The sequence below is a fragment of the Vanacampus margaritifer genome, chromosome 4 (assembly GCF_051991255.1).
Source record: "Vanacampus margaritifer isolate UIUO_Vmar chromosome 4, RoL_Vmar_1.0, whole genome shotgun sequence".
NCBI classification, from domain to species: domain Eukaryota; kingdom Metazoa; phylum Chordata; class Actinopteri; order Syngnathiformes; family Syngnathidae; genus Vanacampus; species Vanacampus margaritifer.
In genome coordinates this window covers 19,778,209-19,850,297 of record NC_135435.1, presented here as the reverse complement: position 1 = coordinate 19,850,297, position 72,089 = coordinate 19,778,209, and the positions used below count along the sequence as shown (strand labels likewise).

The window sequence follows — 72,089 nt, the reverse complement described above, 5'->3', positions numbered from 1 at the left end:
AGCAATAACAAAAGTGTTGCGTTTTTATTTTTGTTGAGTATATATATATATATATATATATATATATATATATATATATATATATATATATATATATATATATGTATATATATATATATATATATATATATATATATATATGTATATATATATATGATGCGAGCAATCAGTGACAATTTTTCGGGTAACAACGCTTGATAGAGGAAGGATATATACCACATTTATGCTAGCGCTACCCTACACATTCCAGGTAACAATAGCCTATTATATTAATATAGTGATGTCTTAATGAACGTTCGCAACCAGCTACGAGATGTAGCATGTCTTATAATTGTGAAGTACAGTTAACACTATAAACTTGTTAGTTGTTACTGAGGCAGATATCATGGCTAATGAGCATGGCTAACATAGCTGATTTCCGCTGTGACAATACTTCACAAAATGGAGGTTAGGGGGGCTAATCATTTCATGAGAATTACTGTACATTTGGAGGCTATTTGTAAAAAAAATAAAATAAAATAAAAATAAAAATAAAAATTTTAAGTTTACCAAATACTATATAATTAGTTTGAAAATAAAACTGACTGCATTATAAGGAAAACACTTTGGTCAGAGCACCAATAGGAAAAATATTATGCACATAAACATCTTTGACACAAGTATAAAATGAAATAAACCATTAACTTAATGTAAAATACTAAATACTGTACATGACACACATAAAATGCTACATTTGATGACAAGTGACAAGCACATGCCAGTTAGCTAGTTAGTAACTAGCGAGGTAACACAGCAGTCTATATCTTCATTTTGTTCTCCTTCTGGTCAAAATAGCGGAGAAAATTAAATGTTCAAAACCAGCCACATAAAATCCAAATCAAATTAATTTGTCTACAAAAATTTGCAAAGCAGTGTTGCAGTTTTAACAATGGCCTCGAAAACTAGCAAGGCCAACCAAAGGCTGTACGTATATTTTTCATGTTGATATGATGCAGACTGATGCCATATCACCGGCAGATAAAGAGAGATGTTTCCAGTCATATAAATACAAGTCATAACTCATGTTCTTTACAGTGACCTGAACTCTATTTTTTTTTTAGTTTTCCAGGAAGTTCTGAGCTTTCCTTTCTGTCAATTCAACTACGTTTCGTCTTGTGGCTGCAATTTTTGGACTCAACAAAAGGAATCCTCACTGCATTTGCACTATAGTTTTCTGCTGGCCTGTCATAAATTTCTGTCTGTGGTATTAGCTGAGGTTAGGCTCTCTTCAATTCTCCTCTCTGCAGTCAGTCTATCAGCTTGTTATCCCTTCTAAACCTCTCTACTCATCCTCACACCTACGGGAGAGTGACTGTTGGCAAACTCTTGGTCTCATCCTAAATTCCTTCGCAAGTTTCAGTTGAATTATTTTCAAATTCCTGTCTGAATATGTTTAACTTGTTTTACAGTCCATTCTATTCTTTTTTCTGGCTGACCCCATTTCAGCTTATCAGTGTGTTTGTTCAGTCTGTGTGAAGAAGTGTGGGATAAAGCCATGGTAGATGCATTAGATATATACCGCTAGCTTCAATGTAGTCTAATTTCACATAATGAACCGCAGCCCAAGCCTCACCTTCATCATCTTTAGATCTCTTCGTATGGAAGTGGAAAGAAATCAATTTTCACTCTTATTATGGGTGGCCTACTCCTACTTAAGTCTCTGATTCGAGTGTGTGCATACGTCTGAGTGGAAGTTGTGAGCTGGGGTAGAGGGTTACTCCTCACTACTCGGATCTTTCTTTCCCCCAGTCAGCTCCTAATGTATGACTCCCTTCTTCTTGCCTTTGTGTTCATTTGTCATTCGTATTGCCCCCCCCCTGTGATTATCCCAGTGCATATCAGAGGCTCTTAATGAAGATTCACAACATTTTCCCCTCCCAGCTAATACCTTATCAAAGGAGAAATCTCGTTCCGGAAAATCAATTTTCTTTCATAATATTAAGTCCTCCCCTAATGCACTTGCATGTGTGATTCCTTTTATTTAGTGCCGCAACGCAACAATGAGGGACTTAACCCTGAAACCTACGCACTCTATCTACACTCAGTTTGATCTAATATCTCAATGAGAGGATAAAAGGAACAAGTTGCAACTTTGTTAAAATGCAGTTTGAAGAAGTCTGAATTCTTTAAAGGATAAGGAGTGCATTATATTGATGCATGATGCATGTAATATATTATCCATAAATGGCATAGTGGTCATAGTACATTACAAGGAGGTGTGTGTGCATTTTGGTTATTCTTTTCAATTAGGTCGTTATTGCAAAGACAAGACAGGACACAGTCTGATGAAGTCAAAAAGAGAAAGAATGACGTCTGACAGAGGTCATAAAGCAGACACATTAACGAACAACTTGCAGCGTTCCCAGAGTACATTTTCCTGGAGAGCACAGACCGGACTTCCCATTTCATTCTTAATAAGAACAGAAGATACAAAATCAATATTCCAAGGTCAAAGTAATGCTGCTAATCTCATAGGGAAAATTTGTATGTCAATGTGTGACAGCACATGGTTGATGGGAAAAGGCCCTGCAGCCTACTGACCTGTTTTTTTTTCTCCTTCACTGCGGCAAGAAGGCAATTTGGGGGGAATTGGCTTTGATACTCGGGCGGTATGATCAAGAAGGTGATTAAGCGGGTCAAAAGAACATATCGGTTCACTATACACCTATAAGGAAATGATATGTACCAGACAATTTATTGGAATACACTTTTTAAAAACATTAATAAAGTACAGTAATTGATCGCAAAATTATCATGTCATTTAGATATGTGCCTTTAAGAGGTGGGGGGCCTGGTGAGGTGGGCATGTGACAACTTTGAGTCTGCATATTATTTTCAGGGTGTGAGCTGCGCTCCAAAAGCAGCTACTTAGATAGAGTGTGCTTTGTTTTATTGTTCTGCCAGCATTACAAATCCAGTAAAAAGTGCATCCACAACTGCGTCTCTCCTTACCCACTTGCAAAAATCCATTTTAAAAAATTATTGTGAAACAGCGGGGACGTAAACGATGAGCGGGGGCACGCTGTAACTTGAAAAAGCAGAAGGCCATGAACATGAGCCATGAGCCCTAGTTTTAAACCCTAATTTAAAACCATAGCACTACTTCAAAACCCTTATTGGATACCCTAGCCCTAGTTTAAAACCCTAATTTTAAACCCTAGCCCTAGTTTAAAACCCTAATTTTGAACCCTTGCACTACTTCAAAACCCTTATTGGATACCCTAGTCCTAGTTTGTAACCCTAATATGATACCCTTGCCCTATTTTAAAACCTTAATTTGAGACCTTAGCCCTAGTTTAAAACCCTAATTTTTAACCCTAGCACCACTTCAAAACCGTTATTTGAAACCCTAGCCCTAGTTTGAAACCCTAATATGAAACCCTAGCCCTAGTTTAAAACCCTAATTTGAAACCCTAGCCCTAGTTTAAAACCCTAATTTTAAACCCTAGCCCTAGTTTAAAACCCTAATTTTGAACCCTTGCACTACTTCAAAACCCTTATTGGATACCCTAGTCCTAGTTTGTAACCCTAATATGATACCCTAGCCCTATTTTAAAACCTTAATTTGAGACCTTAGCCCTAGTTTAAAACCCTAATTTTTAACCCTAGCACCACTTCAAAACCGTTATTTGAAACCCTAGCCCTAGTTTGAAACCCTAATATGAAACCCTAGCCCTAGTTTAAAACCCTAATTTGAAACCCTAGCCCTAGTTTAAAACCCTAATATGAAACCCTAGCCCTAGTTTGAAACCCTAATTTGAAACCCTAGCCCCAGTTTGAAACCCTAATATGAAACCCTAGCCCTAGTTTGAAACCCTAATTTGAAACCCTAGCCCCAGTTTGAAACCCTAATATGAAACCCTAGCCCTAGTTTGAAACCGTATTATGAAACCCTAGCCCTAGTTTGAAACCCTAATTTAAAACCCTAGTCCTAGTTTGAAACCCTAGCCCTAGTTTAAAACCCTAATTTGAAACCCTAGCCCTAGTTTGAAACCCTAATATGAAACCCTAGCCCTAGTTTTAAACCCTAATATGAAACCCTAGCCCTAGTTTAAAACCCTAATTTTAAACCCCAGCCCTCGTTTTAAACCCTCATTTTAAACCCTAGCCCTAGTTTAAAACCCTCATTTTAAACCCTAGCCCTAGTTTAAAACCCTAATTTTGAACCCTAGCACAACTTCGATGCCCTATTTGAAACCCTAGCCCTAGTTTTAAACCCTAATATGAAACCCTAGCCCTAGTTTGAAACCCTAATTTTAAACTCCACAAAACTTTGAACTTTGTCACTATATTAGAGACACGTGACTCTTTTGCATAAATTGAATTACGGACCTGAAGTCAAGGACTGTGATGGTTCAAGAATAGTCATTTTTCTTTTCTTGCTCATGGTGCTTCTACAGTCTGCCTCTATAGTTGCACTAAAGTTTGGAGACTATTTTGTTATTTCACTTGATATACAGACGCTCCCCTACTTACGAACATTCGAGTTACGAACAACGGTACATACGAACATGTCTGCGCGCATGCGCGCATGTCAAAAAATGTTCGGAAAGAGATGCTGTAAGTTAGATTTTGTATTGCGCACCTTTTTCCGAGTACTGTAGTGCTTCTTTCCGCCTCTAATACCGACGCTTGGCGCTGTGAGAGCTCACCCAGCATTGGAGGCTCAGCAACGTGTCGAGGAGGAGGAAGAGGAAGAAACGCCTGTCGCTCATAGATAAAGCCATCGCACTCTTCGAGCAGCAAGACCCAAACATTGAACGTTGCACAAAGGTTGCAAATCAATTGAATGATGCCATACAGTGCTACCGCATCATTTATGATGAAAAAAGAAGAAAACTGTGAAATCGTCGTTAGATCGCTTCTTTCGGCCAGTTTCTAGTAAATCCTCCAAGGAAGATACTCATCAACCCTCATCTTCTTCTCCTCGACCCTCAACTTCTTCCTACATTGAAGTTACGGAGGAGGAAGTATCTTTTGAAGCCCATTCCAGCGACGACGAAGAACCTCTCATGATATAAAATCCTCCTTTTCCTCTTCCTCCTCCTCCATCAAATCCTTAAGAATCGAGTACATCTTCCAAAAGTAAGTTAAACTTCATTTTATTTATCTTATTACGTACATGTACATACTGTGTGTGTCTCTCACTCTCTCTCTCTAACATACGTAGTACAGTACTGTACGTATTCTCTTTAAACAAATTATAATACAAAATATAGCACTGAAGCAACTTACGAACAAATTCACCTTACGAACGATCGCTCGGAACGTAACTCGTTCGTAAGTTGGGGAGCGTCTGTACTGTATTTTCAGAGGTTTAAATTACACTGCACACTCAAGCCATGATTAACATTACAGTTGTAGGGCGCTTTTGACGGCGATTGTGTGTCAATTTCTTCTAGGACAACAGTGGCAGTCCCACACCCCCCCATCTGGACCCTTCTCCTACTTGTACAGTGAAACTCCAACAACAACAACAGAAAGTTATTTCCACAGCTTGCTCTAGACTTTGCAAGAATAACATCTGCAGTGAAGATCCAGGTCCTATATGGCAGAGCTGCTGGGTGATAGATAAAGTAGGGCAGGGGTAATGATGAGGCATCATCGATGTAAATGATACTCAAAGAGGCCTGCTGCGAGGTGTGGTGGGGCTTGGAGCAGGTGAGAGAGAGACCAGCACGCATGAGAGATGGGAGCAGGTGAGAGGGAGGCTGGGAGGAGAGCTGGATGGATGGAGGGAGGGAGGGAGAGTGGGAATAGGGATGATGAAGAGGGAGAGGAGAGAGAAACAGAGGTGTTGGGGGTGGTGATGTATGTGGGCCTGTCAGAAAGTGGTCGGGGAAGATGCAGTGTGCTCCTCACACAGGGGAAGCAACACCCCCACCCACTCAACCACACACATGCATTTGGCTTGCATCCCACAGCCACCCACCCACAGCTTCTCCCTGGGCCAGCCTGGATGGAGAGGCTGACTAATAACCCTGAGGTTGGTGGGTTGATCCCCGCCGCAGACGCGGGTGTTTTCTGGCTGTGAGACGGCAGCTGGAGGGTGGTGGTATTACTTCGAAAGTTCTCACCAGCAATGCCCTTGAATAAGACACCATGTCCCATGATGCACTACAGGGGGGCCCTAACACCTCTGACAGCATGTTAATGTATAGCGAAGCCTGCGTACGGCACGGATTAGCAGATGGGTTGCACAAACACCGGTCTTGATAAACTTAAATGAATCGAGTTCATAGTTATGATCGTATCAATACTGCAAAGGCAAAAAATCAACTTTGTGGGCTAACTCTATTTAAAAAACGCCCAATGATACACATAGAAAAAACAACAAATATCTATAGGAAAAAATACTAATATTTGTCTGCCGTTCTATACTGCATTTTATTATTGGCTAGTACATTGTTAAAGTCCCTTGTTTGAAGATAATTGCTGACATTTTGCAAAGACTGACTAGCTTCGGGCAGTAGTCTTCCAACATTTCAACATAATTTCTTAATTTTATTAATTAATTAATTTATTTATTTTAAAAAAAAGTGTAGGGAGTTCCCAGTGCCAGAATCATTTTATTTATTTTTTTATGAAGTAGAAAATTAAATAAATCAATAAAGGAAAAGTTCCCAACAAATGCATGCAAATGTAGCTAATTTGGGATTTTCAACAGGGTCCGTAAAAAGGTTTCAAAACATTTGTTATATGTAATATGTTCGAAATGTCTTTGCAACAAGTAAAAACTATATGAACATCTTACAAATACTAATGAAAATCCTAAATTCGCTATGTTCGCAAGCATTCACCACTCAGTGAGATACCAGCTTTATCGGCGTTCAGATTCGTAAAAAGGCACATGCCAATATTTGGCATTTTGACAAATATCGGCATTGATACACTATTAGAGTGCATTAGAGTGCCTCATTGTCCTGGTCTGGAAAACCCCATTGACGACCCTGTGAGATATATTCCAGCCAACGGAGGCTTTAAGTTGATATATTTTTTGTAGTTTCAACATGCAGTTTTGTGTAGGCATAATAAAGATGCTAGACGAAGTAGCATACATTTTTTTCAAGGTTGTAGCAGTGGTATTTGATTGACAGTTAACTTTGACTGCCAGACATTTTCAGAAAAGGGATGCCGTGGGTGCCAGCCGATTTAAGCATTTTTGACTGATCTTTCAAGGTCCACAGAAAAGTATGTGTTTGGACTATGGAAACACACATACTACCAAATGAAAGATTGGACTCTCATCTTTCATCAGAAAAAAAAGTTTGTTTCTACCTTATTCCATTTTTCAGTAATCAACAATAGAAAAAGGTTAGTTTCATCTCTGTTTTGAAAAAAAACGTCTTTTAACGTCTTTGGCACTCCTCCATAGGATTTTACTAAACGTTATTTAACGTTTTTGGCAGTCAAAGAGTTAAGCAGGGGCGTAGTTCTAGTAAATTCAGCGGACACAAGCACAGCATTTGAAAGTTGAGAAAACCACATGATTTTGAAGCATAACTACATCGATGATTTTTTAAAAAAAATTTTTTATCACTCAGATTTGGCAGCTATATTTTAACACAATAGATGCATTAAGTAATCTTCCCTGAAGCCTATTTATGTCTTGGAAGATTTATATTATCCATTCATAAGACTCGCAAGTTAAATTTACGTAAATATTCCTTGTCTTTGTATTGAACTTCATGAGCCTGTTATTCCTCTTGAACACTTTTATTTTTTTTAATTGACATCACACTGTTTATTTAAATAAATAACTTCAACATATGTGTTCCCGCGTGTGTGTCTGTTAGCATTTCGAGTTGCCTAGCAGAGTAATCCATTCTCTCCACGCGTGGAGAGATACTGTTGTCCTGCCGCGTTTCACGCACACACACACACAAACACACACTCAAACGCACAAGCAGTTGTCATGCTGTGTTACATAGAGCCACGATCACATTACCCAGCACTGGACCCTACCTACACACGCACACAAACAATATAGGAACCAATGACTCACCTGATGGGCAGGCCTCCACACACACTCAATACACACACACACAAACACACAAACACACACTGTGGTCCTGCTGACAAGCTCTTCCACGCCAGATTAATCTGGTTTACAGTCTTATCTTAACGCGGATCATACCTCAACATGAACACACTCACAGTCTCACACACACACACAATCCCACCTAATAACAAACCCCTTTTGGATGGTGATGTGTATAGATGAAAACACACACACACACACAGGTTTAGGAACACAACTGTGAGTTAACCTGCAGGTGGGCCAAGAAGGGAGCAAACAATAAAATAAAGGGTGCGACAAGAAAAGAAATGGCTGCAAACGTAGAAAGAAACTGTCCCATTGAGGGCTGCTGTGAGCAGGAGGTGGTGGGCAGCAGCAGAAAGTTTGCGTTGGAAACAAAACATCACATTAGTCACAGTGAGGAAAACCACACTCACCCCCCTACTCGGAGAGAAATATGACCAAAAGAATATTGACATTTTAATCCCCCCAAATCTCAGTGTCCTTTCTGCCTCACAAAGGTCAGCTCCATTTTGGAGCAGTCCTCGGTATCTTCTAGAATATTGCTTTCGCCGATCTGCACAATAAAATGGAAGGTGACTGGTAGACTGCAAGCTCTATAATGCAATGCGTAATCCTTAGCTATACACGGTCCAAGACATCTCGACTCACAATTTACATTTACAAGTCCAATCAGGTATTTTTTTTGCAACTGGTCCAGGGTTTACCCCGCATCTCACTCAGTCAGCTGAGTTAGGCTTCCACTATGGAGGAAATAAGATGACCCCCTGTTGCTGATAAAAGCACATACATCAAATGACAAAATGTTCAGAGGCCAGCAAGTGAGCCGTGTGGGCTTCCAGCATTTAGAGGGCCTCTTTAGGGCAGGCCCCTCCCCCTTTACCCTCTACTCCACTCGGCTTCTAGAAAGGAGACGTATTGATTTGGCGTCTCCTTTCCATACTCAAGATGAAACAATTAGTGAATGTGGAGGAGAGAAAAGGGGGAAAGAGAGGAGAGAGGTGAGACGTGGACTGTAAAAAGGAGAAAGATTTCAGCCTCGGGAACTGAGGAGCAAAGTAGGATTAAAATGATTTCATTCACTTCCCTCAGCGACTTCCCCTTTAAACTTGCAGATTACGCTCACTCGGTCCCAATTGAACATGCGTTGGTTGTGTGCATAGATTCAAACACAAGGAGGGCAAACGTGAGTACATTTACCACAAAATAAAGAGGGTGTTTAATATTTATCTAGCAAAAACACAATACAATAAACTCATCAGGCAGGATGTTAAGAACACCGGCACAATCTAATGAGTTCCAAAATAAAAAATGTTTCTTAAAAATTAAGTCAAAGTTAGTACATTTTCAGATAATGGAGCAAAACTGCATTGAAATAGCGGGTGGCGTTACTAATATTTTTGTGATCTTCAAATTACATTGGCACCTCGGAGTTTGAACATAATTCATTCCTGCGAAGTGTTCAAAGTCCGAATTGTCCAACCTCCGAATCATTTTTTCCCATAGGAAATAATGTAAATGCAATTAATCCGTTCCCAAGCTCCAAAAACAGAAAATTCCCATTTTAATTCGATTTATGTAAAAAACATGTACACTATGTACAGTATTTAAAACAATAAAAAAATACCTTACATTTTTTTTGTTGTGTGATGGCATCAGTGGATGATAAATGTTATGTTAATGCTTGATTTAGTTCAGTGCTGAGTTTGTGTATTTACATTGGGCATATTATTAGACTACTAAGTGGTCCTTACGTGCGTTGTTTAATGTCAGGCACGTTGTTGACTAGCTAAGGGGGGTCCTCATGCCAGTATTTACAGAAGTAGTCACGGTAGCTACAACGGCGCGATAATCTCCTTCCTAATTCCACTGTGGTTCGTAGCACTGTATGATTTTCTTTGCCGCCACTGGCACTGTTGTCTTTCTTCGGACCCATTGCGAAGAAAATTGTCGTGGAAAAATAAAAATGTATGGAGCACCTCCGGGAGTATTCACGATCTGACTGGAAATGAGCAGTTCATCGTCTCAACTACCGCAACGTGAGCATTCTGCATTGCTCGGCTTCACTCGGCTTTGCTTGGGTGTTGGAACTCCGGAAATGAATTCAAACTCAGAGGCATTTTTTACTCTGATTTTATTGGTTGAAGTCCGATTTGTACAAGTTCCGAGACGTTCAAACTCCGAGGTTCCACTGTATTAGAAACAGTTTCTGGCATGATGCAGTATAGTTGCACATCACTTTAAACTCCATCCACAGTAATAAACACAGTAAAATGAAAATCTATCAGAAAGCGGCAGTCAAACCTGAGCCTCATTATGTTTACAAAAGAATTTGTACATAAAAATATTCTACTGTATTGAATCAGTCGATTTCTTTAGCTGTACCTAAGGTTGAATTTTGTGTTTAAATTGCATTTCAAGTGGACTTCATGTTGATTAAAGATAATAATGGTGTACAGTGAAACCATGGGGAATCTTCTGTTCACGCCACACACAAACAGAATGGGTGTCATTTCCAATTTCTCACCCATTTCTCCCATCAAAAGCAAAGAACGTGAACAGAGCTGAGTTGGGGAATAAATAGGAACAAAACAAAACCAGGCACATCATCAGCTGTGATGTGTCTCTATCACATCGAATTAGCCTTCATGTTTCCTTCTCATGCCTGCTTTTGCCTCCTTCCATCTCCTTTTTCTATTGCCACCTCCTGTGCTCTCCTTTTGCAACGGGCAGCTGTCGCCTGCGTGTGTGAGTGTGTGCTTGAGTGGGCTGTCCGTACTGAATGCTGTGAGTGGCCTCTACTGGCTGATTGAAGGGAATTAAAATGATTCAGAGATAAAAAATGAACACGGGGCAGCAACAAGAAAACTAAAATGTTGCATGGAAGAAGAATGTATCATTTAGCTGGAGTCGTGTACACACAATACCAATGAGCTTCCACAGCTTCACAGGGATGTCATTGTTCAAAAGTATCTGTGAGAAGTGCAAAAAAAAAATTGTGAGGCATTAAAATACCATGGAACATAGTGCAGTCAGTAATCATCAAGTGCAGAAAGTGACATTACAAAGAACTTGACATGCAATATTGATGAATAATGATGAGAGGAAGAGGGGGGAAATGGTCAAGGAGGCTGCCAAGTCGCCGACAGCAACATTGAAGGAGCCACTGGAATTTTTGGCAAGCACTGGTTGCTTAGTTCATGTGACAACAGTCGGTTGTCTTCTTAAGGGAGAAAGTGGATAGCCTTATCTTGTAAAGAAAAATATCTAAGCCCCGGCTACATTTTGCCAAAACATACTTGAAAGCTTCCAGAAGCATATCGACGCCTTCTTAAAATAATAAGTAATATTTTTTTTCTGATTTTTTCAGCTTGGAAACACGAAAAATTCAACCATTTGCGTTATGAGGAGATATATAGAATATATTTTGCAAAAAAAAATTACCTAAGCAATTATTTTAAGAGGGTGACGATGTGGTAAAATGTATTACGGTTAAATGAAACAAAGGTTGATTTTTTCATTTATTTTTTTCTCATAATACACTGTTCAAAAAAATTTAAGGAACAAAACGTTCCCTTAATTGTTTTTATTTATTTTTTTAGTAGTGCATATATAAATACAATGCTCAAAACAATTAAGGAAACATTTTCTCCCCTTTTTTCTTTTGCAGTATAGTTAAGGTGAATAGAAGTATGAATAATTCCAAATACCAATCAGTTTGCACAAAACTTTCAGGTCTCTATAGCAAGCAATAAAATGACAGAAAAAAAACTTACATCTGAACTTAATTTGCCATTAATCAGAAGGACTTCAAATGCTGTGTGCTGCTTCCCATTCAATATGAGTTTGGATAGAAACAGGTATGATGTATATTATGTACCCACTTTATATCTATTTCCCCCTTCATTGTCACATTCATGGTGGAAAACATTTTGAAATTATTTATAAAAAAGAAAAAAAACTATATATATATATATATATATATATATATATATATATATATATATATATATATATATATATATATATATATATATATATATATATATCCATTGCACATAAGATTTGTAGTGGAGCACAGTGGTTAAAGAAAGCAAACCAGCACAAGTAATTCATCTTTTTGTTTCTTTAATGTCTTTATTGAACAAATGTGAAACAGTTATTCAAGCAGATTTGTTAATCAGGTCTCTTAAGAATATGTGGTAAAAAGCTAGGATTTCTTGGCCATAACTTGAACAAAAAGTGTCATGTTGCATGTTTCTATGTACTGTATATCCACACAAAAAAATATGGTGGTGGCAATTATCAATGGTTGGGTTCACATGAAGGTGGATAGGCTTATGAAAGCCAAATACTAGTTATTTCAAAACTTTCAAATGAAAGCTGAAGTGAATTCCACCTTTCATTGTGACAATGAACAAATCAACAAAGAATGTCTTCACCCAGAGAGAGCCCAGACCTAAAACCTAGTGAGAATGTTTGGGGTGACATGACATGTGTTTCACCAATGTTAAAGTTAATTGTAATTTTCCCAGCAACTACATTTTAAATTTTATATTAGGTTTTTATTATTATTGTTTTTGTGTTTTTTTACACCACACGAACCTGATATTTTAACAATGTTTTATCTGCTGAAACTCTTGAGTGTATGCACGTGTGTGTGAAGGAGGCTACTTTGGGCGCAGCAGAGAGAACAGCAGGCCATAGATTTATTGCTTACAGGGGAGTAGAAGGCTGCGGGCCTCAGGGGTCTCTTCTCACATCAATAAAACAATGACACACATCGACCCAACAACAGCCCACTTGCTTCATCACGAGGACAAAGTAGCATCAATAGTTACATAGAGAGTGGCCGAATATGAGTGAAGTATAGAACAGAGTGCGCATGGAGCGTAGGTTGCGTTCTACGTGATTTTTGTCATTAAACACACATGCCCATTACTACAAGTGTGCTCATATGATCTCATATGACCGGAGGAATGTTGAGGAATCATTAGCGATCTTGCTCTCACGAAGTATTTTTTTAAGTTTTAACCAGTAGAGTGCTGACAAATATGATGCAGCCATATTATGTTTTACCTCAGATATTATAAAGACCCAGTAAAATTAATTCAGAGATTAGTTTCTAATAACAATATTTTTGTTTGAAGATAATGGCTTAAAACATGCAAAGACTGAGAACTATGAAGTACAGTACATAGCTTAATTGTAGAGATTTTGTGTTTTTCACCATTTCAGTTGGAGTTGAGGGGAGGACGTGGCTAAAATGGGCCCAAGTGTGTCATCCCTCAACTATATAAGAACATGAGCGCATTTGTTTGTATCAGCAGATATCAATTAAAAATAAACACCTTAAAAAGAAATCTTTGCTTTGGATCGTCGGCTGGCGTGGCTGCTTTAGAGTGCCTCATTGTCATCCATGAACGTGCATGCCACGCAGTGAAAGACGGAACAATGATTTTTTTTTTTTTTTTTTTAACGCCACTTGACAGCCAACATGTGGACTGGGACGTAATGCTGTTATGGTGGCTTTAGAGCGCCTCGTTATCACGCCACCAACAATAAGATTTGATATTTGATTCCAAAAAGGAGATCAGATATATATTTTGACAAGCCTGTGTAAAATCTTTTTAAAAAAGACCTGAAAATCTGAAGAAAGTAGTGAAGTAAGAGTAAAAATGAAGTGCCACGAAAGGGAAGAAGAGGGAGAAACAATATGCTGTAACATTGAGTGGACCAAGTTGCCACTGAGTGATGAAAAGTCTATATGTTACCGTGGCATCATAAATTATGTCCCGCAACGTATGGTGGAGGGGGCACGAGGTTTGCTGTGTATGTGTGTGTCATCCAGAAATAGGACATCCACACAGCTAGTTAGACAGATAGCCAACGAAAACAAATGGCTTTTCTCACACCTGCACCCCTATTTTAGAATGTGCTGCCCACAAGCACACACACTTTTAGATGACTGTATTGATACAACAAACAAAACAATTGATCAATTATGCAACGTATGGCTGGAGTAGATTGTCCATTGCACATCCAGCAACAGGATTGTGTTTATATGTACTGTACGAGTAGGCTACGTCAAATGGCTTTTGGGTATGTTTGTTTTCTATGAACAGGACTGTGTAAAGTTTTTGGTCACAATTTTTAATTATCCATATTTTTGATATAGTAGAACAGTAAATATTACAGGGCAGCTGCAGTTAGCATCTTTTAACAAGGAATAAATAAGCCATTTAATTTTGGTGATGATCTGGACAAAGGTTGACAAACAGGAATTCATTTTTACCATTTAAATCATTGTCATCAATGGGATAAGGTGTCTTAAAACTAGTGTGCAATACTGTATGTTTTATCAGCTAGTCAAAATGCCTACAGTGACAACTACATTTAGTGCAGGGGTGAGGCTTGTGCTAAGGAAGATTCTGCTTTTTTCATGTATCATCTATTACTGTAAAACTCTGATACAAATAAAATGGGAGACATTACTACATAGGGACCCGCAGAAATTCTGATTTGTAGCTGTAACAGATGCACGAGTATTGTCACACATTGCCTAAGCATTCCCGCAATCACATAATTAGACGAGGGATAAAATTATTTTCCATTTATGGCAAATAGTACAAAAACCTGTGCCTCCACCTGTTGTCATTCATACTGAAGTCACGACTTTGCGTTTTAACTTTTTTACTCATGGCTGCCACCTTTGGCCCAAAGCGTAACTGCAACATCTGTGTCAGGCTCGTCCATGGTGCGCGTGCGAGTATGTGCACGAACTTAAAGGGACAGCCACAGTTGACAAATGAAGACACGACTTCGAATGAGGTAAGAATCCCCCCCGCCCCCCAAAGAAACTGTGGAGTGCGTGGGTCCGCACACTCTACTATAAAAGCTTAAAGATGCAGTCAGAGTAAAACAGTCAGGGCTCTTTGTACTCATCTGGGTGGAGCATGCATGATGTAGAAAAAGCTTTACCTTTTTAAACGGCACAATACACCATTAAACCAGGCCCAGATTTCACATAAAGTCATTTTGTGAGTAAATTAAGATGATGATATCATTATTCATACTTTTTGTGACCTTTTTGTTTGTTGGTGTACAGTTATATTCTTCAAATGTAAAATAGCTGTCTTAGCTAAAAAAATTAATAAATTTAAAAAAAAAAAGGATGCGAAACACTGGTCTACAGATTGAATTGTTGTGGAATTTAAATAGATAAAATGAGGCAAGGTTTCCATGCAAATTTGTATATGAATGTGCTTGAAAGGCACCGATTATACTGTACTTAAATTTAAGTATGAAGGAAGTTAGCCATAAAACCTGCAAAGCTGACTTTTCCGATCCAGTAGGACACAGCCAGAGGTGGATTTGTGAGCTTGGCCCAGTGTATCATCCTCGACCACAGAGAACACAGTGCCGCTACCTGCGCTCTGTTTGTGTGTTTACTAATAAATCATCTTATTACGCATCATAAGTAGGCCATCATAATTAATTGGCCAGTCGAGAGAAGCTCTGACAACAAGCCCCCGGCAGTGAGCATACACACACACACACACAAACTGTACATGGACACAGCTCACACACACAAGCCGATGATCACAGACGTATCGCACGCACTCTTAAAAGCATGAAAGCCACTGAAATTGTGCACATGGATGCAAAACGAGAGAGTTTACCACCATATGTATCTAAAAGATCCAAGGTCAATGAACCAATCAATCATTTCACCTATTCTTACATCATTCCCGTCTCTACTCTATAGTCTAGTGCACCTTTGTCACCTTTTGTTGTGAGCACTCCAAAGCAAGTTGCACGAAGAGCAATAATGCCGCACATCCTTGTGCTGTGTGAGAAGGTCAGCGGCTATTCAGATACATGGTAACACAGGAAGAGAATGAGTCTTACACACACACACAACATGTCCTCGCCAACATATGTGTGAGTGTGTGATTATGAAGAGTGCATCCAAGTGTGTGCGTGTACACACAGCTGCTTTGCTTCTTAATAAATGCCTGCCTGCAAGCTGCCGTAGGTACGGTGACCAATATATTGTTCTATTTAACATTAGGGAAACAGATCGTGAGTGGAAGTGGTTAAAGGAAGAGTGGGAAAGGTGACCCTGTATAGGAAGAATGAATGACCTCCGATAGCCATCTTTAGATCAGTGGAGAAAAAGATACCTGATTGGGCTTTGAATAATTTAAAGGGACATTCCGCACAGTCTTGTAACCCCACCCTCGGACACCCAGCTAAAATAAACAAATGTTACTCTTGACTTCAGACGAATGGATGATCTAAAGCACCGGCTGCAACATTTTCCCTAACTTGCATGACTTCTTATTTATTATTTAATCTGGATTTTATACATGAAAGAGTTTTTATCTGAAATGTAATACATTCAACAAGATTACATCATTTTTAATCACAATCTTGACAATTGAAGGTCACAGGAAGTGGGAGATGTTATTTTGTCAACAGTGACTGTGATGATGAAAAGTTGGGTAAAGAAATAAAAGCTCTGAAGCCATAGAATTACAAAAATATTGAGACCGCTCCTACTGAGAAAAAATGTATTACGTCATAAAATAAAACAAAGTTGTCATTTTCACACAAAAAATGCTAAATTTTACAAAAACACAATTTCAATTAGGAATGTTTGATACCATTTTTTTTTTCAGACCAATACCAGTACGAGTGCTCAACTTTTGAGTAGTCACTTATTCTGATACCAAGTACCGATACCACTAGTACATAAAATGTAAAAAAAATAATAATAATAACACATTGACAGTTCTCGCCCATCCCTAATTTCAATATTATGAGCATAAACATATTGCCTAATGTGTTCTTCAAGAAAAAGGCAGACAAAGAGAAAGAGAGGCAGTCAGACATACAGACTGTTGGTCTCTGACTGGGATATAATTTTACATTTTATTTTATTTTCCCTCCCCTTTTATAAGTGCCACAAATACTTACACCTTCATTCCATTACATCAAATCTCACAATGTGACAAAAACTATAGCACTGAATGAGACTCCTAGTAAGGATTAATTACAAAACATTAACAGTATAAATTAATCTTAAAAAAAAATCCAATGCGAAGCTAACAACGTCTGTACTCACTTAACTCTAAAACAATTTTAAAAAAGGCCATCACAGTTAACAGAATCAATTGGAGCTCACAAAACATCAACTAAATTGCAACCCAATGATGAGCTTCATTTAACGCATCAGTCACTTGAGTCACTTAATGAAATGCTAGCTCAACAAAACGCACAGACCATTCATCAAACTAATCATTCGAGTGTACTTCCTCTCAGAAATTAGAAGACTGCAAAAAAGAGCGGTAGGTCCACTGCTTATGACTTTCGTTCGGTACACGATGAGCCAAACATAAGATTTCACCAAGCTTGCTCCAGTGTTAAACGTATGTGTGGCAGCAGTGATGGAAAGATTTATTATCCTAATTTGTTGACACCTGCACCCACGTTCATGTGCGACGGGTGAAAGGCCAAGGTCAGGTTTAACAGGGTCAAGTTCAGTCGCTCTCCCTGCTGCACTGCATTATGCAGTCAGGGGATGGAATTAGCATTACAACCCGATTTGGCCAGCCTCTTTTCTGCAGATTCATCACAATAAGACACGCGCACACACATTTAAGTTAGGATTAGACACGCAATTGATAAACAGGTATTCAAAATACATGAAATAATCATTTTAATATGGTGGACTACCGCTTTGTTTTAGTCCCGCATGTGTGGATATACGAGTCTGCATAAGCTTAACTGTAAATTATGTTCTGCATATCTTCGATTCGTACTGTTCCTCTGGTAGATGATGTGTCCCAATTGCATCATGCAATAAAAACAAAATAGCCTCCATTAGCCCATCAGGCAAAAAATGGTTGTAATTATTATCATAATCACTATTGTTCACTCGGACCTCCATTACTAGCCAAAACAGCAGCACCAAAGCACAAACTGTGTTTTGGATGACGTGGATATTTAGCCTTGAAAACAAATTCAAGGCATAGCATTTCAGATGATCTTTTTCGATTTGTGATTAGCATTCGAGTGGCCTCTTACGTGCATGCCCCAATTCCAGGTTCTGCCTAGTCTGTGTCACTTGTTTTTCTGCATTTTTACTTTATATTTAACCCCAGTTTGACAGTCTTAATCTTAATACACGGTTAGCATTTGTTACTATTACTAAAACTGTGTTTTTAATTTGTTGAACCAATGTCAAAATTACGGTGGCCCTGAAGTGCAGAACGAAATAACAAAAAAGTGAACATGAATGCAAACCAAAAAACGCAAACCGAATAAAAAACACAAAATCAAAAACGAAACAAGACAGCAAAAAAAAAAAAAGTAAAACTCACGAAAACAAAAACGTAATCGCAAACACAAAAACGTAATCGCAAACACAAATAAAAAAAAATATATACAAAATATGAAACAATGGGGGTTTTACGGTTTATGTTTTTTGGTTTTGCGTTTTGCACTTCAGGGCCACCGTTACAAAATAGCTTCAAGTGCTCCGCTATAGACGTGTCAGACTGCATAGGAATGGAAACACTGGGTTGGTGATCATCCAGTGAAGCAAGGAGAGACAGAGAGGGGGAGAAAAAAAAAAACCTAAATCTAAATTAAGATGTTGGATGCTGGCTTTCCAATAGGACCTTGACACAGCAGTTGACCTACTCATGACAGAATCCCACTGCTGCGGATTTGGAATTCTATTAGTATTACCAGCTACGGGGTGGGGAGAAAAAATGTCATGCAGTCATCAGGAAGAGACCAATCCATAGCTTCTATCCATCAGCCAATTACTGGTGCTAAAGTGGAATTAGATAGGTATTGACAATGAGAGGAGGTGGAGGGAGATTAAGGAGAGAGATGGAAAAGACGCGGAAGGGGGGGGGGGGGAGTAGAGTGGTGCAGTCTTCCAAGAAAAGTGTCGGAGAGGGGAGGAATTGTCATTTAAGTACTATTTGTCTGTGACTGGCTGGCGACCAGTCTGTGGTGGAAGTAACCTACCTTACGTCCAGAGTCAGCTGTGATATGCTCTAGATCACTCGCGAGCCTAAAGAGGATAAGCCAGACAGAAAAGTATTCGTTAGAGTTAAGCGAAGAATTAGAATTGAGCGAGGTGGAAAACATTAGGTTGAATGGATGAGCCCAAAAAGACTGGACTAAACTAAACCCATACAAAGTAAACAATTTAACCCAAAAAATACTGCCTTTCATATTTTTTCAAACAACCCTAAAATATTAGGTAATTTTCTGTGATTAGTACTATAACAAAAAAAGATAAAACAAATCATATGAAGTATAGAGAATGTTAAGTCACACTATGAAATGGATTTATGCCTGCATGGCGGATCTTTATAAGTTATTGGAAAAATAGCCGTGGCGGTGTATTGACACAGCTGGCTCTCAGATCAATACATCGAGAATGGGCAATACATTTTAATTTAAAGCTGTTCAAACTTTAGCAGCAAATCCATGCGGCTCAGAGAAGAGCAGCCTCCTGCCTTCCCCATCCCGGCAAACACACTTGCACACATACTCGATGTGAAGACAACCCGCACACACGCACAAAATACAGCCACACAGTCTGCTTGATCGCACGCTTCTTATGTGTGGTAACTTGTAAATGAAACTTCTCAACTACTTCCAAACAGGTATAAAATCTAAAAGTAGACACAATTTATCGGTGATGCTACTACAAAAAACAAAAAAGCCTGATATTTAAAGGTGATCAGCAGTCAAAAGACTACTTTATTGACAAGTTCATCACGTGTTTACTAGCATGAGTGCAAACACCTTATGAATTAATGGTGAGTTATTTTTAGATCAAAAACAAACAGCATCTGTAATTAAATGGCCAGTATCACCGGAGGATGAGCAGGAGGGCACTTCTGACATCTGCTTTCAGCTTGCTCAATTAGCATAATTAATTAACATGAATCGATTGATGCAAATTCCTATACAAAGCCCAAGAATAAATCACAGGACTTTCATTCTTTAGTACTGGCAAATCGTTCATTGCTCATCAAACAAGTGAGACGACGGTGACTATTGTATTCCTATTAGGTTTTTTCAATCTCGATTCAAACATAGTCTATCATTACCAGCTCATTTTCCAACAGATTGTGATTGCTTACACATTTCCGGGAAACAAGCTGAAGAGTTGCAGCTAGATTGCTCGTTCACATATTTAATGGACAGGAATAATATTGTTGAGTCAACACTATAGTGCCCTAGAAAATTCCCAATTTCACCAATTAAAAGTTAACAGGGATGTGATTTGACCAAAGTGAAATTATCTGAAAATTTAGCCGGGGGTCTGGGGGCCGCTGGCACCCAGCTAGGTCCAGGGCAGTGCCCTGGTGGGGGGACAAGGGCGGAGCTCATGGGTTTTCCGTGTTTTTAAGTACTTTCAATGCACTCACATGACAAAGAAATAGACAAAACAACAGCATAAATTTTCAATGTATATTGAACTATCCCATATAAAATGGCAGTTTTAGTCAACTCAAAATCAGTCACATTCAAAAACATTGGACTGCCTTTGCTTTTAAAAACTATCACTGAGAATATCATCATATCTAACTAATGTGATTACTAAGTTAACACATAAATAATGTTGAAGAGTTCAAATTTCATGAACAAATAATTGTATCATGACCAAATGAAAAGTAACTCATATTAGAGCATACCACAAATGTCTTTGTTATAGCAGAAGATGTTATCTGTCGGAGTCATGTGCATACACAATGAACTACAAAAAAAAAAAAAAAAAAATCGGAATTTTTTTTTGGGGGGGAGATAAAAAAAAGCGGAATTCCGCGAATTAGCGGAAAAATCACATCCCTGAGTTAACCATTTTTAATTGAACTTCATATTCACTGTAATAAGCAGCTGTTATGCTGTTAGAAATTCAAATTGGTCAAGCGCCACACTTTTTAATAAATTAACTGCAAGCAATGTACACAACAAAGCAACAAACAAATTTGCAGACAGGTTGGAGAATGACAGGGTGGACAATTTTTTGCTAATGTTGACATTATAGCCCTTCACTTAGCTCAAATTGCAAGCTGATGGTGCATTGTTCAAAAACTACATTTTTGTGAAAGTTTTTACATTTATTTTTAAAAAAAATTTGTTTAACATCAATTGGTACATGTCCTTATGACAGAGTGGCCATGTTGCGATCCAACTACACACATAATATGAAAACTACATGAGTGCAAATGTTTTTTTCCGCAATTAGCCATTTTTTCACCCTCCATTGAAGAAAGACAAAATGTCGATGGTATTGTCATTGAAAACAGAGTTTGTTAAAGGGGCAGTCACCCCATTATGACAGCATGGACAGCAATTTCAGTTTCATTTTTCTGTTACATTTTCATGATGACTGAGTGATTCTGATCAGGTTACTTTAAAGTGATATTGACCCTATTGGGTTTATTCCGCATACTAGCTATGGTTATGTAACAAATCCTCTGTGCAGCCTTATTCTACTTAATATGGGTATTGAAACAGGAGTTCAGAACATTCAGCCTGATCATCCTATACTGAAAATAGCAATTAATACCAGTTAAGGGTTTGCCCTGCCTCTCGTCCCAAGACGCCTGGGATAGGTTCAAGTACGATTTTCCGTTTCAGCCATAGATGATCTGCTAAATTTGGACAAATGCTAATCTTTAGTCAGAAGCTGTCCAATATATATATTTTTTTGTTTGAAAGCTAAATCTAAAATAGAAAACCCAATTGAACATAAAAGCTTTACGCTTTTATGAAAAAAAGGACAAAGTCATACAGGTATGTTTGATTGTATTACCTTTTTCTCTGTTGCCAAACACAATTGTTGTCATGCATAGTAACAGTACAGATACAAATGAAGACTGACTATTCACAATTAGCACATGGGTAAACAAATTTTATCCACTGTCCCTGAGGGTTTCATGTGAAGACAAACAGTTTCGAATGGCGCCGGGACACATGCTCACACACATACTCTCACATTCCCACTCAAACACACCTAATATTGTTATATAGCTGTCAGCTTGGCAGCGGTGTGGGTTAATCAGAGAGGCAAGGGGAAGGGTGCTATCTACTCACCACACTGCCACATTTATCGATTCCATTTACACACAAATACACTTGCACTCAGATGTGCGCACGCACACACGTACACACACAAATTGACACCCATTTTCTCCACAAGAACAGGCACCCATAACACCCCTTTAACAATTCTATTGGCCCCAAATAGATTTTCCCATTTTACGCTGTAGAGGCAGGGGAAACACTGGAGCAGAACTGAAAGTGATATAAATGCATCAAAAAACAGATGAACAAACATTGGGGGAAGATTTATTACTGGGAATTTTAATAAAAGTTGGAGGCGGATGAATTGATTTTGGTTTAAGGGCGGGTGTTCTAAGGAACAATTTATTGGGATGGCCCAGCTAAGATGCATTATTTTCCAATTGTTCTCCGGCTCCGCTGTTTAAGGGGCTGATTTGTGTTGTGTGTTGCATTTTATGGGCAAGAAGCAAAGGGGAACTTTCAATGATTTAGGTGGGATGTATTAATCAAAGGCAGCTTGTGTGAACCATAGATCGCCACGCCAAGGAGGCACAGGTGACAGCTCATTCAGGGGAAGAATGTTTTGGGGCTGCACATCACCGCTTCTCAATTCCACTTCCTTCTTCATACTTTCTCTGCTTCCCTCTTTTGACATCGCCTCTTCCTGCTTCATCATCGTCATCCCCACCTCCATCCCTTCCTAGCTCGCTATCCATGCCTCTTGGCCACAGTTCGGTGCACATTTGCTTTTAATTTTACGAGGCCGAGAGTAGCATTTAACCATCCATGCGGCAAATAAACGGGGATTAGGAGTATTTAGTGGTTTCCTCCTCCCTAAAAGCCTCATACTTCCTCGGTGCTCAGTGACCTTTGCTGCTGCCTCTGACATGTGAAGAGACAGGCCCATCATCATCATCCGACATACACTTTCACTCTGCTTCCACTTGATATGGCAGTGCGTGTAAATGATGGACTGTTTGCCTTTGTGTAAATGGCTCACTTGCTGCGAAGTCGGCAACTGAATTTGGACATTTTTGTCTCTTTTAGGATATTTTAGTCAGCTGTTGTTGTTTTTTTCTTTTATTGTCATTGTCTAAGCAAGGCTAGAGTACCTTTTTCCCCCATTCGTAGCCAGGTCACAAGCTACCCAACAGATTTATAGACCCAAAGTAAATTTGAAGTTTTATTTCTAAATAAAGTCTACATATTTGAAGATAATTGTTTAAAAACACACTAAATTGTGGCGATACAGCATTAAACTTGTCAGGGTGGAACTTTAAGTAGGTGAGGGATGGTGGACCCAAACGCAGGGAAACAGGAATCAAGTGCAATAAGTGGAACTTTAATTAACCATAGGGAAAAAGGTGAGCAGATAACCATGACTTGGTGGGACGTGACTAGACGGGACGGGATGGGACTGGACTGGTCGCCATGACTGGGCAGGACAGGATCTGAGTAGAGTGGTTGCCTTGACTGGACGGGACGTGACAGGACTGGATGCTATGACTGGATGGGACGTGACTGGACTGGTCGCCATGACTGGACGGGACTTGTCGCTATGACTTGGTGGGACGTGACTGGACTGGTCGCCATAACTATAACGGAGAGTGACGTGACCGGACCTGATTTGCCTTGACTTGACTTACTGAGGTTATGGCTTCTTGGCTGTGACGAGGACGACTTGGTTAGCTGTGGCGATGACCTGGCAGTGACGAAGGCTACTCGGCGATGACGATGACGATGACGATGACGATGACGATGACGATGACGATGACGATGACGATGACGATGACGATGACGATGACGATGGCTACTTAGCTGTGACGAAAACTTGACAGATGAACTTCCATACATAACATAGGCAATGCACCCACCCCGACTGGACAAATCCAACAGATTAAATACACCAACACTAATGAGACACACCTAAGGAAGAGAAGACACACACAGCTGGACGTGGTTAGACATAACGAGACAAGGGAAGAAACCAGGAACACAAGGCAAAAAACACCAATCACAGACAAAAACAACAAGAACACTCATAACAAACAAAAACCCAACCCCCACAGAACCGAAACATGACAAAACAGTTTTTCGCCATTTCAGTTTTCCTAAATTTGGGGGGTCTGGCTGAAACGTTGCCTTGTGAAGTTGTGACACACTTTGGATTCACCCGAAAATCAACTTCCCTTAAGATAGTTGATATAGCTGCTTTAAAGCGCCTTGTTGTCGGCAGTGAGTAGGCGCAAGTATCACAGAGGAAGACGTAAAACCGAATAGCAGGCGGAAAAATGTTTTTAAAGTAAGACTTGACCCTTCAAGGTTTCATGCTGGCGTGGGCGCTTTAGAGTGCTTCATTGTCGGCCATGAGTGCGAGCACATCATGAAGAGGAGTGAAGAAAACAATTCCGACATGAAAACCAGCGTGTGGTCAAGCCAGACAATGGCATGGCCACTTTCGAACATGTTGCCTTGATCGGCGTAAAATCCAGTGGGATTTATTGCAGTCAATGGAGGCTCTAAGTGGCTGTATTTTTATGGATCAAACATGTAGTCTGAATGCGGAGGCATAAGAAAGATGCTAAACAATGTTGAATCAATTTTCCATGTGGTTTCGAGAGCGGAGAGAGGTTTCTCATTTTACAATTTTAAAAGACATTAAAGTTACACTATCAACTAGTATGACATGCCTTGACTACAGTTACATTTGGACACAACAGCACTTAGTTATGTTTTTTCTTCTAAATGTTGCAATATGTGTTCACATCTGCAACATTTCAAGATTTCATTCATTCACGTCATGAGACTACTTACTACAAGAGTCGCATGAAAGTGAACACTAAGATCTGTTTATTAGACACTCCGCTATCTAAATTCACAGCATAATGTGCAAGTCAACATACACACCTGTGTGATAAAAGGCTATTTGGCCAGGCCCAGTCACCTGTGGACAAGGTTGATTTTGTTTACTTGAATTTTGGATTGCTTCTGTAATGAATAGGCTTTTCTATGTGTGGACATGCACACTAAACATGAGACATATTTCAAAAGAAGTAATATAATTTATATTCCTTCACTACTACAATTCTGTTGTTTTTTTACATATAAAACTAAATTATGCTGTTATTTTTAAATAAAAAAAAATATTACCTTTGAAATTACACAAAAAAGCCTCTCGGGTACATTTAAAGTAAAAGTTCAATCATGGTAGTCATTCAGCTGTGAATATGGGAGTGGAAAAACAAATCTACGTGCAGGGATAATGGCCAAACTGGCCAAAGCCAGTCAAAGTTCTTTGGACACAGACTGCAAACCACAAATGGGAGGCTGTTGATGCGTGTTATCGCGTGGTCACCAGCAGCAACCGGTAACTACTTCACATTTTGAATGCGGACTGAGTATCCTGTGACCACCAAAAGTTTCCATTTACCCGAGCAACACAATGAAAACCATTACAGGAAATTTAGTGCCATGAATGTTTATGGAATAGTTTGCCAAAGATTTGAGCAACTGCTACAATTGAGGTCATCATTATGCCAGAATCTACCAATGACCTTAGAAGAAGGTCCTTTTATGTATACAGTATGCCACTGATATATGTTCAAGTATCAGGTCACAGATGTTCAATATGTTCCCTCTAAAAGCACCAGTTCATTTGTTTGGTAAACATGTGAGGAAATTATATGGTTGGTTATGGACCTTACCATAAAGTACGTACACAAATTTACCCTCAATTTCATACCCTCAAAGTATCTGGACAATTGAGACAGTCCTCTAATAATTACAACCACATAGGTCGTTTTGAAAAGGTGCAAGTGTTGCGTATTTAAGTTTACGACCTCTATCGGCCATGTTAAATAGCGCAAAAATCCAAAAGCAAGACTCGAACCCAGTCCGTCCGGTCCGAAGACGAGTGTTTATCTGATTGAGCTATTTGGCTAGTGATTGTTTGAGTGTTGTCTCCATATTTTGTTAGTGTTGACTACATGTTTTGTAGCAGTCTACAACCTCACTGTGCCTTTTACTAACCTCAACCATTAGTGTCCCATGTAAAGACATAACGTGTACTGGACAATCTCTCTGAAAGCCTCATCCTAACCTCAACCATTAGTCCATGACAGCGAATTGACATACATGTGAATACTAAAAAAAAAAAATAATAATAAGATTATGTTAACTCAGTAAGATAAACGTTCATCTTCTGACCAGACGACCCGGGTTCGATTCCCTTTTCTTTTTTTTTCGCTATTTAACATGGCTGATAAAACATGGCCGCTAGCGGTTGCTAAACTACAATATGTAACACTCGGTCGTATTTTGGTGCATGATAAATGGTCGTCATTGTTGGTGGACTTGTTGGGACAATTGCATGCATGACTTCAAACGCCTTGGGAATTAACTCGGATAGAGACTGTGAACCAGTCACTCTATCAGGTCCAATATCAGTGACCTCAGAGCTCACAAAGGTACTTATGGGAAAATCTTGGTCAATGCACAACATGTCTTACTTTCACTTCCAATAATAGCCAAGCGTCCTACTATATGTGTCCTTATAGATTAAAATGTAAAACCCCTTTCATTTATAAAACACAAACATCCATCCTTCCATCCATTTTCTGAACCGCTTTTTCTTCACATAAACAGATAAATGACATCAGGGGCCTCCGTGGCCTATGAACAATGCCTAGAGACCCATAGTAGTCAAAGGTCAAGGGTTTGGATGAGGGACTCAGAGCTCCAAACAGTGACGCAGAATCAACCATTTCCATTAACCTGCTTCTCTTTCTCTATGAATGTCAAAAGAAGGGAGGCACAAGTGCGGTTGGTCTGAAACTGTTATAGGGATATCATCATTGTACCTTACAGTTTTGGTGATGGATCTGTACATTGTACACTCACAACCAAAGACCGCTAAAGACTGGGTAATTGGTTGGGGGGCGAGTCATTGTCAAGGGAACAGTGGCCCAAAGGCAAGTGCACCCCAAGCTACTGAACACGACTCCATTGCCATTACTGCCTGCCCGAGGCTCCTGTATAGAAATGATGAGATGGGGTTCATATGCCTGACTGGTTAATAGTGGGTGGTTAATTTGCACATTTTTGGTTCAGTCCACTCAACTGACTGAGGCTGCTACAGGCCTATACAATACCTTTTCTAGACATAGCTCATTTGTCAGGCTAAAACAGCAAAATTATACATCAACTCAGCTAGAATTAAGCTGATTCATATAAAGTGTGACTCTAAGCACAAGTTAAGCAAGCATGAAGAAAGGAACTTTGGCAAGAACAACAGATGTCCCTGTAAATGTTCACACAAGAAGAGATTCATTAATCATTAAATGACTCCACATGTCAGTGTGTTAAATACAAAAAGCATCAGTCTATCTGAGCCAGGGATTCTCCTGTGTGTGCGTGATGCTGTTTGTGTGTCAGGGCTGATTGCTCTTGACTTCATTAATCTCTGCAGTGTGGTTATGATTAGCTCTGCGAGGCATGCCAGAGGACATCTGACACGCTTGCACACTCACCGTCAGGTCTGGCCACCTCTCAAGCCTATACCTCTATCTCACTCCAACCAATTAGATGGGAGTAAAGAGGGAAAAAATGGAAGTGACGTCCAGTGACGTCCTTTCATTGTGACATAAAATGACTCTCTGGAATGTCAATTTTTTCATTCGTCACTTACATTGGTTGTTTGAAAGACTTGAGCCAAGTTATTTCTGGTCAAAGTTAGTATTTCTCAAAATGTGGCGCACAGGTCATTATTGTCCTCAAGAAACCCTAAATGGCCTGTGAGTAACTTCGAGGCTGAATTTGGGGACACTACCTCAAACTTATACATCCTGAGCAGGTAACATTTTAAGTAACAACATTGCAAGTTGTCAACTGTTAATATTAACACTTAATTGAGAAGTTTGCCTTCTGTGAGTACCACTTTTGGTCCCCGACCACCAGTCCGCAGCCAGTCCATCAGCTATTTGGTAGCGGGCCACACAGAGGGAGGGATAAAAATTATTATTTTATTTTTTAACAGCAATGCAGCAATTAAAAGTCAATCTTTCGGTCATACACATTTGCAGGTAGCAACTATGTTAACGTAACACCGTATGTGGGAGCATACCTGGATTATTTTTTTTTTTTTTACGTTTGACGGGTACATTTATAGTAGTTCACTGTGTTATCTGTTCTTCTAAATCTGTTGCATTGTTGAACAAAAACAATTGTTTTAATAGTTTTCTCTGTTCATCAACTTTTTTGTTTTTGTTTTAAAATGTTGAAGTTTTCTCCATTTATCTTATTTGGCAGTACAGATGCTTTAAAATGGCCACTAAGTCCAGGTCACTTTGACAAAACATAAGTTTTATCTCAATTAGTTTTTGGATTTTTTGTTTACAAAGGAAAATAAAACAGATAATGTTTTATAAAGGAAATTAATTAATGAAAACTGGCAATTTAAAAACAATGTAAAATTATGATATGGATGGAGATTTAAAAAATAACCAAAATTAAAAATTCGCTGTAATTCATGACTGTATACGCACACGCACGCACACACACACACAATAACACACATATACAGTACACACTGTAGAGGAAACACATTGCCATATGAATCTATTTGTGTGATTGTGCGTCAACACAAGACAGCGCGGTGACAAATTGTTGAAAGGAGGAATGAGAGGAATAATGATGGACAATAATGCCACATGTGTACTGTAGCCAGTGTGTGAGCATGTGTGCCGATGAATCTCTCATCGTGACAGCGGGGCCGGCAGCAGTGAATGTCCTTCTGGGTGGGACACACACACACACACACACACATCCACAAACACACACATATACACAGATGGAAACGACCACACTAATGGATCACCCCTGTCTGCACACAATCCGCCACAAATAAAGATGAACCACCCCTGCATTAAACTATTTTACACAATGCTCAATTCATTACTTCTCTCTCCCTCTTACTCTGTCCCTTTGTGTATATAGAGCTAATAAAGGTATGATATTTCTCCTCTATCGGCACAATCATAGTTTTTATCCATTAATAGCATATTAGGATTGGGAAAATGACGAGAGGTGGGGCAGGGGGGTGGATTGGGGGGATAGCTTCAAATTGGTTTAAAAGCAACAGAAGCCCCAGGCATGAAAAAAAATGATGAAGAAGAGCAATGCCAAACTATGATGCTTTTCGACCGTGGTGAGCTTTTGGTTCCAGCAAATTCTCTCACACAGGGCGGACTGGAATTGGAATAATTTATGTGTGTTGGAAAACTTTCATTAAACTGGCATTTAACTAGGCACTAGATAACATACATCTAATTACCTAATTTCCAAAAAGTTACCTTCAAGACGAATAGTAAAATAAAAATAGTGGCATAAAAAAAAATTTAACTACAACCACTATAAAATGATTGCTTACGTGTCACTTATATCAGTGTTTCTCAAATGGGGGTACATGAAGGCACTCCAGGGGGTACGTGAGATTTAACAATAATAATAATAATTAAAACGTAGCATCCATGCAAAAATGCTTTAAAAAGAATTACTAAATTATGCAAATACTTCAGTAAAATGTAAGTAAAATAAATGTTATTTAACGTCATTGTGCTAAAAAAAAACTGAATCTCCCCATAGCAGAATGGTTCGACCCACCTAGCATCACCTGTCAATCATTTCAAAACTTTATTTAAAATTAAGATAGTTATTATTTATTGTTGAGAACAGATCTTTACTACGACCCGCAAAGAAGAACAGTTAATGGTTATACATTTTGTGTGCACAAATCTATAATTAATTTAATTCTGCCTTTCTTTTTTTTAGTAATATCTTTTTATTTCCAAAAGGTTCAAGTGATTAAAGAAATGAAGTTCCAAAGTTAAATGAATCAGACAATGATGGCACAATACTCCATTTGAAGTCTTTTCAGTTTTTCAACCAAAAATGCTTTGCGCTGGTTCGGCGTAGTTGGCTGAAAAAAATATTTCACAAAAATATTTTTTCATTGAAAAAAGGTTGAGAACCACTGATTTAAAGTCAAAATAATAAAACTGCATGTACCATTGCGAACTTTCAATATATGGCTATGTTGAATAAATAGTGAATGTTTGTATTTACTCTTTTAGGTGTGTTTAGTTAGTTCATTGCAGACTACTTAAGAATTATACATCTAAAAGGTACCATACCAAATATCTTAAAATCTTTCCTGATATGGTCACATTAATTGTTTTGTGTTGACATAGTTCAATTAAGGCGACCATTTTAAAGCCTTAAAGCTATTAAAAGCTATTGCGATAGCTGATACCCTGATAACAAAAACTATTCTCTGGCTTGGCTCAGCGTAGCAAAGAGAAGTCATTATGGATTTCAATTAAGTGATCCCTGGCCAGAGAGGGATGCGTCAGAGTGGGGGGATTAATGTGCTGCGGACAGATGTTTAATAATAATGGCCGAACTGGCCCTGCCGAGAAACACACATTCCACCCGCTGCACCCTGCTGAGGCACGCACACACAAACACATGCACAGACACTCACTTCTAATCACTCATACATCGCCACACACAATAATGATTCACGCACACAGTGGGGAACGGAGTGTGACAGTCTTACTCACACATATACTCATCCATACACACGCATTGTCACTAAATCAAGAAAGTGTGCGTGCTTGTCTTTATGACCAGTGCTGGCCGCAGTGCATATGGCCCTCATTTAGGAACAATGGGCATGGAGAATGACTGCTTGGATGAGCTTCCTGACTGCGAAGAGGTGAGTGGAGGCGTGTTAAATGACATGCCCCGTATGGAGAGATGGAGCGCGCGGCAGACAGCGCAAAGGGGAGAGGGTATGGATGGGTAATGCTGCATAATGACTGCCTCCCTTTAGGAAACAAAACATTTTCTTTCACCGTGGTCATGAGGACAGCGGATGAGGAAAGTAGATAAAAGCAAGCAAGCGAAGGAACCTCTAACATTTTAACCTTGCTGTTATTGTTATACAAGTATGAAGAGGAGCAACCCCATTGTGTAATGCAAGGGGTGTCAAACATACGGCCTGCGGGCAGGATTAGGCCCGCAAAGGGGTTTAATCCGGCTCGCGAGATGATTTTGCAAATTAGTAGTCGGACCAATTAATCATCTGGCTACAATTAAAACATGAATTCGTAATTTCACAAGCAATCCTCTGATGAGCAATGCAACTTGTACATGGAATTGCCCTGGATGTCATTATTTTACGCACCACCTAAAGTTATGTTTTGTTTAAATAAAATAATAATAATAAAAGAAAAATCATAGACTGACATAAATGTGTTAAATATGACACAAATTCAACTACTCGTAACTTAAACACATATGACAAGGATTAACGTCCTTATAACTTCATTAACTGCGCCACACAATGCATTCTGGGAACAATATATATGCAAAAGAGGGGCCCACAACATGTTCGGAACTCATGCAGTCAAAGTGTTGCTGCGTTGCATTTGCATTTGTGTTATTTTTTGGAATAATATAATTACAGTTAAGCCCTGTAATGTTGGGCTGGCCCACATTAAGCGAAAATCAGCGTATAATTGACACCAGTTGTTTTTAACTCATTATTCACTGTCCAGTAAAAATCGATCTTTTGACGTCTATAGCCGTCAATGGCAGCGAATGAGTTAAGTTATATACCATGATTTTACCGATCCGGCCCACTTGATAATATATTTTCCTCCATGTGGCCCTTGAGCTAATATGAGTTTGACACCCCTGGTGTAATGGAACTAAAATAAAGTTCTGCTACCTAGTGGCATTTAATACAACATAAAATACGTTAGCGTCTACTTGGCCAAATTAATTTATTAGTCATTTGCATTGCTCATATTGTACTAATCAGCCAGATATAGCTCCATGTCTCATTTAGTGCAAGTACCCTTTTGGTTCCGTGTTTGTCATTACAGCAGCAGGGTTAACTAGTGGTTTGCATGTCTGCCTCAGGCCTTCTCTGTGGAATTAGAATTTTCCTGTAATGGCTTGCATTTTCTTTGTGTACAGTTTTTTCCTCCCACATTCCAAAAATGTATATTTTTCGCAAATTAATGTGAGTGTGAATGTTTTTTTGTTTTGTTTTTTCGTCTGCATGTGCCCTCCAATTGGCTGGCAACCAGTCCAGGGTCTACTATGCCTCTCACCCAAATTCAGCTGAGATTGGCTCCAACTCACCTGTGCTATTGAATGATACAGTATATAGAAAATGGATCCTTCGAAGGGTTATTATTACACTTTTCCTCTTTTCATTTTAAGCCAATTTTCCCAGATGATTTTACAAAGTAAAAAAAAATCGACTTTATGTACCGCTGTATTTGAAGACAACAAGAACATGAAGAACATAATCTGTCTAAACCTAGTAGTGAGTCATTAGACAGTGTGTAAACTTAACGTTTTTCCATTAAGTGCTTTCACTCTCTATTTTTTGAGCCACCCTCTCACCTGGTGACACCTAATCAGCACGGCGGCAGGATGAATTGCTTGCTGCCGTCATCACAGTCTTGTCAGAAAACGATACTTCGTATTCGGTGTACATGCCGTCTTGTCACAACCGCGTACCTTCAGTAATTACCGGGGCGGCCATCCTCCCGCCACTCCAACGATGGATAGCCTGAAGTGTAGCAAGTTCACCCTAGAATCATAACTCTCTGTAGGACATCTGCCTTCTGCTCTTCACAACTGCCATGGCCCACGGACAGCAAATTAGCCTGAGAGAAAAACAGAAGAGAGAAAGATAGATAACTCACTGCAAAGCCAGCATGTCTATATACAACACATACAGTATGAAGACACACAATGTCGTTGACTAACAATACCACCCAGGAGCCAAACAATTTTTCCCAAAAATGTGTTGAGCCATATTTGTTGAAATACACATGCCTACTGTTTTCTTTATCATTAATTTTAATGCATTTTTGCATTAATATTATCAAGGTATTTCAGTACCTTTGGGCCCTAGGGAGGAACCAAGTAATTTAGGTCTTGAGAAAAACTTTACAGAAACCCCGATCTAAGGATTAATCCATTAGATGTAGGCTTGATAAATATCTTTGCTTGCACACACAGACATGCTGAGGGGGATCATTTCGACAGGTGAATATGGCTGACGAGTGAGAGGGGTGGGGGAAATGAGGAACGAAGTGTGGGGAGAAATAAACTGATAAGTGATGATGAAGAGGGAAAGATGAAGATACTGTCAGAAAAGAAGCAAAATGGATGATAGAAGGGAAAAGAGGAGTTCTGGCATGGCAGATCAATCAATACACACAATCTGCATCCACAGAAGATAATTTTTTTACTTGCCTACTTATAGTTGTATCTAATGCCAATTATATTCAGTTATTCTTGGATCATTTCTAGATTTGAATGTATATTTCTACTTGCATTTGTAATTGTCCTGTCAATTGTGTTTCTTTTTTTTTACTATTGTTTTTGTTGTTCTTCTAGTTAATTTTTACTCATCTGTAACCCCCAATTAGCACTTTGTTCAGAGGCTGTTGTTTTTAAAGAACTTTATTAATGCATTTGATTGATAGTTATTAGTTACAGTTAAAGTTATTGGTACAGTAACTAACGTGTTGAGGGTTACTTTTTTTTCCAGCTGTAAATGAAAGTAGACCGAAAACTTTTCTTTTTTTTTTTGTTTTTTTTTTGTTTTTGTTTTTGTTTAAACTAACACAAATATATTTTAACTGGGAGTTTTCTAAATATGTCGTTTAATATTTGACTGTAGACTGTTTTACTGCCGAGATAGCAAAACATTCTGCCAAACATTTTCCTATCTGGGACGTTTGTTTTACTAAATTGAATGAATGTATATCGCAGATTACAACCACAGTAAACTCAAGTCGACTAGATTCATCATGCAAAATCATCTTCATACTACGTAGGTCTATTGGTATATTGCAGTCAGAAAGATACAAATATATCAAAATGTGACTCACCTTTTGGACGAGGACGGTCGAGCTCGTGTAGGGACTGACGCTAGGCCCACATTAGCATAATTTGCTTTAAAACAATCATGTCGCTCCCAACGTTCATGGTGGCAATTTTCGTCACTGTATTCAATAACGAAATTTTAAAACTTATATCGGTCTTTTTGAATAAATGGATCACAAAGAGGAGAGGCATAAAATAAATGGAGTTAAACAAAAATACGTTTTTTACCGGAAGTAACTAGCGAACGCTCTTTGATTGACAGTTGTGTTTCCACGGCAACCGTAAACGGACGCCAGAGTAGACATGGCGGAGCTCCTGGAGATTCAATGCGTTCTCGACGAGTTCCGAAAGCTACAGTTCTATAAAGCAAGGTAACGATGCACGACACAAACAGGCAGGTTACAAGTTTATGCTGATGTGACAGCTAAATAGGCTAAGCTAGAGCCACGCTAAATAAGGCATGAATAAATAAGTACTAGTTTATTTTAAGCACACACGGTTAAATCAATCAAAAGTGGATTGATAGCGGCAGATTTGTCATTCGAATTAATTTAACCAGATGTATTTACAGACGTTAGTGCATAGTGTAGTCATGTTTACTTAACAAAAACATACCTTTTCTCTTCTAAGAAAGAAAAGATTTTTTATTTTTTCCCCCTCTGTTTCAGGTTAGTTGAAGCAACTAGACAGCAGGAACTCATTGCTGCTCTTCGGATTCAGAGCTGGTTCCGAGGCTACAGGGTGCGCATTTACATCAGGTAATGTTTTATAGCCTACCAAAGTACCAAGTCTTCATTTGTCATCTGACAGATTACTGCTTTTTATTTAATACAATCCCAGCCATTTTAGCTTCACCGTTTCCTCCAGGGCTTAAAACATTCTAGGCAATATGTTAATTTACAGGAAATACCCTGATACTGGCTCCCTCCCATAATTGTACGACTTCTTTGTAAATGGCCTTGAGGAATAAATGCCGCTTGCTCTGTGTGTTCCTTCCACACACTCATGCCTCTATGCCTGTTCTGTACTGTGACCCCAGCACCATTCTGCAGGGTCAGCAGACAAACTTCCAGACAGTAGGTTAATTCAGATTACTTTAGTTAATTGATCAATACGTTAAGTGGATAATTAGCAACAATTTTAGCCGCCTAAGTGCAACTCTGAGGTTGTGCTATCCCACTATAAGCATTGATTTTCCAGGTGTATAAATGGCCTTTTGGAAATTGATGGCCTCATTGGAGGTGGAGATTTGCAATGGACTTGCATTTAGAGTATGTTTGAAGATGAATACAAATGTGTGCAGCTGCATAAAGGGGGAAAAGGCTCATCGGGCATGATAGAAAGGCCTGGAGGAGCAGCAATTGTGTGCGTGTGTATGTGTGTGTTTTACGTTAACAATCCTGTGACCTTTGAATTCTATTTTTTACATCATAACAGTTGTGAGCAGAAAGCAAAATTACTGTTTATCTTTATTTTCAATAAAAGTGTTATGAGTCTATAATTGATTCCCCCCCCTATCGTCAACACCTAATTTAAATTAATTTCATGCAGGATAGCCATTTTTAAACCTTTTTTTTCTTTCATTTGCAGCTCTTGCTGACAGTCTTGCATTTTAGGTTTTATTTGACACACTAACAAAGAGAATCACAATTTAATTAAAGTTTTCCGCCCCATTTCAGCCGTACAAAATACCCATCTAATCCTCTTCCCAATATGACTTCATGACAGGCATCTGCACGAGAAGGCAGTCATTATACAGAAGATATGGCGGGGCTTCAGAGCAAGGGCACGTTGCAGACAAATGGTGATGGTAAGCCAGAACGAGGAGCAGCTATAGATGTATTGATTTGGTTATGATAGCATGCATTAGAATTCAATTTATATATGCCTAAGTCCCTGCATCTGACCTCAAGAAATATAATTCACTCATTATACATTGGGAAATTAGCACTTAGGAAATATGATGTAATATGCGATGGAATTTTATCTGCATTGCAATTCCTGGGATGCATTTAGAACTAGTGTGGGGAGGAATAGAGTGAGGTAAATGGTGGTAGCAGACATGTAGAAGTGTATGTGTGACGTGTGTATGTGTGTGTGTGTGTGTGTGTGAGTCTATTTGTGTGCTTTAGTAAAACAAGGCCGCCTTTTCGGCATATTGCCTCCAACTGCTTCTTAATTGAACAGATTGTTGATACCGGATCCAATACCCAGCGCTCTCACATGTAATTTTCCCCTGGATTGAGTTTTGTAAACGTATCACAACAAGCTATTTATCATGCCCCTAAATTGACTGTTTGCTAAAGCATAACTGCCAGCCGCCATTTGGGAGGCGTTCAAAAAAAAACGGGGGAGAAGGCAGCGAGGGGCACTGATATAAACGATGAAGGATGTGTCACAACGCACATATGGGCTAAAGAGAAGCTGTTTGGGAACAGACGAGCGCTCATTTGAATCACTCACACTTTTCACAGTTTTGAATTAGCCCACTGAGGCTCTTTTCTTCTAATCCAGGATTCCTCCATTAAAAGTTGAAAAAGGTCCAGTTCTGGAAAATGTCTTTAAGCATAATGTGTAGAATGCATTTTAATTTGCTTCCAAATACTTTGTCCTGTGACTGGGATGTCAATTAATAATCAGTTAAATTAAGTGTCAATCTTATTGACGAATTTTTGTGTTCTCTTGTTGTAGTGTTCTCTGGCTTTCATTACACAAGCATGGTCAATAGACTCTGAACAAACATTTTGATTGGCTAAGCTGTGCTATGTGGGAGGATCTACAAGCATGCCCTTTGCTTGTGTATTTATTGTGTGTGCGGTAATACCGGAAGTCGTGCAGGTTCATCAAAATTGTATTAGTCTGAGTATGGATCAGTCCAGTCTACCTATTGCGGATCTCAATTTTGTATTACTCCCTCCACTCTTTATTATGAATAATGTGAGTTCTACAAAAGTCTCTCATCTCAAAACACCAAGCTAAATTTACAGCCCCCTTTCAAATCTCCGCTGTGTCTGCCGCGTTGTTATTAAAAAAAAGATATGTTGAGATATGAATCCCTTTTATGGACCACTCTCCAGTTTGCTCCCGAAATGTGCCCCCAGTGGTCGGCCCCGTGCGTTTGCTTTGAGTGTGCCGCTGCATATTCTCTGGCCTTTTGTGAAGTCTCTTCTGGCAGCTCTGTCATTGATTATGAAATCCAGAGGAGAGCGTTTGGCCGTCATACATCTCTATTAGCTCGCTGCTTCAGCGCCATAGATTTTCCTGGCCCTCGCGTGTGTTGGTGTATTAAGAGAGCACTGTCCTCCCCTTGATACAAAGTCCCCCTAATCACTCTCTCTCTCTACCTCCATACCCCCTGACTCTTTGTCTTTCTCTTCACTGTTGCTTTCCCCTCCTCTCCTTTTCTGGAGTGGCCCTATCTGTGCTGCCTGTGTGAAATATATTATGTATAAAGAGCTCTTCATCTTTGATGCCTGCTGTGGACAGATCAGAGGGCTGCGAGACAACATGTAACGTCATCTTTTCCTTTTGTGTTCACAGGAAGCATATTTTATCATGAAGATGAATTTCTACAATGAGATGGCAGTCAGGGTAAATATCATAGCAGTGTGTGTGTTTTTTTTTGTTTGTTGTTGAGACACCTGATAAGGAGTGGCTTGTGAGAACATTCTCACATCCCTTCATTGTGGAAAAAAGACCTTGATTGTCACATCTTTGTTTTCAATTTTAGTCAAAATAATTAGGTCTGTCAAAAATGTTCTATGAGTAGCGTCCCGAGAGAGATATTTCAAGTCCGCTCAGCTGTCTTGATCTTTTCCACATCTTCAAATCGGGTTGCCTTAATAACCCTTTGATCTTGGAAAAAAAATTGGGGTTGAAAAATCAGTCTAAGGGAGGTTGCTCCAACATATTCAAATGTAGAAATAAAATCAAAAATAATTGAAAATTTACTGGTCGCACTTGCATGTGCAAATAGGTGAAAAATGTACTTGCACTTCTCCAAATATAGGAGCAAAATGCCATCATTTAGGGGCAATCTGGAGCTCTACTTGCGTATGTGCATTCCATGTGTGTATATGATGCTTTATGTACAGTAGTACAAAATATGGGGACATTTACCTACATAAACTAATGTATTTTTGTAGTTATATTAACTTCAACTGTTCTGTGTTTTTTTTTTTTTTTTTTTTTTGCGTGGTCAAGGATGCCTGATGTTGGACCTGAAATCTCTGTTCTAGTTTATTCTAACCTTATTTTGATTGAGATCAGGACTAGTGATGGCATTCTCCAAACTGTTCCCACAAAGTTGAAAGTACCTTTACACAATTTACACAATTGTCTAAAATGTCTTGGTAAGAAAGCCCCTTACTAAGATACAGGAAGAATAATAGCTTTGGTCCAACCCTTGATGAGTTAAGTTAACTTAGTTACTATTGTTCAGCCCATATATCATTACACTCCACCTATGACTGTTCTTGCCATTTTAACACAGAAACCTTATATTTTTCACAATTCCGTGTGGCCCTTTTCTCTTGGCTAACAGCTTCATTCTGTGTCAACCGTTAAGGGGTTTTATAAGCCAACAAAAAGAAAGTCCGCCAGCTTTTATTGACGAGGTTGTGTTGCTGACCAGCTGGACAAATGTTTGTCAGAAAAGCTTGGAAATGTAATGCTTTAAGATTTACACTTTTATTGCAAAACGAAACAACCAAAACTGACCACCCTATTATTTCAATAAATGTCATATTAAGCAGGAGATATATCCAGGAGTAGACCCTGCCGGTGGAGGTCATTGGGATGAAAGGTTAGGGGTTGCTGTCACCGTGTGGAGTGGAGAACAAGCTACTTAAGGTGGAGAAAAAGCTCCTTTATGACCCTTGTAAAATATCACAGCTTCCTCTTTTAGAGCACGATAGCAATTTTAATGGAAAGGAAATGAACGCGAATGGAGCAGGGAATTGACTCCGTGGTTGGTGATGGAAGAAGGACCTAAATTTGAACCCCTCAGGGGCCAAATAAGACTTTTCTTTGTCAAGTTAGTGTTTCACTTCTTGAGATTAATGAGATTTTGTCTGGATTTTATCATGTCGTCCCAACACTAAAGTCAAATTGAACATTATAGGAACGGTTCTGGCATTACCCTTGACCAAGCCACTGGCCCCAGAAGAGGAGTTACTTATAGCCACTGAAAAAGAAACACTAATTTACCCCATGTATCTTAAAATAAGATTATAAATGGTTAGCAATGCTTATTTATATTCAACTTCAGAAAATACTAAGCACGGAGTAGAACGCTATATTTTTACCCCATACATACTTGACGCTACAATAAAATGTTTATTCTAATAAATGGAATGTGTAATAAATACTGCCTTCGCATTTAAACAACGGTCTTTGTCCCTTTCCAGTGTGTGTTTTTGTTTTATTTGTTTGTTTGAAATTACAATGTCCACTTATTAAAGTTTAGGAACAAAACTTTGGTAGGTGTGCAGACTCTCACTTGATTCTCTCTAAGAGTGTGCGCGCATGCGAATAAGTCTGAAATCCAGTGCCAGTGACCCTTTACAAGAACGAATCCGTGAAGGGCGACGGCTCTTGCCAAGCTTTTATTACCAAAGAAATATTTGGTAGTGTGTGAATGGAAGCGAAAAGACACAGTGGGAGAAACAATCATCCCTGAATCCCCCGTGACACTTCCTTTTGAATCATTCTTGTCGCTCCCCTCCAGTTTATGGTGCTAGCTAACGGAGGATAATGTATTAGGACCATAATAGAAACCAATGTTTACATGCTGCACCTCGGATTTGTATCACATTCAACAGCATCGATTTCACTTGTCAACAAAGGTCAGCAAGAACTCGAGAGGCGGCAATTACTTTATTTAAAATTATCTATTGACTAGCAGATCAATGTTAATTCTCATTTTGCTCTTTGTTGTTTTTTTTGCCCCATCCTCCATCCGTTGTTTCTCCTATCCCTTCGTCTGATGGTGTGATGATTCTTTTACTCGCCGTTGTTTTAATCTCCTAATTAGTCTGAAGGACGTCCAGCCTTCTGCCTCACAATGCTTCACTCTCATGTGTGGGTGTTTGTGTGTGAGGCGAGGCTAATCTGCAGCCTCTACAATCAATCCGCAGCGACGCACTAAAACGTATGCAGCTGTGACAGCTGTCCATCCCACCTTGACAGTGGAAAAAAAAATGCATCATGATATGATGTGTGATTTAAGGCCGATGTTCAGGCCATTAATAATGTCATCTATTTACGTAATGTGTTTTCTTTCATGTTTTTCCTCTCTACAGATCCAGCGAAGGTGGCGAGGATACTATGTGCGAAAATACATCCATAGCTTCTATTCACGCAAGAGCTATCTGGAAAGGCTATCCAGAACCAATGTATTAGTAAGGTAAAAAGAAAAAATGTGAAAAACTAGGGATGTTCTATACCACTTTTTTTTTTCAGACCAGTACCAGTATGAGTACTCAACTTGAATAGTCACTACTGATACCACGAGTATTTTTGAAATCATTTTAAAGAAAGACCTATTTCTCTCAATATATTTTCACTTCAAAATGACATGAAAGTAATGGCAATTTTCTAATTTCTAATTGCTGATCAGAAGAGGCGCAGAGAGTAGCAATACGGATATGTGGTATCTGTCAATCAATGTCAAAACCTACTAGAACATGTGAAATCTATTTGCGGTTAATCAGAGGCACTCTAAATGGGGGCAAGTATGTAGTGACTAGTGAGTTTGAATAATATTTACTAATTTTGGACAAATGTAGATCCCATTTATGAGAGGCAATGCGAGAGTATATGCACACTTGTACAAAATATGGCTGGAGTAGGGGTGTGTACACTTTTTAGATCCACTGTATGTAGTGTGGAGTCCAATATTGTTTTACATGTGATCATGATTTTTTCTCTAAACAATATACAACTTGATTCTTGAAAGACGGCACTGCAATTAAGCTGACAATAAATATCAAGTGTATTAACTACGTTGGCCGAGAGGTGCAAAACACTTTTACAAAGCTGGAGACAAATTTACATTTTAGAAAACATTTTTACAAATCAAAAAACAAAATTACATTGCCATAACAAATTTATAAAGTCATTTGAGAAAACAAATTTACAAGATGTGAAACACTTCTACAAACGCCGACACAAATATACAAGTGACGAAACACTTTTACAAATTTACAAGTAACTTTTCAACGGGAGAGGGTGGACCAGTAGAACCGGAAATAACAAGGAGTTCATGATGGACGGCGGGGAAGCGGTGTTTTGCCCATTTTGCGGCAAACACATGAGCCGATTGACTCAGTTCTGTTTTTCGTGTGGTCGGTCATTGGAGTTTTTAAAAAGCGCAGTCCGTCTCCTGACGTCCGGCGAGCGTCTGGTCCTCCCGTCTGGGCTGCGACATTTAAAAACTCCAAAGGCCGACCACACGAAAAACAGAATTGAGTCAATCGGCTCATATGTTCGATAAACAAAAGAGGCAAAACACCGCTTGCCAGCCGTCCATCTTGGGTCACCACGAACTACTTATCACTTCCGGTTCTACTGGTCCGCCCTTTCCGGTTAAAAAAAGTTACTTGTGTCGGCGTTTTTAAAAGTGTTCCCCGTCTTGTAAATGTGTTTTCTCAAATGTAAATTTGTTTCAGGACTTGTAAATCTGTTATGGCAATGTAATTTAGTTTTTTTGATTTGTAAAAATGTTTTTTAAAATGTAAATTTGCCTCCAGCTATGTAAAAGTGTTTCTCGTATTGTTAAAGTGTTTTGCACCTCCCGGCCACTGTAATTAACAGATAAGCATTAAAATAAAAAAAGACAAATTAGCTAAGCCAATTAATGGAGCAGAGCAAAACTGAGAGTTGCACAAGATCATTCCAGGGCACTAGAAAAGGAAATTTGCTTTAAAGGAGTAATACAGAAACATAAGCTTGGTCAATATTATTTACTCAAGATTACATCATATGATCTGCTTGATTACCTTGAACTGGTGTATGAGGAACCAAGCGAGTGAGACACCGTCCTTGCGGAACTAGATATTACCTCAGAGAAAGTGTAAGGGAATGAAAGTGACACAGACAAAGAGAACGCTCAGAAGAGGGAAGGAGAAAAATCCTTGAAAGGCTCGAGGCTAAGCGAAGAAGTGAACGATGTGAAGAAATTAAAAATTAGCCTCTGATGTGAACCCCAGCTGCTGCATTAATAAAACACCCCACGCTCCAGGGCTTACTGCTAGAGCTACACCATCTTTTACTTTTGAAAAAAAAAAAATCACTTAGTTAAATAAATCATATTTTAACTTTGTTAATATATTTTACCACAACATATCTTTAGGCTTTTGCTAAAATTAAATGTAAATTTGTTAACATACGTCTTGGATCACTGACTTCTACCCCCACTTCACAAAAGCATTTGCACCTTTTCATAAAGGGAGGAGGGAGCAGCCTGTTAAAGACAATTAAGGAAGTGTTGCCACCTCACCACAATAACAAAGACAGATGGATACGTGCACAACCTCATCAAGTATTCTGATAGTTTTATTCCATAACTTTAACAATGATACAATTATTAAATTGAACATTTGTAATCCTGAAAGTACCTCATTTCACCTACCTAATTTGCATATCTCAATTGTTAGTGCTCTTAACTCATTCACTGCCATTGACGGCTATAGACGTCAAAAATTCATTTTAACTATTTCTATTAGTTTAACATTTTTTTTTGCACTTTTGTTAACAAGAGTATGAAAACCTAGAATTGTTTAATTGTACATTTATAACAGATAAAAAATTTGTGATTAATCGTGAGTTAACTATTAAAGTCATGCGATTAATTACGATTACAAATTCTAATCGCCTGACGGCCCTAATTTGTATTAATCTTTTTTTTATTGTTTCTTTAAAAAAAAAGAAGAAAAGATTATTAAAAATTAGGGGCGTCAGGCGATTAAAATTTATTGTAATTAATCGCGTGACTTCACTCGTTAACTTACGATTTAAAAAAACAAAAAATTATTAAAAATTTGGCTTCAGTGGCAGTGAATGAGTTAAGAAACAAACGGGTTTAATTTAAACAATCTTTATAAACTAGTATAATAATAATAATAATAATAGTTCTGTCTAATTTTGTCAACCGTGACATCCCCTATGGCACATGCATTTACTAAAGCCCCTCCTCTGATGTGGTGAAGGTGTTGAGGTCATTTTCTCTCCAGTTAATCACATGTTTATTTAGTGCCACCGAGGTCACGATCAATTAATGCCGTTTGGGCGTTTATTTGAAACATCCTGTGAGCTGCTGCCTGATCAGTCATCCCGCAAAGGTCTGGTTTTTAATCCTCCGGTGTGCTCCCTTCCTCTGTGAAACTGTATGTCTGTCCAGCGCTCCGAATGAATTATGCAAAGTTGGACTAATGGTCCCCATTTAGAGCAGGCCGATCGGCTGTGCATGGTAATCATATTGGGGTATTACTTCGACTGCCTGTTCTTCCTGGGTTATTTCAGTTTACACCTAAACTGGTTTTCAAAGTGCAATTTAGAAAATATGTTTTTATTATTTAAAAGCATTTAAGGGCAATTGTGTTAAATATGATTGTTACATTGCAGTGCCATTGTCATTCAGTCTGTCAAGCACATGCCAAAGCAACAGGTGTCACTATAACCCCAACCATAACATTTCAGCCAATCCGAAGGCTGATGAAACGGATTTCCACAGAAAGCGCAATAACTAAACAATGAGAGAAGTAATAATAAATGTGAACAAATAATGCTATGATTAATTTATGACTGCTTGAATATGAAGTTAATAACAGATAAAGAGAAAAACTTGAAATACAGTAAAACCACTCTGGTCAATCACATTCATTCCTGGGATGATGGACGACTGCTGATTTGTTGATATTTTCCAAACTATTCTTATAGACAATACATGAGTTACATGCGTATGGTAATTAGAGCTACATAACCACATGCTCTTTCTTTTTGATTGGAGAAGTTATAAATTAACACGCAAAATAAATTGGTTGCATAAATGTGCATATTTTCTTATAAGTCTGATCTGGCTGTGATCAGAATTAATCAATTACATTCAAAATCATGTTAAATGGGAGTCGGCACACGAATCCAAAATACATTTCAGATTTTCTAGTAGCCTTTTCCTGACTTTTTTTTTTCTAGCAGAAGTCTGAAGGCAGGTTTTTTATCTTGTCATCACGAGCAATCACGTCTCACCAATTTTCCGAATTTTCTGTCGACAGTACGTGGCAAAATGGCCGCCTCCTAAATGGATAAAAACAGGATTTTGCTGCTTAACTCAAATACCACAAAGGCACAAACACAATATTATATCTGAATGCTGCATTTAGACTAGTGGGGCCACATATTATTGTAAAGAAACTTTGGGGGTTGTCTTCCCTTTTAAATACCAGTTTGATCTTTGTACACCACTTGATCTTAAAGTGGAAGTCAACCTTAAACATTTATTGACAATAATATGTTAAATCATAAATGTGACCTCACCAATCTAAACATGACATTCTGCTTAATATAACATTTGTGGAATATGAGTTATGAAGTAAAATCCAGCTGTTTTTATTCATTTTAGGGGGCAGCCATTTTGCCACTTGCTGTCGACTGCAGATGACATCATTGTTGCTCCGGTCTCAGGTAACACCCAATCACAGCGCAGCTTCAGAAAACAGGTGTGCAGTGGTTGGTCGTTGGCTGAGCCCTGAGCAACATTGATGTCATCTTCAGTGAACAACAAGTGGCAAAATGGCCACCCCCTGAGATGGATTAAAACAGCTGGATTTTGCTGCTTAACTCATATACCACTAACGCAATATTAACTCATTCACTGCCATTGACGGCTATAGAAAAAAAAATCTACTTTTGTTAACAAGAGTACGAAAACCTAGAATTTTTTTTTATTATACATTTAGAACAGATATAAAATTTATAATTAATCGTGAGTTAATTAGTGAAGTCATGCGGTTAATTACGATTAAAAAAAAATGTAATCACCTGACGCCCCTAATTTTTAATAATCTTTTCTCTTTTCTTTATCGCGTCAGGCGATTAAATTTTTTAATTGTAATTAATTGCCCGACTTCAATAGTTAACTCACTTTTTTCTAGGTTTTCATACTCTTGTTAATAAAAGTGGAAAAAAATGTTAAACTAATAGAAATGGTTCAAATGAATTTTTGACGTCTATAGCTGTCAATGGCTGTGAATGAGTTAACCAGAATTACATATTTAAACTAGTGGGGCTGCATAGAACATATTTTTGTCAACAACAACAAAAATTGGGATTGATTTCCCCTTTACCTTCTTTATCTCCTGGCCAGGATCTCCTCATTCTTCTTTTTCTAATTTTGCTTTGTTTGTATCTTCCTCTTACCTCCACCGCCATCAGTCCACCACCGTGCTTCCGCGTGCATCCTCATTCATCCTCCCTCTCCTTCTGCATAGCCTAATGAAGTCAAGACCCCAGCGCAGTCCCCACTCTGCCACAGTTTTCCTGTGCACCCCAACAATTTATCACTTTGTCAGCGAGACACTTAAAGTTCCTGGGCTTTAATAAGGGCACGCGGTGGGACAATGGGGGCAATTAGGAAAGCAGAGCAAGGCTGTTTTGCATATTTACTAAATGTGCTGGAGTCATCGCCGCTGCCACCAACACGGGCTGTTGGCTGCATGAATTATTCCTCTATCTGCTATAAACAGCTGGGTAATTATTACTGCCATCATCTGATAAATATTCTCCCTATGATGCCGCAACAACACAGGAATATTTGAAACTTATTTTACTTTAACTTGAAGAAATATGCAGACAGTGTGGCCGGGCTTATTTATTCTCCTCTTCTGTGGCGTCTCACATCCTCCAGCTACTTCTTCTCCTGTCTCTCTTTTCTCCAGCTCTTCTTCATCGCTCCCTTTCTCGTGTCCCTCTCAAGGACATTGATGAAAGGCGAGCTGCTACGCTGGAGTGGGACCTGCACTGCCAACACTCCCCGCTTCTATGCGTCACTCTTTCTTTTGCCACTTCTTTCTGATCCAGTTTGGGTGGAGACAAGTTCACTCCCTCAGTTTGATTGGATTTGTATATTGAGCGTGCGTGTGTGCGGTATGTGTGTGGTGGAGCATAATCTGGCTGCTGTGCTCTCCTTGACTCTTAAGAAAATTACTTTTGAGGAGGAAACAATGGAGGGACACGAGGACGGCCTGTTTTCACTTTTTTAAGAAAAATGGTGGATAATAAAATGCTTTTACTACGCAACAGAAAGAGCTGATCAATTTTTGAGTCACTTAAATGGAAAGTCAGTGTAAAAAGCTCAATATATTGAGCTGGTCATTGTCTCAATCGATTGGCTCTCCTCCTGCCCTGCTATTGAATCATTTAATTGGAACAATTAAAGCAGCCAATCAGGTCACATCACCATTAAATATTTAGAACTCGGCCAATTAGTTGCACTGTTGCTGGCCTTGATGACCGCAAGTGTGGCCCGCTGTCCCACAATTCTTCGTTCTCTGATATCCCATCACCCCTTGACTCCCCATTCTGAACCAGGAGGTAAATTATTGAGGGAGAGGTGGGGAATTTAGCTGTACTATATTAGCCATTAAATAAGTGAAGAGATCTGGGTCACATCGGTTTGGGTTTCGGTTATTTGAGGGCACTTGAGTAAGCTTGATTAGCGCCTGTATTCGCAGTCTCCATACTAGATTATGGGGCAGCGTGGCTCAGTGGTAGAGTGGCCAGCTCCCATCTGTGAGGTTGTGGGTTCGACCCTCACCTCTGGTGACCATGTTGAAGTGTCCTTGAGCAAGACGCTGAACCCCGATTGGCTCCCAGTGGATCAGGCAGCGCCCTGCGTGGCAGCAGCTGACCACTGATGTGTGAATCGGTGGATGTGAGGTGAATGTAAAGCGCTTTGGGCACTATAGCTTAAATAGCAGTCCATTCCATATTTTATCTGTTCTATAAATGATATGGTGCATTGTTTTTTTTGTTTTTTTTTTCTTAATAACTCATAAAATTTGGAGATGAACTGGGACCTCCAAGTCCACAAATTTTTCATGAGTCACATTGTAGTCATGGTTTCCCTCAAATGGATGTTATGGCTGTGAAGTGTCGATTTTCTCAAGAAATCTATTAGATGCACATGATTTGCTTTCTCAGGCAGCATGAAGCGATGTGGTAGGCTGGATTTATTTTCCGTTTGTGGCATCCATGTGGAGCTCCCCAAAATTGGTGGCCCCAAAACATGAAGATCTGCGAACTACAGTCACCATAAGCAAATGAATTACTGACATATTTCTGCTTATAGTTTGACCAACTTCTTGCTCTTTCTTTTCTTTCTTTTACATTCACCACCCATTCATTCACTTAAACAAACACACACACATGAACACACACACCAAGTGCATGTGCAGCGTGCCGAACAGGGCTAATGAGGGTTGTATGTTGTGTCGGCTGGTTGGGTCGACAAAGATCGAGGTGCCTTCAGCCGTTACAAATCTGTTTGGCTTTTGTCCACTACACAGCAATTAATAACGTCGGGGCTGGGGGCAGGGAAACAAAGGTCACCCATTCAGCCTGACGCACGCACACACACACACTCACACACGCATGCTCATCCCCATAACAATGTTCTATGCTGAACACAAATTCAGGAAAACCCTTTAAACACTCTGCAGGAATATTGACACGCGTTATTGTCTACTTTGGCAGTCACGCGGCAGAAATATTGGAGCATATCCATTTTAGAAAAGCGGTTTAATGCGTAAATGAACATAAATGCTTTCATAAAGTACCTTGTTAGGTGTGCGCATTGAATTATTTTGCGAACCACGCTGTCCTGGAGTAAATCGAAACTTTGTATTTCACATTAATAAGTAATATTCCTGTTAGCCGGGGCGACAAATGGAGGCCAAGCAACCTCTATATTTATGCATATAACACACTATCATACATAAACATTCACAAAGTCTTAAAACTACTTAGTTTAGCACCTAAACACACACACACATGCTTGCACGTGGGTAATGTTCTGCATATTTCATTTATTTTGTAATTTAATCTGATGCTGAGAAAGAAATGAAAATGCAAAGGCGGCTGCAACCATGTTGTGATTTCTTTTTAACTGCCACGAGCCGATGAATGTATTAACCTGCCATTACAGACCCACTAAGAATATTCAGATTCGTCTGTTGAGGTCTGTAATTGAAAATAGAAGTTGGCTAGAACAGTGGAGTGGAAGCAGTCAAAACGGACGAATTGTTGATGAGCAGAAGCCAACTCGTACTGGGATTGCTCTTGAGGAAATAGATTGGCTTTACGTGTGTGTGCGCGTTTTCACATTACTGTGATATGAGTGTTTTAGTAATTGTTTCCAATTCCCTCTTTTAAGTTATTACCCCCTTGTAACAATAAGGCTTTGTGATTGCCGGATGAAATTGCTGTGTATGGGCTTTTAATGCATCCCATTTAAGCAGCTTGGCTTAACAGATGTCACAGACAGACCTGTCCTGGCTGTTGTGATGAAATATATTCATCATCCTCCCACTTATACCCTCACACTCGCTCACTTTTTCCCCCCCGTTCTCTTGTTTTTCTCCCACGGTACCTCTGCTGTCCCGGCCTCTTATTATCAGGCGCTTTTTCATTCATCTGAAGGACACTTCAGGGAATTACCACCAAAGGCTGCATGATAAATACACAGGCGCGACTCCACATTAATTGTCCTAGATGTGCTCACATTTTCACATTTATTTATGAGAATAGAAATATCTGGAAAACATGAAAACTTTTTCTCAAAATTATTTCGAGATATTGTGATTGAAACATTACGCATATACAGATGGTTTCCTTTGGATCAATCTATTTAACCTAATTTAGCCTAATCCAATTTCGGAGAGATCTTTCATGATGCATAATATGGGCAGAAAATCTCCAAAAGAGCATTTATATACATGTGTTTTGAATCATCACAGAATCAATCCTATCCATTTGTTTTTAGGAGAGAGATGGATGAACTTGAAGAGCTCCAGAAGCGAGAGAGAATCTGTATGAAAAAGGTGAAGGAGCAGAGAGCCAAACTCTACCAAGCTTACAGATGGCACCACCTACTCAGCACAAAGCGGGTTGGTCTAGGACTCACACACGCACACAGTATCAATAGATTTGATCATGATCAGACAAACAATTAATGGACCAAATGGAGGTTCCATGAGCTTTCCTATAAACACGTTTCATGGACTCAAATGCATGCTTTGGGACACTAAATCCTTGAGCCACTTGTGTATCTGCTTATGAAACGTAGACGTAGCTCGGTCTTTAAAGTAGCACTAACTCCTCTGATGACACATCGACTTAAAACTAGTTGAATAGTAACTTTGCCATGGCCTGAGGGTGTCTGCATCCTTTTTACTGGCACTAAGCAACTTTGAGGAGGATGGTATGAACACTGCCACACAAAAAAACTACAAATGTGCTGACTGCTTTATGGCACATGTCACTTCCCCCTTTTCCCATTCGTTACAAAAAAGTAAATTTGAATGTCAATGCAAAACAACTGAAAAGTTTTGTCTGAGGAGACAAAAAAGAAAAAAGGAAAAGGGAAGCTACGCGGATAAAAGGACAGTCAAGAATCAACATTGGTCTGGATTTCGCTCGCTGGCATGAGCAAAAACAACAGAATTCGCTTGTCCTCATGGGAAACGTGGTCTTCCTTCTGACTTAACAATACCACTTTTTGTCCATATGGTGCCGCCACAATCAACGTAAACTGAAACTTAGTGTTGCTTTAAGTCGTTTAAAGGTGACAAGTTCAAGACCCCTTGCTGACCCAAAATATGGAAATCGGGACTCTTTGCTGAAGTGGTCAGCTGGCATCACAAACCCTGATAAGATGTCCTCGAGCACGGCCCTGAACCCACAACTGCAACCATCTACTACGACTATGCAATTGAGCCTTGAGATACAACTTTAATTTGTTCAGGGACCACGCTCATAACTCAAATTTACTATAAAATCACATTTCCCCAATAAAATGAGACGAAATGTTAAGCCATTCCAGTCTCCCCAAATGTAATACATTAAAATTAGCACTCTAATACTAATACAGTATTGTACTTTATAAAAACGTACAGTAATGCCATAATTGAATAAAATGTAAAGATCCAACCTGTTTTTTTCACATTTTTTTGCCACAATTCAATGGCCATTGTGATGATGTGTGAGCCTTGTTTACCTGGGGGCAGAATAATACAGACACACAGATAACCATGTGGCGGCATAATGGTCAACTGGTTAGCACATCTGGCTCACAGTTCAGAAGTTGCATGGAGTTTGCATCTTCTCCCCGTGCCGTGCTAGTATGTTTTCTCTGGGTAGGCTACTCCACTTTCCTCTCAAGTTTCCAAAAACATGTATGGTGAATTAATTGAAGACTAAATATTTTGTAGGTGTGAATGTGACTGTCAAGGTTTTTTTTGTGCCCTGCGATTGACTGGTGACCAGTTCATGGCGTACCCGTCTCCCGCCCAAAGTCAGCTGGGTTAGGTTCCAGCAGGAGTATTGCTGAATGTCTATTGTGTCTTTTGCATTTGTTAATTAATTGGGTTTTTAGTTCAGAGGAAAACTTTTGGTGTTCCCACAATCCTCTAGTGGCCTCTTCTCCCTCCATAGATACTCTATATATCGTTCTCTCTCTTTTTCTGCATATGGCGCAGGACTCTTTCCCTTCACAGCTCTGACCTTGTCAGCAGTGAATAGATGGCTCTCCCACACAGTTCATCCTTCTGCACTTCTCGGACCCAGGCCCACACACACACACACACACACAGGCATACTCACAGCTTACCAAAAGGCCCCAAGTCCCTCTGACAGAGACAGAGATGCTGTGTTCCTGGGGTCAACATCATTGCTCTTCCCATAGCTTGCTCGTTGCTACTGTGGGATTTAAGTGCGTCTGTGAGTGTGTATGTGAGGTTGTATTTGTGGCATGTGACATGTTTGTGTTTTTTGGGGGGGGTTGTTTTTGTTTTGTCTCTGAAATATCTCCCGGTCCCTATCAGTTGATGTCAGAGATAACTACAGTATATGAATTTGTTTGGGATTTTTGTGTGCTACTCTATGCATATGGATATAAGCAGTTTTACGGTATTCAGTCAATATCAAAATTCAATTTGTAGTATTAGAATATAATATTTATTCAAGTGTAATTTTGTGAAGATGCAGTTTACTTAATTCTTCAAATGGAGTAGTTTTGCTAACGTAAGGGATACATACACATTCTCTGATCCGCCATTGCACAGTAGTTAATGGAGTTTATTTTCGAAATACAAACTAAATCCCCGTCAATATTAAACAAACCTTTACTAATCAACTACTCTATAAATGTTATTTTGAAAAGAGCTGAGACAGGATAGTGCTCGTTTCCCACTTAAGCCCTTTTCTCATTTTAAGAGTGTCCTAAATAGCAAGTGGTGTTATTAGCATATAAAGTAGAGTCCTACAACTCTAAGCTTTAGTCTGGTAATTAACATGCATGCAAAAAGGATCACTGTGATGTGAATAATTCTTGCTATGGCTTTCTGTAACAAATCCACTTCAGATCTTGTGTCTATATATGTGTGTAGTTCTGCTTGTGTATAATGCCTTTTTTTTGTTTTTTTGTTTTTACATCTGCGTGTTTTAGTGTGTTCATTATGCCACATTGTAAATATATGTGATTTTCATTTATTCAAAGTAATGTGACCATGCATTGCTTACTTGTTCTCTAATAGAGTTTCCCATCTCTCCCCATCACGCCGTCCTTAGCGCCCAGGGGTCTTCAACTCTCCATACAGGTTGGCCCCCCATGAGATGGAGTTACTACTGAGGCAGGTCAAGTACCAGGCCCCCACCAAGCTGGTCCCGAGGGACTGCGCTCATCTCACACCTGCAGCTCCAACACTCCCCAGTTTTCATGGGACTGTTGAATCCCCAAGGACTAAAACAAGAAGAGCCTGCTGTTCCCCCAAGCCCATGCTTCCCGACATCGCCTGCGCAAAACAGCAGGTAAAGTGGTATTCAATCGAAAGTGCACATCTCTGTCCTCCACCAAAGCTCCTGTTAACGAAAATGCTTGCTAAATTCCTCCCTCTGTGCCTAATACAAAATTAAGTCACAGTTTAGTTTAATAATGACGATAAAAACATTACAACTCTCAAAAAAAATGAACAGAATGCAAATATAAACTATGATAAATTGCTGCAGTTTGCTATATTCAGTCTAATTAATACCGACAGACCCAGTTTCTTTCTTCCTTTTGCTATCACCTCTTCACCCCTAACTAGCGTGATAACTATCTGGTAGTGATGGATAAGGTTGAGGTGCAGGGTGTGTAAGTGGTCAGGCCAGGCCACTGATCCCATAGCGATAGGAGCAAGGACATGTTGCCCCACACCTGTCCCCTCCCTCTGTCTCCCCCCAACCTGCCTTTTTAAAAGCCAACAAGGTCACCTCTGCAAATCAACAGCATGTACCAGCTCCTTGATCGGTGCTGTACTGTCTAATTGAACATTTGCAAGTTACACACATCATTGTGAGCACCTCCATTTACACAAAAACATTTTGGTTTTGGAGCTTGAACAAAGGTTAAGCTTAACTCATTCACTCCCAGCCATTTTCACTGAAGCAACCCCCTTCGCTCCTGGCTGTTTTACTGGATTTTGACTCATTTTGTAAGGTCCACAGAATATTGTGTTCTATTGCTACACAACATGGAACTTACCGATAGAAAGATTAGTCTCCTCTTTTTTCTAACTGTTTCCGTTTTGCAGCAATTTGCATTAGAACATAGCTAAGTTTCATCATTATTCACAAATTTGTTTAAAACACTGGGGGGAAAGAGCATTTTTGCAACATGGCCCTGGTTGATTTCTTATACTCTGCTGCCACCTTTTTTGTAATAACTACCATTGCTTTAAGCGTTCTCTTCAGTTCAGCGGCTGCATCAAAGCCTTCTGTATGCTCTAGCACATAGGTGTTAAACTCCGGTCCTGGAGGGCCGCAGTCCTGCAAGTTTTGGATGGTTCCCTTCTCCAACACAGCTGGTATATGATCAGCTCATCAGCAAGCTCTGCATAAGCCTGATAACGATCCTGCTGATTGGAATTAGCTTGTGTTGGAAGAGGGAAACCTCTAAGACCTGCAGGACTGCGGCCCTCGAGGACCGGAGTTTGACACCTATGCTCTGAGTCTAGCATTTAAAAAAAATCATTTTAAAAAAACGGATAAATATGTTTTTGGGACCATGGCAATATTTAAACTAGAAATTTTTTATAAATTTTTTGGGAGCCGATGAGTTAAGATCAGCGTGCATACGGTACAGCATGTATTTTCTTCATTTTACTCCCGCATCCACACTCCTTATCTTATTTTCATAGCTCACTCATCCTCAGACTGGCTTAGATTTGTTCTTTTTTTTTCTCTTCACTCTTTCCCCCTCTGCCTCTCTCGTGGTCTCTGTGTCACAAGAGGAGAGATGAAGAGGATTGGTTCCTGCTTTTAGCTGTAAACCATCACCACCTGTGGGAGAGCGATCAGACTAAGACAGGGACGGGAGAAGCTGAAGCAGAAAAAAACTGTTGTCATTAACTTAACTGATACTTGTGAGTCTCTTTGGTTATTTCAGGTCCGCGTCAGAGACCCTTGGGAGATCTACGAGCAAAATGTACGTTTTCCAGTGCTCTCTGCTGATCCGCAGACCTCGTCCGCACTCTTGGAGGAGACTCAGAATAAGTTGCGACTCTTCAGTAGCACACCGTGAGTCAAACAAGTGCATTATTTTTCTAACATTTTCTGTCGTGCACTGCAAAGAATACATCCCACATGTGGGCCACAACATTAGGAAGATTCCAACCATTTTTTTAATGCTACATTTGGGTCGGGGGGTGAACTGCAGCCTATTCAGCGGGGTGCACTTTGGGCAATTGCAGGGACAAACAACCACTCACATTCACAACTAAGGACAATTTAGAGTCTTCAATTAAGCTAACATTCATATTTTTCAAATGTGGGAGGAAGGCAGAGTATACAAAAAGAACACACACACGCATGGGGAGAACATGAGGTGAGACTTGAACCTCTTGCATTATTAGCTAGACAGCACAGTCTAATTAAAGCCAATAAATGAGCTGTGTCAAAATTATCTGCTTTTACAAATAGAAGCTTAAAGAATCAGAACATTTATTTATTTCAAAATTTAGGCCTTAATTAGCCTTACAAATATCATTTAATCCTTATATGTGCCATTCAAAAGGTCTGAAAAATTCATAGGCATAAACAACCATTGATATATTTTTGGGGAAAACTTTGAAGAATGTATAACAACTAGTTTAACATGTCTGTAATCATGAAAAATACTTCCATAAATTGTGTATACTTTTAAATTATTTTCAAAAAATTCATAAAATACTTAATGTGCTTTCTTGAACCAGAAGAGACCTTGATATATAGCTCAGTTTAACTGTCCCACCATCTAAGACCGAAATATTAGACCGAAATATTAGAAACATACGACTCATTATGGTACACTGAAGTTACACACCATTACACACTACAACCATAATTATTAAAAAATGCATGATGATATCATTTAAATGTACATTATTTTATTTTAAAATAAATAAAAAAGCTCTCACATTATGTAGGTGTATATAATATTGTGGGTGCAATATATGTGTGCAAATAATGTCTATACACTTAACAAAGGCACATTCATTCAACTTAAGTATTCCAAATGAACACATCCTTATGAACTGTAATAGGTGCATGCACTGCTTTAGTGCACATTCTTTATTAACAGTGTCACTGGCTTTTCCATGTAATTAAGATCCGTGTGCGTGCATATGTGTACTGTATGTAACAAGTGTAACTGCGGCGTATTTGTGACTTTGTTAAACACTTGATTATAACCTCATTACTACTCACAGACTAATCTACTCAGCTGTGTGTGAAGTGCTCGTATTAACCCTGCGCTTGATCTTGCTCACGCTGTAATTTCCCTGGAAACAGAACAAAAGACCACCCAGCTTTCCCACCGCAGTACTCTTCAATCAAACAACTGTAGATGCACAGAAAAGGATGCGAATGTCTGACATGGAAATTCAGTGGCTTGTAGCAATGCCAGGTGAAATAACAGCTGGTGATTCAAATCAGATCTCTTTTGGGAGGGAAGATAATACATATGCAAACCTCTCCAAAAGTATTGGAACTGCAAGGTCAATTCCTTGTTTTTGTTGTAAATTGAAGATATTTGAGTTTCAGATCAAAACTATTTTTTCAAGTGACCAAAAGTCAAAACTATTTGGTGGCATAATCTTACTTGCAATAACTGCATCAAGCCTGCGACCCATTGTCAACCCCAGACTGTTGCGTTTGTCATTCAAAATGCTTTTCCAGGCCTTTACTGCAGCCTCTTTCAGTTCTTGTTTGTTTCTGGGGGGTTCTTCTTTCAGTCTCTTCTTTGGGAGGTAAAATGCATGCTCTATTGGGTTTAGGTCCAGTGATTTAATTGTTGAGGTCTTTTGTTGTGTTGGCAGTGTTTTGGGTCATTGTCTTGTTGCATTTTGAAGTTTCTCCCCATAGGTTTTGATGCATTTTTCTGTAATTTGACAGACAAAATGGTCCACCTTACGATCATGAGTTACGTCATCAATAAAGACTAATAAGTCCATGGCATTACCTCCACCATACGTCACGGATGAGCTTGTGTGTTGTGGTCCAGATTGGATTAAAAAAAAAAAGTACAGCGAGGAGCTGCAAAGGTTTTATGGACTTTGATTCAAAGATTAACCTCTAGCAAAATGACGGAAAGGCAAAATATGCAGAAAGATAGGATCTGCTTATGATCCAAAACGCACAAATTCATGATTTAATGACCCATTTACAATGCATAGTGATTTATCTCTTGCCTTGTTTTTTTTTCCTTTTTTTTTTTCTTTCGGTCAGTTGGTCAACTAGAAGACCAGAAAGTATGCACCACCATTTGGACCGCAGCAGCATTGCCATTCCTCGCCCAGACAACACCAAGACCTTTGCATAGAACTCAACTGCTCATACACTGATACCAACAGAAGGTAAGTTGGCAATTGTAAATATTAATATATTTATATATATATCATTGCTGGAGATTAGATACCCACTGCACTGCCCTCTGGTGTAGATGCAGAGATTATTATTTTTTGGCCTAAAATGCCACATGAGTCATGTACACCTGGATAGAGGCCTTTGTTAGCTTTGTGGTTAGCATACAAATACATATAGTTCATATAGATACAAGCAATAGATTGGGGTTGATGCAGGGGTTGCCAGTGCTCCTGCCTGAAGTGTAACACAATATTCTTCCTTCGAATAAAAGAGAGGAAAACAGAGACTTGGTGCAGTCAAGCCCTTTCAATTTGAGTTGCACAAATTTGTCAAAAGTGACAGCAATTTAATAAATCGCCGCTCTCTATCACACGCATATGTACACCCACCCACACACGCCAACGCAATTCCCAGTTATGCCCTCCATTGCCCCCTCTCCATGTATACGTAAATGAGGTGTGTATGTGTGTGTGTGCATGGCGGAGAGTAAGAGTGTGCGCACGTGGGCCCTGCGGTCTGGTCCAGGCATTAGGTAATTGACTGTGTCTTTGCTCAAGGCCTTTCATGGATCACCGTCCTTTATTAGCTCACTTCCCAGCATGCACACACACACATACATATATGTGCATGCACACACACAAACTTCCCAGCAGTTCCACCCCAACCTCTTACCCCCCGCTACCAGCAGCACCCAAACCCAATTGCCCGGAAACAAGGAGTGAAACAATCGAGAGAGAAAGAGAGAGAAGAGCAAGAGAAGGAGAGCGCAGCGACACGGGAATGAACTAACACGGCCCCCAGGAAGTGGAGATAAATAAGAATGGGGATCGAGTGGGTGGGTGAACCGGCCAGCCTGCAGCTGACAACTGCGGTTGGATGAATGCGGTCTGTTCTGATCAGCTGGTTTATGTGGACTTTGTACAATAGAGAAGGGAAATATTGCCGTACTCAGACAAAGACTTAATTCGCTATTGACATCATCATCATCATCATCATCATCATCATCTTCTCATTTTTGAATTGAGGTGTTCTTTAACTGCACACTTTCAGCTTTAGTTTGAGGGTATTAATATCCAAATCAGGTGAACATTGTAGAATTTACAACAGTCAAAAATATCCACTCATCTTCAGCCAAATGTGGCAGAGCTCATTGGACAGCACTTCACAGCGTAGATGGACAATGACCCAAATGAAGCATAACTGACAAAGCAACCAGTTTGTTTAGGCAAAGAACTGGAATGTTACGCAATGGCCAAGTCAATCAAATACAATGATTTGCTACCAAGTATTCAAAAGTGAAAGCTTGATTTATGATTTATTTGTCTAATTACTTTTGGTCCCCTTATGAGTGTGAAGTGTATACTGTATACAAACTAATGTAATTCCTACACTCTTCACCTAATTGCCATGTAAATACCCTCAAATTAAATCTGCAAGTTTTCATTTCCATTTCATTTAGTTTTTTTTAGCTAAAAACAATGAAGAAGACATGTTTGGAAAGTCTGCAATTTGATCAGTTTACTGTCTGCAGTTACATCACCATTTTCTATTGTCACATATCTAACATGCATAATGCTCAAATCTGACTGCACGAAAGTTACTTGTGTTACTACGTGGTTTTGTTTAAAATTGGCCAAAGGCTAAGATAATGAGGGAACTAAGGGAACCAGTAACCGATTAATGAATGATTTGATTAAGTGGTGTTTCCCAAATTCTGTCAATTCTTAGAGATAACACTGGTGCTTTTGCTGGAAGATGTTAGTCAGCATTGACTACAGGGAGTCCTCGAGTTATGACACATTCGACCATCAACGATTCAATTTTACGACGACTTTTGTCCCTCGTCCGCCACTTTGTGGTAGCGCTTGTCTGTGTTTGTGCACCGGGAGTATATTTGGCTTTTCCATCCATCTCTAAGCAGTAATGGTAAGTACAGCATCTTATTTTTTTTTAAATATTTTTTATTTTTTATTTTTATTTTTATTTTTATTTTTATTTTTATTTTTATTTTTATTTTTATTTTTATTTTTATTTTTATTTTTATTTTATTATTATTATTATTTTTTTATTTTTTTATTTTTTTTTTTATTATTATTATTATTATTATTTTTTTTTTTTTCTGACATCGACAGTGTAGGAACAGAACTCTTTCATAACTTAAGGACTCCCTGTATTGTTTCCCATATTTGGCCCACTTCTTTTACATTGCTGCCAGACAAAGCTCTTCTCACCACATTTCCGTCTGTTGCTTCATCCTTGTGTGCCTCTCTACCTCTATTTGCGCTCTCTTCTCTGCCTGTGTGGTAATTAGTGCGTAAGTCCTATCGTTGGAAGCACCCCCAGCTACAGCAGCAGCCAGCCGAGCTTTTTGTCACAGCTCAGAGGGCCGATGGAGTGGACAGCTCAGCCTTGATACTCATCATCTTCATACTGTGCCGGGGCCATGCCTCCCCCCCAGCCACATTATCTGGCTATGCTATCCAGCCACGCTCCTAATTATTTTCAAATCCCAGCCGAAGCCCTATCACCCGCCCTGCCACGTTAGCCCGCTCTGGTTGCAATCATCACCTTAAGCCTTGCTTTGTAGCCTGAAGTCCCGTCATTAGCATATCCCAATTTTTGCTAGCTGCATACTCTGCCTCTCTGGCTTGACCATCACAGCTCTGGAAATAGCCCATGACTCCTGGACCTTTATTTACCATACCCATCTGTGTCACAGCAAGAAAGGCTGTCAGTGTTAATGTGGTGTGCCCTGTCACGACTTACAGCCATCCACACATAATCACGCTGATGACAGTCCCCACCTCTCCAGGAATTCAATGGCCCCCCCATCTTCGACCAAGGGGTGCTCGCCCTTCCTCCATCGTCCGTGTGTCCTTGCCCTCATTACACGGGTCCCTCTCCAACGATCAGCTTCTTGGAAGTGGGCACTCTCTTCTATTTTATTACTTCATGTGCAAATTTAAATAACAGGCTAAAATTCTGCGTTTGCCCTTTAGGAACGTCCTATTGAAACTAGGTTTCCCCAACGACTATTGGTCACTCATCTCGACTGTAGTTAAATGGAATGTCATAAGCCTTTTTTCACACTGCACTTAGCAGGGTGTAGCAAGCCGTAGTCAAAAGACTTCTGCCACGGAGGCAAGGCGCCTCACATCAGAAAATGTTCTATTCGTGAGCGGTGGCGGGGTGACGTCAGATAAGTGCCTCCAATAAGAGAGAAGCTGGCGGAGTGATTGTTATTTTGGCAGACTTATTTACAGATAACGGAATGATTAAACTATTCAAGTTCCTGCTGAGCTATTAGTTTTTCTCGACTGCTCACCTCTTCCTTAAAATGTGTCAATCACATTTTTTTTGCAAGAATGTGGCAAAATCTCCTTTTTTAACTTCCTGGTTGGCGGTTACATCAGCACTTCCCAATATGAGCACGCTGGCAGTCGTCATTGTCGCGTGACTCTTTCAAATGGAGTGAGTGCAGTGTGAAAAGTGTGCAACGCTACTAACTACCAATTTTCCTTCCATCCATTTTTCTATAGCGCTTGTTCTAAGGTAACTGCCATCTGACTTTGGGTGAAACGTGGACTATACCATGGAATGTCCGGCTGACAATCTCTCACACAAACACATTACATTTCTGGAGAATGTTTTTGTATGTGGGAGGAAAACGTAGTAGTGTCAACAAGTCAACAAAAATCTCCAAACTTCACACAGAAGTCACATCTCCTGACTGCGTTTTGGGACTTTTTAATTGAATTTCAAGGTGTTTGACTAGATTGTGCCTATGTTTGTGTCTCTGAACATACATAAGGGGAGATCAAAAATCAGATTTTGTAAAAAGCAGAGGAAAAATGATGTACCCTAAGTGCCTCAAAGAGAATGGTAAATTGAAATTAAAATTAGGCCAGGCCTTAAATACTGCTCCTCTATTTTGTTTGTGGTTCCAAACTGGTTGCATGAGTAATGAGTAATTTTCAAATGCAGTTATGGGAAAGCTTCTCTGTCCAGGCTAATTCTGTGGCTGCGTTATTAGCCATGTCACCAGCGGTACTGCCTGTAACCATAAAAGATAGCTAATTAGGAGGCCACGTGCAAATCAAATACACTAGACTGAGTGGTCACGTCTGTGTTTGCTTGCGCTCCCAGCAAATCTTTCCCCTCATATTAGACTGGCACCCATCACAACTTTAATTTCTGACCAGAACCATTGCTGCAATGCACACCAGAACACATGCACGGCCATGAGATGCATTTTTCAGCTTGAGATATACTCGGAAATCCTTGCCATCCTACATAAACACTCATCGGCCAAATGTCAGATAAACCTGTGCAATCTAGCTAGACCAGGGGTCTGCAACCTGCAGTTTTAGAGCCACATGTGGCTCTTTAGTCCCTCTCTTGTGGCTGCATGTGGATCTCTAAAAAAAAATTGTAGAAATATTACAAATATTATTAAATTATTTTTATTATTTATTTTTTTTAGATTAAATACTCTTTAAATTAATTGATGTACATTTTTAATGAACAAAATGTTTGAGCTGTCAGAAAAAGAGACGAAAGGTAGATAAATTTTTTTTACTAAAAATGTCTGAAATGTGACCATAAAATGTCCAAAAAGGATGAATAAAAGCTGAAAATTACCATAAAATGTCAGAGAATTGAATAAAAAGGCAGAAAAGAAAATGTTGAAAAAGTAACCATAAAATGTTCAAAAACAAAAGAAGAAATCCCCAAAATTATCCTAAAATGTCTTTTGAATTGTCAAAAATCAGAAAATGTCGCAATAAAAGATGTCCAAAAACAAAATATTTTCCCCAAATTATCATAAAAGGTCCGTATTGATGAGAGCAATATTCATCTGCATTTAACACCTGAAAATGATATACAATTATGGATAATGTATATTGGTAGGACAAGAGGGGGCAGCCTCGGAAATCCTTGTCATCCTACATAAACACTCATCGGCCAAATGTCAGATAAACCTGTGCAATCTAGCTAGACCAGGGGTCTGCAACCTGCAGTTCTAGAGCCACATGTGGCTCTTTAGTCCCTCTCTTGTGGCTGCATGTGGATCTCTAAAAAAAAATTGTAGAAATAAAAACATGATTTGCATATTTACTTTTTTAGATTAAGTAATCTTTAAATTAATTGATGTACATTTTTAATGAATAACAAAATGTTTAAACTGTCAGAAAAAGAGAGACAAAAGGTAGCAATTTTTTTTTAATTAACTAAAAATGTCCGAAATGTAACCATAAAATGTCCAAAAAGGATGAATAAAAGCAGAAAATTACCATAAAATGTCAGAGAATTAAATAAAAAGGCAGAAAAGAAAATGTTGAAAAAGTAACCATAAAATGTCCAAAAACAAAAGAAGAAATCCCAAAATCATCCTAAAATGTCTGTGAAAATGTAGCTATAAAAGATTTCTAAAAACAAAATATTTCCCCCAAATTATCATAAAAGGTCCGTATTGATGAGAGCAATATTCATTTGCATTTAACACCTGAAAATGATATGGAAGTATGGATAATGTATATTGGTAGGACAAGAGGGGGCCGCTAATGCTTGATGTCTACGTTCCCAGTGTTCCTGAAACTACACATTTCCTGTTATCGCACGTGTCCGTCTATCATCCGTCACGCTGCATAAGTGTATAGGTTACTGTGGTGGGAAAGAAAGAACGTTAATTCTCCATAACAATTTTACAGCGTGCATAAAACTCTGCAGCCCCTTCATTTGCACAGTCGTAAAACATTCCCCCTGCCATTCTCCTTCCCACTCAGGAGTGTGTGTTTTTCAATTAGCCCACACTTCGCCTCCATTATGGCGGCATTTTATTCTGAGAGGCCTTCAGCATGCGGGATAACGATCACAGCCAAGCGTGCACGTGCCGGATTTAGGGTATGCAATCTCGATTAAGTGATTAAGAGAGATGCTTCCTTGTCAAATGAGTCAATGGATGACATAAGAGTTTTAAATACTGTGGTTATGTTCTAAACTGTTGACCATGGCTAGGATAGATTAACTTGGGTCATTTGAGGTCATTTCTGTTGTGACTCTATCAAAAAACTGACCCAGGATTATGGTGCTGTCAGTATCGCTGGTGCCGAGCAGAATCCTTGTACCTCCAAAATCATCACTTTTCAGCCATTAGATTACATTTTCAGCATTTAAAATGTATTTTTTTAGACAGTCGACTCATATACAGCAGTGTCTATTGTAGCTTTAGTTTTTTAACTAGGTAGTTGAGCTGTTTATGTGAAGACGGCATTTTTACATTTGCTTAGTAGATTTTTTTTTTATACAGTATGTGCTTGTACATGGATGCTCGAATGTGTGAGTTATTGCCAGTCAGCACAGGGTGCATGTGTGTGTGGGGGGGGGGGGGAGTGGCGGTGTCAGTGGGACCTGTAAAGCGAAGCAATCACAAACACTTAAATGTGCAAATGGCATTGATGTCCTGTGTTAAGCAGCCTGTGTTGACTGATGAGCCTGTTAACCCCGCCTGAAACAACTCCAGCGCAGGGGATTAAACGTACACTCAGGCCTCGCAGGCTCCTATCCCATTTTGCATTGGAATTGTGCATATTTAATCTAAAGTGTGTGCCAAGGAGCAAAGACAACCCCCCCCCCCCCCTTTTTTTCCACTTTCTCATTATTGATGTGTAACAGCACCTCGAGGCTGGGACCCTTAATTCGCCAGCCCCGATCTTAATCTAAACCTGAGTCTCTGCCCCTTTTTCACCCGCCGTGCAGTCTCACCTGAAACAAAATCCTTGTTGCAGCCTTCATTCCGAGAGTCCTGTTGTTTGTCTGGCTAGCATCTAGCAGCTGTTATTCAAAGTTTGCGTCATTTTGTATCTGACCAACACTTTTCAGGCTCTTTTATATAACATTACCACTTTCGATATTTGGTAAAATATTGTAATTTTTATTTTTTAGGAAATAATGTTTTGTTGAGTCTGATAATAATAATAGTTTTAGGATTTATTTACAAGGTAATACACAGTAAACTAACATAATTTTCCAGTTATTTGAAGAAAATACTTTTGAGAATTTTATTTTATTTTATAAACACTTGTTTTTTCTATTGAAGTATGTGTGCCAGTTTTCTTGCTGTATGTAAAAAAGTACTCATTTTTTTATTTGTGGTGTGATCTGCAACATGAACCTAAAAAAATTACATAATGCAAATATTGTGTTTTCCTTCCAAAATAATTTTTTATGTCCAAGTTTAGCTAATCCAAACAAAATAAAACACCGTTTTTTTGTTTGTTTGTTTTTTGTTGTTGTTGTTTTGTTATAGTGCACATGTAGTGTAGTGCACTAGAATGCTTGACAACTCATCAGTCATGGTTTCTATCTTTCGTTGGTTGTTTTTCCTCAGGCCCGGTGGTTTCCTAAACATCAAAATAGAGGTACAGGAAGGGTGGGTTTTTTTTCCCACACACACATTATTTTCTTTTGGAAAATTGCAAACTCCTTTATGTACAAAAGTGCTTGTGAATCATGCATTGCCACATTTATTTGACATCATGATTTAAAGGATCTTTGTGCAGTTTGTCACTTTTTTTTACTCGCGACTGCCACCTCTGGCCCAAAGCCTAACTGCAGCATCTGTGTCAGGCTCGTTCATGGTGCACGTGCGAGTACGTGCACGATTCTAAAGCGACAGCCACAGTTGACAGTTGAGGCAAGAAAAACTCTGCCCCTCCCTGCCCCAAAGAAACTGTGGCGTACGTGGGTCCGCACACTCTACTATAAAAGCTTCGTACTCATCTGAGCATTGGTGGGGCATGCATGATGTAGTAAAAGCTTCAATATGACCTTTTTAAACGGCACAATGCACCTTTAACTATAGTTGCTTTTATCAAATATTCCATTAAAACTCTATGAAGCGAGAGTTGAGACCACTTTATTCTTAGCGTCTCTGCTGCTGCTAGCAGTCACTAAGTTCTGTCTTCAATTGGACTCACTGGGGCTTTGTGTTCAAGTACTTTCTGCCTCTTTTTTTTTCTGTGTGTTGAAACCTACTGTATGTGACTCCTTTGTCTGCTCCCTTATTGATATGATTGAGTGTCAATGACAAAGGCTCTCTCTCTCCATCTCATTTCACTCCACTCTCCTTTTAACCAAGACTTTTATCCTCATGCCAGTCAGTGTGTTGTCTTATTTTCGGATTTATCTTTCCCTTTTTAATGTCCTGTGTTCCCCTTTTTTTTCTGGTAAGACTACAGCAATTTTGTGTGTGTGTGCGCGAATGAACATAGCTTCAAGAGGGCCCCCGTGCTGCGTGTGTAATTTCTTGTTTGTACATGTTTCTAGACCTCTTTGTGCCCGGCACAGGAGGAGGAGATATGCAGAGAGCTTGAACAAGACAAGAGAGATTGGTAGAAATGGAAAGACATGAGGGGAGGAATGGGATGGGGGGAATATATGAGAAAAAACAGGATGATAACAAAAGCAGCTCAGATTTCACAGACGCATATTTCATCAATCATGTGAATAAGTCGGAGTGATTATGCATGGTGGTGGCAGGCCAAGAGTGGCGGCGGTGGGATGGTGATTACCATACACCATAAAGGCTGCTTTCTTATCTCGCACACACTGATTAGTTTCTGTCGGCAGATAGCCTCTCACTCTTCACTCCTTTCTGTATCCACACAAACACACACACACACACACAGCCACTGTCTCTGAATACATGCGAACAATCACACATGTGCCAACATATTCCCTTATAATGCATTTATTACAATTTATTTGTTATAATTAAACATACAAGGTGGCAGTGGGTCGGCCTCATGAACAAAATGACGGTAGCTCACCGAATATCACCAAAATGACATATACGGTACGCACCGGATACTTCATTCGGTTCACTTGTGCCACCGAGTAAGATTCACAAAAATCTTAACAATGTTAAAAAAAAATAGTTATATTGCTTCAATTCTGCCTCTCGATATTAGGCATTGTAAATGACTAAGCAACCAGCCAAATAGGAGAAATATGCTTGTTGAATTATAACTAGCAAGGCTCAAAATAAACGGTTTCACGTCACAGTTTACGTATGAAAATTTACATTTTATGATACATTTTACAGCATTGAATAGCAAAACTAAAAATCTAATGTCAAGACAATCATCAAAAGAAAGTAGAAGAACAACAACAACAACCACGAGACAGCGCTAAAAAGACAAAGGAAGCCAAGCAAAATGCTAAGCTAAGCCAACCTAAGATTGACACGGCTAGCGCGTTTAACACTGCAATTAAGTTATTGGGTGATTGATTTTATTTTTCACCAATGTCTGGCTGGTACCATGTTAAAGTTCAAGTGGAGTGTATCCAACTTTGAACGGCAAAATTGAAAGAAAATTAATAAGTGTATGGAATCTTAAAATCGTGCTCGCTAAATTGAACCAAAACTGGAATTCAATTAACTTCCGTTACGGTGTACGTCGAGAAAACCAGTTCATTATATGGTCGAATTTTTTGGTTTAATAAAACCCTTGCTATGGTTCAACTTGGTTGTGCAAACACCCACTAAGAGTCGAACCAGCATTGTTTTAAAGGCTAGAATCATTTTAACCCCCCCACTTTAAACAATGCTAGTAGTCCTTGGTCTGGAAAGTATTCCTTTTTTTTCTTTCTTTTTTTTCTGGAGAGTATCTGGAAAGTATTCGATTTCAATTCAATTTATTCACATGTTGAAATACCACAGCTGGCATTTGTCATAAAGACAATTTACATGTGAAAGAGACACACACCCCTTAGAAGCTTCTTAAAGCTTTTTATTAGCTATTAGGCCAATAGTAGTTAGTGTTCATTGGCTGTTAATGAGTTGAAGCTAAACCAAAAGTGTCATTGTTTTGGTACTGTAGGTCAATTTCCACCAAAGAAGGCCTTCACATGAGAGCAGAAATCGATAGGAGGAGGTGAAAAATTAGCTCTGTATGAAAGACCTCGCTTTACGTCTCAAGCAGGTAATTAGAAATTACTCTTTTCTCTTACACATGAACTCTGTCTTGCGCAGATATTTAATGTCAAGTCATTTGGTAAGCAGGCTGGGCTGCGGCGTCGCACCGTCTGAGCGTCGACTGCATGCGAGAAGCGTGCATGGGGACGCATTAAGGCCTCCTGACAGGGGCCCGGGTGAAATAAGTGAAATTAATGGAGCTCCTTTCATGTCGGACAAGGCCGCGGCACCCCTTTCACGCCGCGTACAGTCGCCGAAAAGTCAATACTTTTTTATTACTCCTCGCTTGCCCTACATTCTCGGCTACAAGTGCTGTGCTCACTAATTGGTTTCAGTTTGACGAGAAGGAGGGAGCGAAAAAGCAGGCAAAAGAGAGGGAGAGGAGTCCGTCCCGGAGAACGCCGAAACAAATAAATCAATCTCATATTTTTCACAGCGTCGGAGCTACGTGTCGACGCGGTAAAAAGTTGAGGGAGACAAAAAGAGATGCGCGAGGGTAAATGGTTGTTTGGCGCACGCCTGCTCCCAGGAGTACATGATGATATCCAGGAGCCTGTTAATGGGGGACGAGTAGTTTAAGTGGTCTGGGGGCCCTGGTTGGGTCACCCCTGGGGTTTCTCACCAACAGCCATACATGCATACAGTATTTCTGGGAAATGATTTGATAGATTTGCAGAAACGACATTCAAATCATATACAGTGGATATGGAAATTTGACACAACATTGTTCAATTTGTATTTTTTTTTTCAGGTGGTAGATGTCACATGAGTTTGAATGTAGCTGCATGGTTAATTCTTAGCACAGCCATAACGCGGCTATAAGAGGGTGTACACACTTGTGCAACCGCATATTTCACTTATCTTTACTTCTGTATATCATATAAACATAAAGAAAACACAAAACACATTACAAGTTACTTGGGGTTTTAAAAGTTAAAAAAATAGTTTTTTTTTTTTTTTTTTTAGCATTTGGCGTACATTATACTAATATGTTCAAAAAAATAAGTAAGTTATCATTGTAATGTTTTTGTCTGCAGAGCATTATTTTCGGTTGTCATTTCATATATCACAAGGTAATGACTTCCCCATTATGGGAAAAAAAATGTTGCACAGCAGGCATAATAAATTATGAAAAATTATGGAAAAATACCTGTTTACTTTTTGAATTTATTGGCATAATGCAGGCCAAATGCAAAAAAAAAAAAAAACTGAAATAAAAACTTTTTTTTTTTTTAAACCCGCGCATGCACAAGTGAAGGTATGGGAGAAAAAATGCTACGTTTTTAGCATTCAGCCTATAATGTAGCCTAACGTGCAAATACATTCAAACATACTTGCAAATATGTTTGAACGTATTTAAATCTTTAAATATATTTGAAAATAGTGTATGTTAAAACAACATTGGCGGTTCCACGCTGCCGTACATTACATTTATAACTGCACATGCTAGAGACCGCATGGAATCTCACGAGTCAGAATAACAAACAAAGCCTCTATTAGAAAATTAATTGCATACGACAGCAAAGTTTAGCGAAAGAGTAACCACCATGTTGATAAGGGTTTTCTGTATGATGCAATATAATGTAAACTACAATCATAAACATATTGTTAAACGAATAGCTTTCTGATTATAACAGTAACAATGACCTATTATTGACTTTCCCATGGCATAATGTTACAGTTTGGCGCGGGTGTGTCTTCTGTTGTGTTCAGAGCAAATCAGTATGTTTGCATTTCATCTGCAATCTGCAATTAAACTGTCCGTGTGTGCGCGCTTGTGTGTGTGTGTGTGTGGGTGTGTGTGTGCTGTCTGCCAGTATGCTGCGTACTGTTGTGCTAAACTCAAGTGGCAGGGGGGTTAGCCTCTTTCAGAAACAGCACAGCCACAAATTGATGTGACACTTTGAACCCCCGCCCTCCCTTCCCGCGAGCCCACCTCATCACCCCCCCCCCCCCACCACCACACACACACACACACACACACACACACACACACCAATCGGCCTCCAGTTAGAGATTCCACCAGTCTTGTTTTCTTGCTGCATCCCAGCTTTCACAGCTATAGCGTGCGCATGGGGGTAGGTTTGAGGGCGGGGTTTCGAGCGTACATTTTTTTTTTGGTCATGTTAGTATGTGTGTGTGAAAGAGCTGTCACAGAGGGCTGGCATCAGCGTCCACTTTGCCATCTCTTCTGCAGCTTGACAAGTCCCTGCTCCCTGCCCCTTGGCACACACGGCACTCACACACACAAAAATTGCCGAGTGCCCCTCTGCCACTCTCACTTCTCTGCCACACACACACAGTATAATGATATGTGAGCACACCACTTCACACACTTGCATCCTTTAAATGTACATAATGAAGACATGTATGAGTGCAGCTATACAAATTTACAGCCAGATGTTGTCCACTTTTAGGGTCTAACATTAGGGTCGAAAAAGCAGGAAGTGACTTGATATTAAGATTTTGGATGTTTTGTCAAAGTTTGGGATGATTTCCCAAAATTGCTTCATGTGTTATTTTGGCAAGTTTGTCTATTTATTTGTGCTGGTTGCCATCATGGAAGTTGTGGACGTCAGATCACGGAGGGCCACTGTTTGTTACAAGGACAGGCTTGTCCCCGCCCCCGGGCGTCGGCTCTACGATGATTGTCATGGCGATGGAGTGTGAGTGACAGGCGGGATCGCATGTGCTAGCCGCGGAGCAGTAAATTCCAACAGCCTCAGTCCCTGACATTAGTTTGTCCTTCATCAAAACTTTGCACTCGTTTACAACTACCACTCTCTCACTACGGTGCAAAATCTCACGTTTTTCTTTTTGTTTATATTTTTTACCATCTGTGCGCCCCCTCTTTTTTTTTGTGATTTGATCTACATCTTGCATTTATAAGTCTGCGCCTCTTCATGTGCCAAGCAAGATGTTTGATATTTTTTCCTAGCATCACATAGTTTTTTTTAAATGTAGGAGATTGGTTAAGAAAACAAGTACATGATTTAATGAACCATTTGGTAATTTTATGTCAGGTTATGTTTTTTTGTTTATGGTGCATAGATATTTTTGGGGCAACAGAGCAGAAAAGGAGGTCAGTTTCTTTTTTCCTTTTTTTTTCTTCTTTTTTCTTCTTTTTTTTCTTCTTTTTTTTTTTAAACAGTCTCAGGCATTCATCATTAGTCTGCTGGCGGTAATGCTGCCCGTTACAGCCGTGATTTAGAGCCTCGCTTAGTTCCAGCAGCCACTGTTGTCTCTCTCAGACTCACTCACACACGCACTCATTCACATTTGTAACTATTGTCATTGTTTTATGGAAAACACCATTGCCCAGTTTGTTGGTTTCTTATTTATGCACTAAAGTGTTTCACCTGTAATCGTATACACATACACATCAATAGGCATCCTATGAAAGTAGACAGCAGCATCTTTAAAATGATTAATTATTCATATTTATGTTAAAGCGTAGAGTTAATAAAGTTTTATGATTTTGATGTCCTTTTTTCCCTCCAAAAACTTGCTTTGGAATCTAAATGAGTCACATATCGAACTCTTGGTGGTGGTGGTTGTTGTTTTGGCGACTGAGTGAAGTTTCAAACAAGATTTGCACTAATAATGACTAACTTTAACTTTTTTTTTTTGCAGATGTCACCACAGTATCAGTGAAAAGAGTTCTGCTTGATGGCAACATTCAGTAGAGTTCTCGTTCTCTTGTCACACTCGTAGAGCTACGGGAGCATCCAGATGACAAGCAGCAGGTTCAGCACGCCATTTTTCACATATCTATACGGTTTACATTTACGATGTCTTCATATGATATTGCACTTGGGGTTCACCTCTGAACTCGTCTGGTGGTCAAATTGCATACTGTATGCTATAGTAAAAATCTAATGGCAGAATATTGCTTCACTGTGTGACCAAAAATGTGTTATGAATCAGTGGACTTTCAGTTTTCAGCCATGAAATTATGTTGTTTTTTTTGGTCAAATAACAACATGGAAAAATTATGCTATTAGAAACCATTGTAATCCAGTTACGTTGTGCAACAAATAATGACTAATATACACTAATTATTTTACTTGTATAATATAACTCACTTTAAAATAGTTTTAAGATAACATGAACCTTGCTGTATGAACATTTAAAGTGGAAGTCAAGTCCAATATGTTTATGCTTTGATTAATATTGCATTTTTGGAATTTGAATTAAGCAGCAAAATCGACCGTTTTTTGTCCATCTCAGGAGGCGGCCATTTTGCTACTTGCTGTCGACTGAAAATGACAACAGAATGTCTAAAGCTCAGTTAACGAACAACCACGGCTCGACTGTTTTCTGCGTTTGGTCATGTGACATTTGCAAGCTAGTGGCAAAATGGTCGCCCCCTGGGATGGAGAAAAACAGGTGGATTTTGCTGCTTTTCATATGCATATTTTACAAACACAATATTAATCAAAATACTGTGTTTAGACTCGTAGGGTTATTAAAGAAGGTTTTTGATTTGACTTCCCTTTGAATTGAAGTAATTTTCAACAATAAAACAAAAATCCCCAAATAATAATAATAGTTTCTGACATCGTCAGAGAGGTGTGAAAGAAGTACTATTTTCAATAACAAAATAAAATGCCCCTATGACAACCACTTCTACCTTGGCTTGAATTAGTTTTTACTTATCCTACTATCACGCAAGTATTGACACAATAATTCTCATTTTCAATTGACCTCGAGTACAGTTCGTGTGTTCAAATATTCGTTTTGAAAAACACTCATGAATGTTTCCTCCCTTTTGAGTCCTCCCACCCTCTCATGCCGCTGGCACTCCCGCGGGCCGACGCTGCAAGGCCTGGAAGGCTTAGCAGAGACAGAGCATTTAGTAATGGCTTCTTAATGGGCTTGTCGACAGCCACATTAGAGCGTGGTGCAGGCGGTGGGCGAGGCCGAGCGGTGATATGCCAAGCCAGATGCCATGCCAGCTGTGGCACTCGGCTCACTCGCTCACACTCTCATTTGTAATCACATTTCTCAGACGGATGGATGCCATGTGCGCAAGAGCGCGCGAGCAGATACACATTTGTTGCCCTTTCCCGGCGCCTGCCAGGAAAGATCCTTTTAATCTGCTGCTTCACATTTTCTCTGTCGCGTCTGTCACGATCATCAAGTACCGCCTGAGAACATTTTACAAAGGAAATGATCGTATTCTTTTTTTTAATTATTGGATGCCACCGCCTTCTGTTAATGTGTTGCTTTATCGTGTCCTGCTGTTTGGAATAAGAGGCTCTTTACTGCGGCTCAAAGCAGTTTGTTTTGATTTTCTTACTGGGGGCTCAAAGAGTAAAATGGCATCTTCTGGAAACTGTGATTTGGATGCTTAAGCATTTGTTACAACTGGTCAGACCCATACAGACTTGAAGATAACACTGTGTTACACTTGTGATAACACCGTATACACTTGCCGCTGTTAGATTTGAGTTTTAGCAATCAATACCGTCTAGAAATACGAGTGACCCAGTTTTCAAGTTTTTGGCAGATGTTTTGCTTTGACTTGCAAGTCAAAATTTAAGATACAAGCGCTGTATTGTGGCAGTGGACTCAAGCATTCTCAATTTAAAACCACCGCATAACTTTGCCCGAGGTAAAGTCAGTTTAGCTTAATGCTAACAATGCAAAACACTACGAATAGCGTCAGTGTTGTGTTCTTATAACCGTTTAACTCATTCACTTCCAGCCATTTTCACTGAAGCAATCCCCTTCGCTCCCGGCTGTTTTACTGGATTTTGACTGATTTTGCAAGGCCCACGGAATATTGTG

At 39.3% G+C, this 72,089-nt stretch overlaps 1 protein-coding gene across 1 annotated transcript; it reads left to right on the top strand.

Moving 5' to 3' along the window:
• Positions 1 to 34,400: 34,400 nt before the first annotated feature.
• spata17 (spermatogenesis associated 17) lies at positions 34,401 to 70,922 on the top strand. Its single transcript, XM_077563979.1, has 10 exons — positions 34,401 to 34,530; positions 34,828 to 34,917; positions 35,888 to 35,969; positions 37,700 to 37,750; positions 40,462 to 40,565; positions 49,200 to 49,323; positions 52,004 to 52,243; positions 53,862 to 53,992; positions 56,180 to 56,307; positions 69,930 to 70,922. The coding sequence occupies exons 1-9, from the start codon at positions 34,463 to 34,465 to the stop codon at positions 56,271 to 56,273; spliced, it is 984 nt and encodes a 327-aa protein (XP_077420105.1). The 5' UTR covers positions 34,401 to 34,462; the 3' UTR covers positions 56,274 to 56,307; positions 69,930 to 70,922.
• The last annotated feature ends 1,167 nt before the right edge of the window (positions 70,923 to 72,089 follow it).

Bases quoted from the DNA above. Each gene is read 5' to 3' on its own strand.
- spata17 (XM_077563979.1), top strand. From the start codon at position 34,463: ATGGCGGAGCTCCTGGAGATTCAATGCGTTCTCGACGAGTTCCGAAAG. The intron at 34,918-35,887 runs GTAATGTTTTAT...ACTTCATGACAG, and splicing joins AGGGTGCGCATTTACATCAG to GCATCTGCACGAGAAGGCAG. The intron at 52,244-53,861 runs GTAAAGTGGTAT...TGGTTATTTCAG, and splicing joins TCGCCTGCGCAAAACAGCAG to GTCCGCGTCAGAGACCCTTG.